The following is a 60,948-nucleotide window of genomic DNA, read 5'->3' on the forward strand; positions in this document are numbered from 1 at the left end:
ACAGATACGCAAAATGTGTCCCTTATTAGGAATAAGACACGTTATTAATATAATGAGGTCAGTTAATCTGCATTCGAATCCTGCCAGACAATAATCACTAGCATATTCTTGAAAATTTACATTTATTTTGTTGATCGATGTGAATCATCTCCTAAAATTATACTTCCTAATCTTTTATTTATGGGAAGATTTCAGAATTCTCAAAATGCCGCTTATCCTTTCTTGGAAAGAATTTTTACATAATGAAATTTCTGAAAAACTTTAAGGTGATCGTTGTATAATTAAAAGCTCCTGTTATTAAATAGGGGACATTTGCATTTGAACAATACAGGAATGCTTGCAGATCCTGGTTTGACGAGTTTCATGAGCGTGAAACTTCCAGAATAAAGCGTAGACGACGAGGTATCCGCATGCAACAGCAAAACCCTGAGAACACGCACATTATGCCACCACGTGAGGACAGAAAGGTGCCACATGGAACTTATCTAGATTCTTTTGGACGTTTTTATTTTTTATAATCATATTTTTAAGTATTTTTTATGGGACCTTCACCGGCACGTGTGGTCGGATCCACGTAACATCTATCACAGGGGAGAAAAGAGCAGCCCCCTGCTCTCCCCAGGGCGCTCCGTGCTGGGCGATTTCCTCGATGCAGCGTTGCTGTGGGACTGTCCTCCGTCCCCCGGCAGCGGGGGCTCTAGCTCTGGACCTGGCTTACTCATGGGGTGCACACCTGTCCTGCCCGGTGGCCACGCCTGAGCGCAGTTTACCGAGTCCTGTGCACATGGGTCTGCGGGGACAACCTGCTCTTCCTGGACAGAGCAACGGCCTTTCTCTCCCCTATGGCTTCTTTCCCTACGTCCGCATTACTAACCGGAGCCCGGCGTGTTCACTGGTTGTCCGCCTCCGTCAGCGCCCGGTTGTCGGCTGCTGGGGTCGGTGTTCTGTCCCGTCTCCCGCCTCCTGCCACCCTCCGTCTGCGCACAGCCCCGTGGGCTGGGCTTTCCTGTTTCTCATCCTGTGTTTTCCTCTTCTTCGCGGACTTCCTTCTAAGCCGGTGGCTTCCTGATGGGGCGCGTAAGTTGCTGTTTCGAGGTGTTAAGTATCTGCAAGTTCAGGGCCTTTTGGTTCAGGGAAACATTGCTAAGTTTTTTCCTTTTTTTTTTTTTTTAATTTAATTTAATTTTATTTTTGTTGGTGTGTGTGTGTTCCAAAATTCATTGTTTGCCAAGTTATTTCTTGACAGTTGGCGCCTCCTTCATTTTCTCTGCCGTCTCTGGCCTTCGTGTGGCTCCTGCACTGGTTTTCCGAGAGGCCGGGGTAGGCGAGGAAGTTTCCAGGCCGGGACATGGAGGGTGGCGGGCAGAGACCTGGAAGAGGACGGTGATGGGTGCCGAGCCGGTGTCTGCTGTCTAGGACCGCACGGGCAGGGGGACAGGCAGGGACAGGCTGGGAGGGGTCACTGCATGTCTGCAGCAGGGGAGGGGTTGGCACAGGCGGACCATGCCGGCCGCGGGCACCACACCGCCGGGTCTGGGGCTAGGGAGCCGCTCAGACGGCACGCGTGCTGCCCTCCTACACCCCCGACACCGTTCTTCGTGGGGTGCTCCCTTCCTTCAGGGAGCTCGTCCTGATGAGGGAGCAGGAGGCTGGCTGAGGACAAAGCAAGAGCTGGCGCCTTGCAACCCCCCCCTCTTTTCTCTTCATCCGCTCCCCTCCACAGGTGTAGCATTCCTCAGGCACCCCTGACTGCCATAAAGTGATAAATAGTTAACCTGCTGAGATCACAATCCTGCAAGACAGGAGTCTCCCTTGGTTTGCAAATTTCTTTGAGATTACAACAAAGAAGTTACCTTATCAATAGCCCAATCTCCAAGGACACAGAACTCAGTTTTTCAAGTCAAATGTCACCCTCCCCTCCATAAAACCTAAGGAGTCCCACGAGAGGCACAGACAAGTATAAGCAGTGAGGAGCGCCTGGGGGCCCCAGCGGCTGAGCAGTGAACTCTTGGTCTCGGCCCAGGTGGTGACCCCAGAGTCGTGGAACCCATGCCTGCGGGCGCTCCACGCTCAGCGGGCGTCTGCTTCTCCCTCTGCCCCTCCCCATGCCCATGCTCTCTCTCAAATAAAGTAACAAATCTTTAAAAATAAATAAATAAATTGAGCACAGCAAATACAAACATACCATATGTTGGAAAATAAGCATCATGGACCTAAAACACTATGGTTGCTTTTTGAAATATCTTTGTGCCGAGAGAGAAGGAAGCCGAGAGTCCGGGAGAGGGGACGCCGGGGGTGAATCTGCTGAGTGAGGGCTGTGTAGACCGAGGCGGTAGAAGGCGCGCCCGTGAGGCTGCGCACACGCGATATGCCATTAGGCCAACGGCCCCGGGTCTGGGGTTCAGGCGAGGGCAGCCACACGACAGCTGGGCCTGCTTGGGGAGTCAGGCTTGGGTCTCCCTGGCGTTGCTTCTGAGAGGTCTGTCGGCAGCCGGATGGAGAGCTCTCCCGGGTGAAGGGCTGTCAGAGTCGGGGCCACGCCAGAGACTTGGCAGTCAGAAGTACACAGGGGCCAGCTAAGGCCCTGGGGCAGGTGTGGAGATTGACACTAAGGGCGCCGTGCTGACCCCTGGGCGCTCGGCGTCTGTCCACGGGCGGAGGAGGAGCTGGCAGAGACGCGAGCGTTAGCCAGTCGGGAAGAGGCCCGGCGCGGCCCAGATGACCCTCTAGAGCTGGTGGGGGTGGGGGCCGCCCGAGCGGTCATGGAGCTGTGCTGACCTGGGACTCCCCCCCTCGCCCCCAGGGGTGCTTCACCGTCCCGGGCGGTTTGCTGAACCCCGCACGCATCTTTGTAAACAGTCCCTCCGCTAAGCTGGGCTCAGTCACCCCTGCTGGTAGAAAAACAGCTCTGGGCTGGGGTGGGGGGGGTGCGGAGGGGTAGGGGTGAGGCTGCCGCTGCAAGCTGGGGCGGGCCTGGGACCCGCGCGTTTCCAGGAATGGCCGCAGGAGGCCCTCAACACCTGGCTTGAGCTGTTGGCGTGAAATTCCAGGCCCTTGACTGTAGTACGGGGGGATAAGCTGGGGATGACTCAGGTAGTCTCCCAAGGGGTGTGACAGAAAAAAATCAGGGGCCCCCAGGGGCTCAGATCCTGATCCCCGGGTCCTGGGATGGAGCCCCACACCGGGCTCCCTGCTCAGCGGGGCACCTGCTTCTCCCTCTGACCCTTCTCCCCACTTGTGCTCACTCTCTGTCTCAAATAATTAGATAAAATCTTTTTTAAAAAGACTATGTTTACCCTTAAGTTCAGGGTTCTTTGTATAATCGTTGGATGAATTATATTTTGTTATTCAAATATGCTCTATCTTTATTAGAAGAATCTTATTTTGTGGCTCCATTATTCTAGATCCTAATCATTTTCTGTGTCTTTGAGTATCAGTGACTGAAAGAAATATCTTTTAAAATCTGCTGTTCTGTTCTTTTTGGAACTGATCATAAATTGTTCGATGTATGAGAGCTTAGAATTGTTATAGTTTCCAGATAAATTGTTCCTTTTACCAAAATTACTATCCCTGTTTCTCCACCTAATGATGCTAATAATACTTCTTGCATTGAAATAGGTCTTCTCTGACACTGATACAGTTACATCGACTTTCCCTTCACTATCACTGCCCAGTATGTTATCTTTAATAACATCAGGGTCATTGTTTTATCGCTTGTTTTGTAAACAGCATAGCTGGATTTTTTTTTCCAGTCTAGAAACTGGTCTTTCAGCAAATAGGAGTTACTCTGTTTACATTTATTGTGATTATTGAGAAACCAATAAAATTTTATGATCATATTTTATGATTTCTATTTGTCATTCTTTTCTGTGCTTTTTTTTTTTTTTTCTTTGTTGGGTTTTCTTGATCCCTGTGTTTCTCTGCTCCTGGTCTTCCTTCTCTCCACCCATGAAGTCTTACACGCATGCTTGGATCAACAGCACGCAGAGTGTCGCAGTGTCCCTCTGTCCTCCTAGACGGTGCGGCCGAGGAACTCCTCCCGGTCCGGCTGACGGGCGATCCGTCTCACGGCCGCTGTCATTCGCCCGCCCGTGGTTGCTGAGGACAGTGGCTCTGGGATTCCTCCCTGGGTAGGGCCTGCTCTGGTCCTCTGAATTTTTCTTCGAGGTTTTCTTGCGTCTGGATCTGCAGTGTTTGTAGTGTCTGGATTCTAGTCTTTTGTCAGTTCTACGTATTGTCAGTGTCTTTCCCCAGTTGGTAATTACCTCTTCACTCTGTTCTGGTGTCTTGGTAATCAGAAGTCCTTAACTTTAATGCTGGGGAACTTGTGGTGGGTGCTGTGTTTATTCCTTAACTTACCCACTGGTCTTACTGAAGTGGTCCTGCCTTCCTGCACGGTCATGGGGTAACCCCCCACAGGACCTTCCATGTCCAGTGTTCCCCTCGTGTTTTGATGTTCACCTTATCCAAATCCACCATGTGCCCGCTTTGTTTTCGTGTGCCTGCCCGTGGGCCCTGCTACTGTTGGTCTGTAGGATTTGATGTCTGCACCCCTGTTTGCCGCTGTTATCAGCAGCGGCCGGGAGCCTCCCACCGTGCCAGGCGATGTCTGCTTGTCCCCCTGTCGTGAGATAGCACAACGTGCATCCGTGGGTCTTGGCCCTGGTTCCTGGCACCGAGCTCCCAAACCCTCGTACTGTCCTCCATGATAATGGTTCCAGGAGCGTGCCCCGTTCAGTGCGGTGCCTCTGGGCAGGCTCCTGGACAGGGGGCTGGTCGCCAGAGACCCAGCCACCGCAAGCCGAGCCGTTTGGGAGAGGGGCAGGGAATGGAGCTAATGACGCACGTGCCCTCGTGAGGGCGCCCCCACGAGATCCCAATCACACGGAGTTGGGGGGCTTCCAGACGGCTGAGCACCCCCACACCCAGGGGCAACACCCCAACTCCAGGGGACAGAAGCCAGTGCGCCTGGGACCCTCCTGTAGGATCCCTGGGTGCCTCTTCATCTGGCTGTCATCTGCACCCTTTATCAGTCCTTCAGTCAACCAGAGACTGGTCAGCGCTCCTGACAGGTCCGTGGAGCCCGGGAGCCCCCACGGGAACCTTTGGTCCACCGTGGATCATCAGAAGCACAGAGGATGCTGTGGGCTGGCGACCGGCATCTGCGAGGCAGCGGGCACTCTCTCGGGACCGAGCCCTTCACCTGTGTGATCAGACGCTGTCTCCAGGGGGATAGGGTCAGAAGGGACATGAAGAACAGAACGTCCTCCTGGTGTCGCCGAGAACGGCTTGATGCAGGGAAAACTGTGCACCCGGTGACCAGAGGGAGGTGCCGCCCGCACACAGGACAGGAGGCTCGGCAGCAGCACACGGCAGGAGGAGCCGCGTGGCTCCCCACAGAGGTGGAAATCCGTGCTTCTCCTTACATGGGTGGTGTCTCCTTCCCTCCGTACAACAATCCCAAGGTAGGTGCTGGTTCTCGGTTTTCAGACCGGACTAGACGGTTAGGGAGGTTCAGTAAGCCTCTGGAAGCTCACAGAACATGAGCCCGTGCTTTCCGCTGAGCACAAGGGGCTGGGGAGGCCACGCACGACCTTGGCGCCCAGCCCTGTGGGAAACAAGGTGATGCCTCAGCGGGTAGAAGCCCATACTTGGGGCCGGGAGTGGACGGCTCTGTGAGGACAGGTGTAAAGTCGCAAGGTCTGGAAGGTGGGAGGGATCCTCTGTGCCCTTGGGCCCTGGGCAGAGGGGAGGGTTTCCCAAGGCTGAGTCAGGTGCCCAGCGGGAGCCCTGGTTCCCTAGGGCATTCACCCGACTTCTCCAACACCCAGCACACCCTTCTCCCACACCCTTCTGCAGGGCTCTCGGGCCCCACCCAGCCAGTCTCTGGAGCCCTCTACAAAGAGACGCCTGTGAGCCAATGATCCTGGTGGCAATGGCCTCATTGTCACCATGAAGATAATTAGCTCTGTGTCCTCTTTCAGAAGGGGGTGGGACAGGGAGACTGTACAAAGATAACATTCACTGCTGATAGCCACCTAGTCCCAAACTAAAGGTAGTATACACAGCGCTTCTCTGTTTAGTTTTGTTTTTTTTTTCACTCTTCTGTGGATTTGAATACTTTTTTTTTTTTAACTCCCTATTGTGACCCTCCGGCAAGGAAGCTGCAGTGTTCTTTGAATTCAGGACACCCCCAGCACTGGACATGCAGGAAAGCCAGTCCTGACCAGAACCTGTCCGGCCCCCTCTCCTTGCTTCACCAGGGGGCTGTGTGTGAGCTCTGGGCCTCGGTCATCTCCGTCCCCGAGTGTGGCACTGGACTTAGCCCAGATTTCTCACCAGATCACGGGCTTTTCAGTTGTATGTGAGAGAAAGAATGGGTAAGTGGAGGTGACCCGGCTCCTAAATAGGGCTTTTTTTTTTTTTCCCTTTTCTGGAAGATGAATGGATAATGAAGAAGTGGTATATAAACACACACACACACACACACACACACACACACACACACAATGCAATATGACTTAACCATCAAAAAGAATGAAATCTTGCCCTTTGCAACGATGTGGATGGAACTAGAGGGTATTATGCAAGTGAACTAAGTCCGAGAAAAACAATTATCATATGATCTCACTCATATGTGGAATTTCACAAACAAAACAGATGAACACAGAGGAAGGGAAGGAAAAATAAACTAAGACAAAACTAGAGAGGGAGACAAACCCTAGGAGACTCTTAATCACCGGAAACAAGCTGAGGGCTGCTGGAGGGGGGGTGAGGTCGCTGGGGGATGGGCATAAGGAGGGCAGGTCATGTGAGGAGCCCTGGGTGTTGTAAGCGACTGGTGAGTCACTGACCTCTCCCTCTGAAACCAGTGATACATTATATTAATTATCTTATGTTAATTAATTGAACTTAAGTTAAAAATAAAAATTAAAAAATAATAATAAATAGGTCCTCTTTGGTGCACATTCAAGGGTCCAGAGCAGTTTGATTCCCGCTCTGCAGACCACGCACTGGGCCTCCAGCGAGGGTCTCCTGAGCGTCTGCCCCAAGTCTTGGGCACAGCCAAACAGCATCACCTGCGGAGCCAACACCACACTCCGCACCAAGCCCGTTGCACGCTGTGACACTGTGATGTATAGGAACTATGCGTTTGACCAAAATATATTTCTCGTGTATTTTTGGTCTTTGTCCACAGTTCCAGCTCACTGCTTCTAAAACCTTGGAATTTCCCCAACCATCTCTTGTTACAATTTTCAGTCTCTTGTCCTCGGTTTCTGAAATCTCTTCCGATCCCTGAGGGCGATGGGTGTTTTGTTATTGAAAACAGGCTCCCTTTACCCCAAGTGGGTCTATGTTAACAAGGCAACTTCCATTCATGATTAGAAGGTTAAAACTTTCAGTCCCACACCCTGATTTCTGGGGAGGGGAAAGGGGCTTGAAGTTGGATCCGTCACCGATGACCACTGATTTAATCAGTTATCCTACGTAATGAAGCCTCCATGAAAACTCGAGAGGACGGCGTTCAGAGGACTCCCAGCCAGCGACCAGGATGCTTCCCCCGCGCTGCCGTGCTGGTCTTCAAGCTTCACGAAGACAGAAGTCCCTTCGCTCACCACCTCCCTTACGCATCTCTTCATCTGGCTGTTGATTCAGATCCTTAATATCTGCAATAGGTCAATAATACAGTTAGTAAACAAGTTTCCTGAGTTCGGTGAGTCACTCCAGAATATTAGTGGAACCCAAGGAGAGGGACATGGGTGAAAGACCCCTCCCCCATAAAGCCCCCTCCCCTAGAAGATAGATAGGATAACTAACCGCTTGTTTGCTTTTCTGTGAACCGCTGGCTTTTAGGCGTAGATTAGGTTATTAATTGCGTGATTAATTGCTCTTTTGCCCTTCTGTAACTGCTTGGCTTATAGAAATAATAGAAGACGCCATGATGGCATTCCTACCTTCCCCCTTCTTGTTCCCCCTCCCTGCCTCTCTCCTCCCGCGCGCGGGCCCTCAGAACCAATCAGCTTGTTCCCCCTTCCCGCCTCTCTCTTCCGCGCGAGCAGGTCCCCAAAGCCAATCAGCAAACTCCACGAATGCCTTTTTCAAAAGTTCAAACTGTCCACCAACCAGTTGCGCCCCACCCAAAACTTGTTTGTACCTGTCTATAAAAACCCGGCACCACCCCAGCCGGGTGTGCTCAGCTAGCAGGAGCTGCTGACCACCCGCAGGCGCGCGCTGACCACCCGCAGGCGCCTGCGTAACAATAAAGAACCTCTTGCTGATTGCATCCAGTGGCAGTGTTGGATTCTTGGGTAAGGGGATCCGCGGGTCTTTCAATGGGAACTTCTGATTTATAGCCAGCGGGTGAGGCATCTGACGTGGACGGCAGTCTGGGGGGCCTGAGCCCATAACCCGGGAAATCCGACGCCGTCCCTGTGTAGATGGTGCCAGAATGGAGTGGAATCTGCCGGACACCTAGCTGGTGTCCACATCATTGGCCTCAGGGTCAGGAAAACCCATCTACCCCACATTGAGGTTGGGTTCCAGAACTGCATTACACCTATTAATCCATTTAAGCCACATATAATCCTATAGAGCAGGCATTTTGATTGCTTTTTCACAGAAGACTAAGACTCCGAGAAATTAAGTAACTTCCGTCTGGCAGAGCATAGGGTTTGACCCCATAACGACCAAGCCAAAGGGCTACGAGCTGTGGCAGGAACCGTGGGCCACAGTGATCCGCCACAGTGATCGGCCCCGTGGAGGTTATCAAGGGTCCCCAGACACACATGGGCAGTCTGGCAGTCTTGCAGTCTGGCACACAAGTCAGTACCAAACCTATCAAAAGCCTTTCTCAGGAGTCTGGGATTGAAGGTCCACAATCGGGTGTGCGGGGTGGGGGCAGTGATGTAGATCCCTGCTTGGAGGGTCTGGTTGCAGCCCTAGCATCACCTGGGCACTTTCAGAAAATCTCAAGTCCCTCCCTACACCTTTGTAGTCAGAACTTGATTTGAATAAAACTCTCAGACGGTGTTAAATGCTACGGTTTGTAAAGCACTGAGGTAGATGGTGGCTCAGCCAAGAGGGTCCTGGGCAGGTTAAAGAATCTGTATGTGATTGTGAAATAAGTCAACAGTGAACTGTGTCGTTATCAGGTAAAGTCATCAGAAAAGTCGGGACGCCTGGGGGCCTCAGGCAGTGAAACGTCTGCCTTCGGCTCAGGTCATGATCTCGGGGTCATGATCTCGGGGTCTTGGGATCGTGCCCCACATCAGGCTCCCCGCTCAATGGGGCAGAAGACAGTAACTACATGTTCTTTGCTGAAAGGAAGTATGAGACGTAGTTGACGTGTTCTGTAGAACACTCTGGCAATTAGAAGCCATAAACTAGATGTATGTATAGCAACATGCCTGGATCTTAAACCCGAGATCGTAGCTCAAAAAGAGGCAGAAACAGTCCTGTACTAGGTATCTGTTCAGAGCTCCCCCTGTAGCCGAGGACGTGTGAAAACATGAGAGTCGCGCCCGTGGGGGTGAGGAGAATGGTAAAGAGAATCCAGTAGAGAACACGAGGGGACCTGGCCTGGGCTGCTGCGGATTGCTCACCAGGACCCGTGGAATATGACTGAGACAGCTCTCTGCCCTGAAGTCCGAGGAAAAGGGGGGAACTGGCAGGAGTGGGAAATAAAGGGCACAAGTGAAGCCAGCAAGACGCCCACAGACAGGAAGGCCACCCCGCGTGCAGAGCAAAGCAGGGAGCGGGAGACCTGGCTCGGGCTCCCAGGCTGCTGTAATCACGGTTCTTGGGCTGTGGACCGAGTCCTTCTACACACCCCACCTGGGTCATCACAACCACTGCTCTGGTTCTCTGAGGCACCCCAAGTGCATGGCGGCCCCTCACATAAGCCAGCAGCCCAGTGCTCTGGCCAGAAGCGGACAGAGCTCAGCGCTCTCACAGTCCCAAGACCAGCAATGCTTACAGAAGCACGGAGCCCAGGGTTCACCCGCAGAGGCTACCCCGCCGGAGATAAAGGGTGGTTTACATCACAAACCCTGAGTTTCACAGTGCTCTGCGGGATCACCAGTGGGTGATTTCCGCCCCCAAGCAGGTACCCATCCTCCTACTCCTTAAGCTTTCAAATTCCATTTTCTTTCTTATGCAGAGTAGTTTAATTTTGGCCCGGAGCCTCCATCTGTGCCTATCCACACCCCTAAATTACCTGAGCCACTCACCTTAAATTTAGTCACACTTGGAAATACAGGGTAGGTGGCTCATTCGCTTTTTCAAAAAAAAAAGGCTTGCTTGTCCAAAACACTAGGTCAGTGCGCAAGAAGTGAACCCAAGCCCCATCATCCAGTAATAATCATGGTAATAACAGTGACTATCCGAGAGGTGCCTTAGACCTGAACAGCATGTCATCTTAGGGAAGAGTGCCATCAGGGACAGGACTGCGGCCTGGTCGCAGAGATCCCACTGACCTGCGCAGACGAGACCCATGCCGTGCAGAAGCGTGACGGTTCCTACACTTTATTAGACACCCTCTAGCAGAAAGAAACGTGACCTAATGTCAGAAAGGAGGGGACGTGGGCGTCCCGGGGCAGGAGGAAGAGGCCCTGCGCCTGCGGCGTCTCCAAGCGCGCGGCGGAACAGAACCCAACAGTCAGCTCCGTCAACTAGAGCAAGCCCGGCTCCGCTCTGCTTTCCCCGCGGTGAGTATTTCCGAAGCTCCGGCGGTTTGGGGCCTAGTGGTGTTTTGTTCTCTTTTTCAAAAGCGCGCGGGCTCCCCAGCTTTGCCCGTGTGCGCAGGCAGCCCCCTGGTCTCCGCGGCAGCGCCCCTCGGACGCCGCCCTCCGCCGCGCAGGCAGACAGGAGCCTGTTCCCCAGACGGCCGAAGCCGGGCAGTGAGCCGGCGAGCGCGCGACGAAGGCGGGGTGCCCTCTGCGGCGGGGCGGGGGCGCGCGGGGGCGCGCGGGGGCGCGCGGGGGCGCGCGGGGGGCCGCAGGTGCGAGGGCCGCGGGTCTGCGCTCAGGCCCCGCCTCCTGCACGCCACGCCCCCTCGCCCGACACGCCCCCTCGCCCGCCCCGCCCACTGCCCGCCCCGCCCACCGCCTCCCCAGGGGCTCGGGGCCGCACCTACCTGCGGTGGCGCCTTGAGAAGCAGCCGGGGGGTGCCCAGCGCCGCCGGGACACCCTCGGAGCGCGGCGGGCCGTGCGGCAGGTCCTGCGTGTCCCGGAGGAAGGCCGCCGGCTTCCTGTCCTCGGTGAGGGCCCGGCTCCGGCTGAGGGCGCGCGGGTCCGGCGGGGCGGGCCCTGCGGGGAGAGAGCCGGGCTCGGGGGACGCGCCCCGGGGCGCACGCGGCGCGGGGGAGGCAGCGGTCCGTGCCCGGACGCAGGACCGCGGCCTCGCGCGGGGCGGGCCAGTGCGGCGCCCTGAGGGTTCGCGTCTCGGAGCGCGGCCGGCCCGGCAGGCCAGGGGGCCGGGGATCGGAGTCTGCGTGGAGCAAGACGCCCCGGGGTCCTCCGGCACGTTAAGTCCAGTCAAGTCGTCAAGTAAAGCAGACGCTGTTTTTTAAAGACCACACATTTGGGGCGCCTGGGGGGCTCCGTGGGTTAAGCCGCTGCCTTCGGCTCGGGTCATGATCTCAGGGTCCTGGGATCGCGCCCCGCATCGGGCTCTGCTCCGCAAGGAGCCTGCTTCCCCCCACCACCACCTCTGCCTGCTCTCTGCCTGCTTGTGATCTCTGTCTGTCAAATAAATAAATAAATCTTTAAAAAAATAAAAATAAAAACCATACATTTGTTCAAGTCGACAGAGTCTGGCGCAATGCTGGGCGGAACACACACTCGCAAACAAGAGTTTCGTGACTGTTTTTGAGGCGATACCATCCATACAAGGACAAGCACGAACCGCACTAAGCCCTTTCCGTGTGTGCGTTCCCCTAGGTCCTGGCCGCCCATGGGGTCCGAACCAGTGCGTGCTCCATTTTAAGGAGAACGAACCAGAACCAGCAGGCACACTGGCTTGCCGTGTCTCCTAACCAGCACAAGCGAGAGCAGACCACCCAGTGGTCAGGCTCCAGATTTCGCAGGCGTAACTGCTCTGGACTGACTGGACGGAGGAGAGAAGGAATCCCCACCCCCAGCTGTTTACCTGAGTCTGTTTCCAGATGGTGCGCCAGGTTTTCTGAGAGAAACAGAAACAGAAAGCTGTGTGACTTGTGATTTCTCACAAGCATTCCCAAGAACAGAGCTGGGAACCGTGTGAGCCCAGGGACGGGGGATGGCCGTCTGCTCTGTGCCCTCTGCTGTGGTCTACTGAGACACAAGCTACCGTCACCTGCCTGGACACTCGGCCCAGTGCGGGTCCCTGCGGAGAGAAGATGCTCTCGGGACCGGTCCCACGGAGCAGACCACCAAGGGAAGGCTTAAGGGAGGAAAGACACCGAGAGCCAGGCTTGGCAGGCAGGGGGAGGTGGTGATGGGAGGAGGACACGGCGGTCCCACCAGCGGGGTATGGGGAAAGCTGCCACCCCTCCCCTTTACCTGAGAAGGTCCTCATCATCTCTGGGAGGAAGAGTGTTTTCCGGTGGAGATCTCGGATCTTCTTGATAAGGTCTGGAGAAATGGTCTCTGGACTCACAAAAGTCCTTGTCTCATACCTACAGACAACCAGCCCTTAGGAATTGGAGGTAGGGGCGCCTGGAGGGTTCAGGGGGTTAAAGCTTCTGCCTCCGGCTCAGGTCATGACCTCAGGGTCCTGGGATGGAGCCCCACATCCCTGCATAGGGCTCTCTGCTCAGCAGGGAGCCTGCTTCCTCCTCTCTCTCTGCCTGCCTCTCTGCCTACTTGTGATCTCTGGCAAATAAATAGAATCCTTTTAAAAATTAAAAAAAAAAAAAAAGAATTAGAGGTAGGTCCTCTAAGAGAATGTTTGGGGTCTATGGAGGCTGGAAGGGACAGAGGTCATTACCCTGTTTGCCTCTAGAGGACAGTACAATGTCGGTGGAGAAACGACCTTAAACTCCTCTTCCTAATCTGGTGCTGTTCCTTACTAGGGGAAGGGGGTGGGGAGGGGAGATGAGAGAAAACAGGTAACACCTCCGTCCTTGCCTGTCCCCGACAGCAGGACCACGAGCAGGCTCAGCGCCCTCATCAGACCAGCTAAAGGACTGCACAGCCCTTTAGCTCTATACCCCAAACACTCTTTGAAAGTTTGGAAGACACGGGACGCCTGGGTGGCTCAGTGGGTTAAGCGGCTGCCTTCAGCTCGGGTCATGATCCCAGGGTCCTGGGATCGAGTCCCACATCGGGCTCTCTGCTCAGCGGGGAACCTGCTTCTCCCTCTGCCTCTAGGGGAACCTGCTTCTCCCTCTGCCTCTGCTGCCACTCTGCCTGCCTGTATTCGCTCGCGCTCTCTCTCTCTCTCTAACAAATAAATAAAATCTTAAAAAAAAAAAAAAAAAAAAAAGAAAGTTTGGGAGACCCTTCCCAAGCCTCGGACCCCAGGTCCAGACCCTGTGGCTGAATAACAGGTGCCCCTCGCAGAGCACGGAGAAGGCACAAGTGCAAACAGCAGAGGACAGCACGGGGCCAGGGCTGCCCTTTGTGGCATGGGGGCATGGGGGAGCCAGGGAAGGACTGGAAGCACGTGCCAGTCTCCCACGTCCATCCACCGCCGTTCAGAGACAATCTCTCTCCTCGGAGTTACAGTTTACGTGCTCTTCAATGCTGACTCGAGTACCAGTAGTTTTGAGAACTAAACAAATGTTCCTACATCAGCCTAAAAACACAATTATGGCTTATAATTTCACCTCCGAGGGAAAGCCGTATCCCTGATACCAAACAACTAGTTTAAAAATGGACTCTTGGGGGCGCCTGGGTGGCTCAGTGGGTTAAGCCGCTGCCTTCAGGTCATGATCCCAGGGTCCTGGGATCGAGCCCCGCATCGGGCTCTCGGCTCAGCGGGGAGCCTGCTTCCTCCTCTCTCTCTCTACCTGCTTCTCCAATCGCCGTCTGTCAAATAAATAAAATCTTTTTTAAAAATAAATAAATAAATAAATAAGAACAGACTCCTGGAGCACAGCCCTTTAGGTGGAGACTGTGTGTCTGTCTGTCTGTCAGAGTGAATTTGCATTTCTGTGGGGGGCAGGGTAGAGAGGGCCCCCCTCGGTCTGTGTCCAGGGGAACAGAGGTGAGAGGAACAAAGTCAACAGCCGGGTGTCGAGGAGGCAGGACTGGGGAGAAGGCCCTACCTGCTCTGGTTGGCCTTGACATCCTACAAAAGAGAAGGAACATGCACTCAGCGTCCACACGTCCTTCCCACCGGAGACTCCACACAGCCTGTCCTCCTTATCGTCCGGCCTCAGAGCTCTCTTCCCGAGCCCTGTGTCTGCTCCGTTCCCTACTCATCACACGGCTGTCACATCCCGCCTCCCGCCTCATCTGGGACCCTGCTCAGGTCATGAGAGCTGGCTTCTTTGACTTAGCCTTCCCCGGGGACCGTGCTCTGCCTCCAGGGCTTGAGGGCTGCTGGGGAACAGGGTCCAGGCTCCAGTTACCCGCTGGACCCGATGTGAAACGGGATAAAAGAATGATAATCTGGGTGAGCCAGGGACCATGCTAAGCATTTCGTATGGACTGTTTCCTACCATCTTCGCAGGAGCCCTGTGAGGGAGGTGCTATTATTATCCCCACATTTAAGGGGGCTCATGAGGCTCGCCCCGGTCGCATGGCTGGAAGAGCCTGTCCTCAAACCCAAGGCCCCCCGACTGCAAGGTCCCTGACGCGACCACAGTGGGTGGACAAGTCATCCAGCCTCCCTGGGTCTGCAGTCTGTAAGCTCTCTGGGTCTGCAGACCCTCGGTGCAACCCGAGACCTGGCAGTCCCTTCTAGTCGAACCAACGGCCACTTGCCCTTCCCGCCTGTCCCAGCATCCCTGGCCCTCCGCCTGTGTCCCCTCCTGGTCGGCCCCTCTCCTAGCCCACGGGGTGGGCACGGCCTCACTTGCAGCAGGACGCTGGCTGGCTGCTGACTCTGCTCCTCCAGCTCCTGGGCTCCGAGCCTGGTGATCTCCTCGGAGAACTTGGAGTTGTACTGGTCCCTCTCCATGCAGGTCTGCAGCTCCAGCTCCCACAGCCTGGCCTGCAGGAGACTGTGCTGGTCTGCCAACTCCCGCTGAAGTTTCCCAAACGCCGCATCCACCTGCTGCTTCTTGCTTTCAATGTGAGTCTGCGCGGGGTAAACGGAGAAACAGGCCAGGAGGGAGATGGAGAGGCTGGCCTCTAGGAGGGTCACCTGTATGTCACGACTCAGAGGCACAGGGAGTCCCGAGCTCTCTCAGTACTGTGGCGGAACGGGTCTCAGAAGACTTGCCAGCGGTGAGGGCTGTGCCCCTGTCTTACCAGAGAGTCTAAGAACAATGCCCCAGAATGCCCTCAACGCTGTATTGAGCTTCTCAAGCACCCTTCCCCATCTGCCACACGGCTCTCACCTCACCATGCCTTCCCTAGAGTCAGGAGGAGCCGGTGGGAGTCGTCCGTCCGAGAGCCACTGAAGGAACCAGTGTGGTTCGAGTGTGTGGCCTCGCTCTTGTCCCCTGACATCGCCCTCCGCACGGCATGCTTGGAAGGGAGCCGAGGAGAGCTGCGGGTCTCCCCCTGCCCCACAACTCTGTTCCCTTGGTCAGGACACCCGAAATTCTCAGACTGCGGCTTTCCTCCTGGATGACTGTGTAGCTCAGAGAGGTGGCCCTACAGCTCACCCGACGTGCTCAGGCCAGCCCCGAGTCAGCGACAGTGACACCGCACACACCTACCCACCCCTTCCTATCTGAAGGCAGTGCCTTAGGGCACACCGAACGGGATGGGAAGAGTGGCTCTGGGCCAAGACACCTGGCTTCTAGGGACACCTGCTGGCTTAGTCGCGGAAGCGTCTGACTCGATTTCAGCTCAGGTCGTGATCTCAGGGTCCTGAGAGCCGCTCCGTGGGCGGGCTCTGAGCTCAGCCGGGAGTGCGCTGCAGTTTCTCTCCCTCAGCCCTTCCTGTTTCTCTCTCTCAAATAAGTAAGTGCTGAGAGAGAGAGATCCGGACTGTAGCCACGTCATCATGACCGTGGGCTAGGCCCTGCGGGACGTCCCGCTCCCGGACCTGTTCTCTCTGTAAAGCGGCTGAGAAGATGGGTCCTGGGCCAGGTCTCAGACCATCTCCAGCCGTGGAGTTCTGGGATCCCACAGCCTTGACCCCGAATGCCCGCGCAGAGAGGCTAGGACGTGAATGAGAAGAGCCCAAGAGTACCTGCCGGAGGCTTCCCCCAAGCCCCTGAAGACCAGGTGTCAGAAGCTCTTACCAGAAGCTTTTGGAGCTTCCTGTCTTCCCGCCGCCATGTGGCCTCCATCTCGCTCATCTCCAGGCGCGGAGCTCTCGACTGGCTCCGGAGACGGTCCTGCGGGAGAAGAACGGGCAGGGAGCGGCGGCTTCGTTCACAGAGAGCAACTGCTGCGTCCCTGGTGCGCCGCCGATGGGGAGAGAGACTCAAAGGTGAACAGGGCGGTCCTCGTCCTGCAGAGATCACCTGGAGATCACCTCCCGCCTGCAGTACAGGGAAGGCGGAGTCCCGGGTGGCAGCAGCTGGTGGGAACACAGCGGCGGGGCAAGGGGCAAGGGAGGCTGCAGAGACAGGAAGTGCTTACAGCGGGCCTAGAGACGGGCTGTGCGTGCCGCACGCGCCTGGACTGTCCCTCAGGTGGCCCAGGGGCCCAGTGACCATGCCCGAGCTTTCCTGGCGCTGGGGACCCACAGGAGGGTTTGGCGCAGGGGAACAACATGGTCTACTGCGTGTTTTGGCAGATTGGAGGATGCTTGGAGAGAAAGGACACAGGGAGAGCGTTCGAGGTGGAGCGAGTCTGGGCGCGGACGGCAGAGCCAGCATTTAGAGTGGTCGTGGGGGTGAGGCCGAGTCCAAGGCTCAAGAGCTGCTTCAGAGAAGATCACTTGTAGACCCAGACGCCGGATGGACAGAGCGAGCGGGGGGGCCAGGTGGGCCGTGCCGTGCCCCCCCTCACAAGGAAGAGGGGCGCCTGCGGGCCGCCCGTGCTCTCCCCTCGCATCCCGCTCAGCCCAGCAGTCTCGGCCTTGGCAAGTCCCATACCCTGTGTGGGTCCTGGGAGGCCAAGGTCACCCGCCCACAGTGGGCAGAAGACCGTCCCATGCACTCGTTCACGGATGCAACTCTCTGTGCCCGGTGGCCGCAGGGCCCCGTGAGGCTGAGGTCCCCCTGAGCCTGTGAACGGCCACACGTCCACGGGGAACCACGGTCCTTCATCCAGATCCCTCCCCGTGCCCTCCACGGCGGGCGACAGGACGCTGTCCCAGCCCACACAGGCCCCCCAAAAGCCATCCATCTTACCCGGTAGGGCTGAATGGTCCCGTCGAGGACGGCCACAGGGTGGGTGCGGTGGGAGGGACCCTGCCGACAGACCACACAGAGCAACTCAGCGTCGGTCTCGCAGAAGAAGTAAATCTTCTCACCGTGCTCCTCACAGCGCGTCTCCCCCAGAGGGCCCAGGGGCACCGGGACCATGAGAGGCTGGATGGGCTCCTTCTCCTTGCAGGGTATACAAGGCAGCGCCCAGCAGGAGAGCTGGGCCCCCATCTGGGAAGGTGGGGGGAGGGGCAGCCTGGCAGAAGGTGCGTCCCCGGGCGCGGGTTACTGCCTCCCGCAGGGTTCCCTTGCGGGCTGGATGGGGGTGCTCCTCACGGGAAGGCCCAGAGGGCATCCCGCTGCCGCTGCCGCCCACAGCCTGTCCGCAGCCTGTCTGCAGAGGCCTCTGCCTCAGGCCACACAAATTCTGTCCCTGATATTTGTCACTCCTGCGTGAGTCATGGAGGGAACACAATAGGAGGCTGCAAGAAAGCAGGAGGGTTCGGCCTGGGAAGCCGCCGGCCACCACCCATCAGCTGAGGGGGTTCAAACTCCAGGGCACTGGAAGTGACCCAGCGTTTCCCAGCAGGGGCCTGGTCAGCCTGTCCTCCACTCCTGCCGAGTCCTTCTGTCCCCGGGGTGGGGAGCCCAGCATGTATGAGCTCACAGGGAGATGGGTTCCCTGGAACCCCACCCTTGACCGCTGTGGGGTGGAGAGTTCCAGGAGGAAACACAGGGAGGTGACATTGCTTCCTGTCCCCTGAGCAGGTGGGAGCCACCAGCTTCCACTCTCAGGTGTGCGCTCAGCGTCAAAGTCCAGACTGCGGAGGGAGGAGTTCTCCGGCCCCTCCTCTGCCTCCCTTCCCCGCTCACCTTACCCACCCAGGCAGGCCTCCTCACCTCTGCCGCCGCCAGCCGGGGAGCCAGTGTCCCCAGACCGTCCACGTCCGTTGTTAACAGCCCTTCGGGACAGGTGTGATTACCTTCAGTTGACAGCATGTGAACCGACTTCCCTGCGGTCATAGAGTTGGAGAGCTACGAGTCTCCTGGCTCAGGGCACGTGCCCCCAGCCCCTGTGCTGCCTCCACCTGATGGTCCAGGCCATGGTCCATCCACTCCTTGCATCTGTGCCTGAAACCCAGGGGAACCCCATTCTGACGCTAGCCATCTGCCCTGCGCTGTTTCCCTTGCTCTGCCCCTGAGCTGCTGTGTGTACCCCATTTCCTTCCCAACCGCCCTGGCCCTCCCAGGGGGTGGGGCAGCCACCCGCCCCCGCCCTCCCAGAGCCTGCAGCTCCGCGCTGCCACGGAGCACGAGAATGCGGCGGGTCCCAGCGAAGATGCGCAGCTCACCAAATGATACACCTGTTAGAAGGGACGGAAAATACCTCTTTCCTCATTCTTACACTGGTTACACGTGGAAATGATTGTATTGGGGGCTAAATAAAATACTAAAATTAACTTCCCTTTTTAAAATACGGCCAGGTCCCTTCTTCTCTCTTTCCAGAAAAAATAAAATAAAATAAAATAAAATAAAATACGGCCGGGTGGAAACTTGAATTGCACCGGTGGCTCCCGTGGTGTTTGTGTGGGGGCACAGCTCTGGGACGCTCGCACCTCCCCACGCATACACGGGGCCCCTGCGGTCGCAGTGCCAGGCTCACTCCAGAGCGGCGGGGGGCTCCAGGCGCCCCGCGGACAGACACCGGCGTGAGCGGTGGGTCCCAAACGAGTGCCGGTGGTTGCCAGTTTCCTTCCTGCTCCCCACTCAGGGCTGACTCTCGCCTCTGTGGAAGCCGCCGCAGGCCGGGGGCATGTCTCTGAGCGCAGCCAGCTTATCTGTGCCCTCCCACTCGCTGGGCCGGCCGATACCGTATCTCCCTGGGGGCAGCTGGTCCTACCGCAGGAGGCTGGTGTGGCCTCTCTGGTCCCCAACCCGGTCCGCCTCCCACCCCAAACAAGGACTATCTCTGCCAGCTGTGGACGACGAAGATACGGCCAGCGCGGGTGCAGGGACAGGTCAGACGCCACGCCCTGGGCTGTGGGCTGCAGCCCAGACAGTGCCTGAGGACGGCTCTGGAATGCAGGCCCCTCCTTCCTCCCTCTCCTGGAGCGGGGGCGTCTGCTCCTTTGGGAGGAGGACAAGAGGACCTCGGCATCAGGTGGGTGCCTTGTCCTTGGGGGCGCGTGTGTGCGCATGTCTGTGCGTGCGCGCGTCCGTGTGCACAGGTGAGTGTGTGTCTGTGTGTGCGCACATGTCTGTGTGTGTGCCTGCGCGTCCACAACCGCCGGGGCGTCTGTGCGTATCTACGACGTGGCCGTGTCTGGCCGTGTGAGGACGAGTGTGTGATCTTGCTGTTTTCCCAGATCCTTCCAGCTCAGCCCCGCACCGAGAGTGACCTTGAGGTGCCAGCGGGCACAGCGGGTCCATGGCCGCAGCCGCCTCCGTGACCAGCCTGGCGGACGAGGTCAACTGCCCCATCTGCCAGGGCACCCTGAGGGAGCCGGTCACCATCGACTGTGGCCACAACTTCTGCCGGGGCTGCCTCACACGCTACTGCGAGATCCCAGGCACAGACCCCGCGGAGGCCCTCCACGGGGAGGCCCTCCCCTGCCCCCTCTGCAAGGAGCCCTTCCGCCCGGGGAGCTTCCGGCCCAACTGGCAGTTGGCCAGCGTGGTGGAGAGCATCGAACACCTCAAGCTGGTGTCTTCGCCGGACTCGGGGGCAGAGGACCTCTGCAGGGAGCACGGGGAGAAGATCTACTTCTTCTGTGAGGACGATGAGACGCAGCTGTGCGTGGTGTGCCGGGAGGCCTGGGAGCACCGGGCCCACACCGTGCGCTTCCTGGACGAGGCAGCAGGGCCCTACAGGGTAGGAGAGGGCACGCGGGGCTCCGGGGCACAGCCCGCCTCCCTCTCCCTGGCCTCCCTCGGGCAGGAGCCCCAGGTGTGCCGCAGCACGTTCCGTGTTGCTCACCTGCGGCCACAGTTTCCGGGGCGCAACAAGGACGCGTGGATTGTTTGGGTGGCCACGGGGGTCCGCCCCGCACGCCTGAGGGTGTCTGCGTTTGGGGGACGATTGTGCAGACAGTGTGATGTGCACGGACATGCATGTGGTGTGTGCAGGGAGGCCTGTGTGCTCGTGTTGGTGAATAAACCAGTGTTTGCGTGCAGGGGGGCACACGGGTGTGCGGTCCTCCCCGTCACCCACTGCGTGTCTGTGTCCACGAGCTCACCGGCGTGACGGGAGAGCATCATCTGCCTTCCTCAGTGTCCCTACGTGGATGTTTGTGTGTGTGAACCTGTTCCTATTCTACTCCAGACCAAGCCGTTTTTACAGCAGTGTGTCGGCTATTTTTATATTATCCAAGTGTCTTCTCCCGTCTGGAATCAGACACAGAAAATGGGTTCTATTCACAACAAGCGACTGTGTGTACGCGTTCCCTCGGACAGAGATGCGCGCAAGTCGGAACACGTTCAAGAAGTGCATATCAGGCTCGGGACAGATCCCAGGCCTAGCTTACCAGACACAAAACAAATTAGGGTTGTTGCTTTTTAAAGATTTTATTTATTTATTTGACAGACAGAGCTCACAAGCAGGCAGAGAGGCAGGCAGAGAGAGAGAGAGGAGGAAGCAGGCTCCCCGCTGAGCAGAGAGCCCGATGCGGGGCTCGATCCCAGGACCCTGAGATCATGACCTGAGCCGAAGGCAGAGGCTTAACCCACTGAGCCACCCAGGCACCCCAACAAATTAGGGTTTTTAAGCTGAAGACTGCCAGCCTCAGATGGGGAAACTGAGTCATGGGCTGTGTTGGCACCGGGAGAGGTTCCTGGAGAGCACAGGGAGAAGGAAAGGGCCTGGAGAGAGCCAGATGCTGCGGACAGTTGGGACACAGGTGTCGTCAGCCAGGGGGTGCCCCCTCCGTCGGGTCATGTCCTCTTCACCAGTCATTGCTTCTGTGTAACGTGCTACATACTTTCTCTCTGCAGGAACAAATCCAGAAGTGTCTTGAGTGTCTAAGAAAAGAGAGAGAGGAGATTCAAAGAATCCAGTCGAGAGAAAACGAAAGGATCCAAGTCCTCCTGGTAGGTCTCCGTCTGCTCCTGGACCTTGTCCCCCCCCACCGGGATCCAGTGGCCCCCTGAAGCCAAGGCCACGTAGCACGGGGGCTGGGAGGTCACTCTAGTGGCCACTCTAGCGGACGCCCACCGGAACGAGTGCATCTCTGCTCGGCGTGAGGTGGGAGTAGGAGTCGGCAGGACCTCCCAGACCTGCTTTGAGGCTGTAAGGACCAAAGGCGATTCGGCCCAGGACACAGCCTTGTGCTGAGGGGAGAGCGCGCCCTGTGAGAGGCAGGAGGCAGGCTGTCCCACCCCCTCCCCGGCTAGGCTTCTAGAAGCCCAAACGGAAGGGGCAGCTCCCAGAAACCGCCCAGCAGGAGGGACCTGGGGCAGGGGTTCCAATTCTCCACCCAAGGAGGAGGCCGTGGATCTGGGCCGGAGGGAGACGGGGCTGAACTAACTGGGGAAAGAGAAGGAAAGGGAGGGAGAGGAGGAGGAGGAGGAGGCATCACCCTCCCAGCCTCCCCTCCTGCCCCGTCAGTGTCAGGTCGCCACCAGGAGACAGAAAGTGGTCTTCGAGTTTGCACACCTGAGCCAGTTCCTGGAGGAGCAGCAGAGCGTGCTCCTGGCCCAGCTGGAGAAGCTGGATGGGGACATCCTGAGGCAACGGGACGCGTTCGACGTCCTGGTCAGCGAGGAGATCTGCCGGTTCAGCAGCCTGATCTCGGAGCTGGAGGAGAAGAACGGGAGGCCCGCCCGGGAGCTGCTGACGGTGAGACCCTTCACCCGCGGCCGCCTCTGACTTCCCGCGCCCTCCCCTTCACCCTGAGGGCAAGAGAGGTCCTGAATTCCAGCGCCGGCTGCCCACACAGGCCCTGGTCACTCTGCATCCTGGCTTCTCACTGTCCCATGTCCATCGAACTGGGGGGCCCTTTCCTTACCTGCCTCTCGGGGTACTGTGAGACTCCAACAGGAAGATGCAGTGGAAACGAGCAGTTTGAAAAGCATCTCGTGCTCTGCAAAGACATGTCCCGTGCTGTTTCCGAGGCCGGGGGTGCTGTGGGGCCACCCAGCACTCAGGAAGCTCTTCCCGAGATAGCGGGGGGGGCCCAGCGAGGCATCAGATGGGCAGCGTGATTGGGGGCCACACTCCCAGTTTACGGGACTGAGAGCAGGGGCCTTGGCCTCCAGCAGGCTGCCAGGTCCCTCGGCTGTGTGGCTGCATGGGATCAGAGGGCGGCCTCTGTGACCCCGGACGCCTCACTAGCCCCAGAACTCAGCGGCTGCAGGATCTTGGGTGCTTTTCCTCTGTGGCAACATGGAGTTTGTCTGAACTCATGCCCTCCCCTCTTTCTCCTAGGACATCAGAAGTACTCTGATAAGGTAAGCTGCCGTTCCCTCGTCTCCCGCGGGCGTGCATACACGGCGTCACACGCCTGACTCTTGCATGCCCACAGCCTTGTCCCGTCAATGGCACAACTTCACACACACGCGGGCCTTTGCACATGCAGCTGCCCAGCGGTGGGCAGTGGAGTGCGTCCCCGAGGAAGTGTGCCTGCCTGTGGGACCTGCTTCCCCTGTGCCCGGTTCGCAGGTGGCCAGCCGAGTCTGGAGACACCCCACTCTTTCCGTGCCCCTAGATGTGAAACCAGAAAGTGCCGGAAACCAGAGGCTGTGTCCCCTGAGCTGGGCCAGAGGATTCGGGACTTCCCCCAGCAGGCTGTCCCACTGAGGAGGGAGATGGAGATGTTTCTGGGTAAGAGGATCCCAGGGTTCCCCCAGGCACGGGGGTCCATGAAGCCTGGGACTGGGAACGCCCCCCACACTCCACCACCGCCCAAGGCTTGAGCGCCCTTTGGCTCGTACCTTCCGGGGCTTTCCTAGACTGTCCTTCCTTGCACGTGTTGGTAAAATCTGCCGGTCGGGATAACGTAACACTGGAGAGCAGTAATAGAGATGAAGATCTCTGGAAAAAAATTAACTGGTCTGAAAAACAATTACACAAGTAAATCTTATCTGCTGACCTTGAACAATATAAAAAATAATGATTAACAAACCCGTCATTTTTGATAATTTAAAAAGTCTGCAGAGGCACTTGTCATACATGGTAAGTTTCTGATGATGAACACGGCTAATTAATAACCAGGCAGAGTGTTTCTTCGTGCCGTGGGGCTGCTGACTCTCTCGCGCCCCCCCTCCCCCCGGTCTGGCCGGCGCTCCAGGCCCCTGTGGGGACTGGGCCCGTGTTCCTGGAACAGGCCGTGCTGGTGGGAACAGGTGTGATGCCGGGCGTGACTCAGGCGTGCGGCTCTGGCAGCGCCCTGTCCCTGACGTCAGGGGGTGATGCTGCCCTTTTCCATGTGGCCTGCCCACAGCGACGTCCCCTGGATGGGCCCACACTGGAACCCGGCAGCCAGCACGCCCGTGGCCAGGCCGTGAGGGACGCCGTCCTCTAATCAAATCTGACCTTTGTTCCAAAAATTTCCCAGGAGAGTGAGAACTCAGTTCGCCCCTTTATCCTTTCTTCTGATCGATGTCTCTGGGGCACGTGCTCTGCCCCACGTGAGAGGCTGCTCAAGGCAGACACAGCCCCCCAGGGCCAGGCGGCCGCCCCCAGACCCCAGAGTCAGACGCACGCTGTCGCTGCTTCTCCAGACGCTGATGTTCAGAAGCACGGGTCTGGGGGTCCGTCTGCTGTCCCTGTCCCGTGCCCCCCGCGCTGGGGCCAGTCTCCTCACCGCTGAGCGGGGTGTGGTTTCACGAGACCAACGAGAGCTCATCCTGGTTTGTTCCTCTTCACAGAGAAGCTGTGCTGTGAGCTGGATTCTGAGCCAGGTAGGCGGCCTGCGCCAGGACGGGCGGGGGCGGGGAAGCCGTGGGTCATCGGGCCCCTGCCAGGCGCCCCGGAGTCCCCTGCCAGGCGCCCCGGAGTCCCCCGCCCGCACGCACACACGTGCACAAACACACACACGTGCACACACACACACACACACCCTGTCAAGAAGCGCGTGTTCTCCTCTGCACCTGCCGGGTGGGGACAAAGGTCACACCAGCCGGACCAGGGTCATCAAGAAGGGCTTCCTGGGCGAGGGGACTCTGATCTGGGTTTGGAGTCACTGGAGAGCGCACTCGGTCTCCGTGGAATTTAACAGCACTGTTAGCGGGAAGGCAGCCCCCGCAGGAGCCACCCAAGGCACCTGTCGGCCAGAGACCCGGCGCCTCGCGCTGCTGGGCCCACGGCCACACCTGCATCTAGAACCGTCCCACCTGCGGGCCACACTGTGCAGGATCCGTGCTGTGTTTCATGCTGGGAAGCACCCTCTGACTCGGATGGATCTAAAATCACGGAGGCAGCGGGAATAAGCTTCAGGCGAGCCCGAGCGCTCGCGGGGGGCAGACCAGGAGTGGGCCTGCCCTCGGGACGGAGCCGAGGTCCTCTCGGCCCTGGAGGTCTCGGAGGCAGGAGGGGTGGGGGCCGGCGGCAGCAGGGCAGGCACCACCTCGGGAGGCCACGCGTTGGCAGGGACAGGGCTGCCCTCCAAGGCTGGCACAAGCCGAGGACGGCGGGGGTGGAGCCCGGGCGTCTGTGAGCAGGCGGAGCACGCCCCGTCACCGGCCGGGCTGCTCAAAGCCCGGCCTCTGTCCCGGGGGGTCTGCGGGGAAGTCGGAGCAGCGGGACTCCTGCATGGTTCTGGGAGACACGCGTGCCGCAGGCCCGGGGACACGGAGAATGACACCAGCAGGCGGGGGCGGGGCGTTAACCGCTCCCGCAGGTGCTACACAGGCGCTGCCGTCTCTGTCCTCTGCAGCGGACATCTGCCTGGACCCCCAGACCGCCCACCCCAAGCTCCTCGTATCTGAGGACCGGAGGCGTGCGCAGTTCTCCTACAAGTGGCAGAGCTCGCCAGACAGCCCCCAGCGCTTTGACCGGGCCACCTGTGTCCTGGCCCTCGGCGGCTTCACGGCGGGGAGACACACGTGGCTGGTGAAGGTGGACCTGGCGCACGGGGGCAGCTGCACGGTGGGCGTGGTGAGCGAGGCCGTGAGGCGGAAGGGGGAGCTGCGGATGCGGCCGGAGGAGGGCGTGTGGGCCGTGAGGCTGGCCTGGGGCTTCGTGTCGGCGCTGGGTTCCTTCCCCACGCGGCTGGCGCTGCAGGAGCAGCCCCGGCAGGTGCGCGTGTCCCTGGACTACGAGGTGGGCTGGGTGACCTTCGCCAACGCGGTCAGCCAGGAGCCCATCTACACCTTCACAGCCTCCTTTACCCACAAGGTCTTTCCCTTCTTTGGGCTCTGGGGCCGAGGGTCCAGCTTCTCCGTGAGCTCCTGAGAGGCGGTCACCCTCTGCCGGGACCAGCTCCCTGGAGGACGGTGCCAACGCCACCCCCGACAGCTCCCGGGGGACGGGGTGGAAGTCCGGCAGGGCGAGGACTTGGAGGACAAGGTGGGTGGCCCCCATGTGCTGTTCAGGCCTCTTCCTTGACACCCGTGGCCGGCCTGGGGCTCCAGGGACACAGGAGTCCTGGGCTGGGGCCCGGAGACGGGGCTGGAGACCAGCCTGTGGCCACACTGTGTGATCGGGGACAAGGAGCCTCTCCTCATCCGTCTTCTTCCAGAGAAACGAGGGTTCGTATATGTGCGCCTGCGGGAAGCCCCCGGTGAGCCAGGCAGGATGGGGCCACTGCTGCTGTGAAAATGAAAAAAGTCTGGCATCTGCAGGAGCTCACAGACCAGACAGAGGCGGCAAGAGGACATCACAGCGGGGGCAGGGGGAGAGTGCGGGGCCCAGCCCGGCCGGAAGGCTTCCTGGGAAGGAGTGCTGTAGACGCGTGCGCCCGGGGAGGGGAGAAGGTCGGCAGAGGCCGGACTGGCTGGCCCTGCAGCCCTCGGACGCTGGGTGACCGGACCCTGACCCTGCCCACGGCCTCCTGGCCCCGACACACGTCAGCTGAGGTGCAAGGCCGGACATGGTAACCGGCGGCCCACACTGTCCCTTACGGCGGCAGTCACAGTCTGGGCTGGAGAACGGGCTGGTGGGAAGGATGAGGCCCAGAGAGCTGCGCTGTGGGGCAGAGACGCGCCCGCGCACAAGGCTGCGGATTCCCCGCAGGGGGCACCGGCAGCAGCGCCGACGAGGCTCCAGGCCTGGACTCACTGGTGTCCAGGGGTCAGCGTGGGGAAGGGAGAGAGCCAGGGTCGGGGGCATGGAAAGGGAGGGACGTCAGCCGCCCCGGGGTCGGGGTCAGGGGGGACGTGAGAGGCTGTGTGCACAGTATGGTTCTCACGCCCTCTGTGGTCTGGGGCTCGTCTTCCACTCTGTGCAAACGTGTCGCTCCCTGCCAACCTCGTCAGCACTGTTGGCTCTCCTTAAACACAAACTGAAGTGGGGTCACCTCCCCATGAGCCTGGGAGCCCGTGCAGGCCAAGGCCCCTGCCTGGGGGTCTGCTTGTCCTTCTTGGGGCTCAGGCAGAGGACACGTGGGCCCAGGAGCGGCGGCTGCACGGGGCTGAGCACATCCTCTGGGCACGTTCACGATGTCTATAAAATATATTTGGGGAAGGGGCACCTGAGTGGCTTGGTGAGTTAAGCGTCTGCCTTCGACCCAGGTCATGATCCCGGGGTCCTGGGATCCAGCCCCGTGTCGGGCTCCCTGCTCGGCGGGAAGGCTGCTTCTCCCCCTCCCACGGCCCCTGCTGTGTTCCCTCTCTCGCTGTCTCTCTGTCAAATAGATAAATATTAATATATATATTCCCAGAAAACGTTATATTCAAATCTGTAGATGCGTGTAAGTCTCTCAGTGATGGTAATACAAGCCCGAAGCCCCACACCTGGGGTCCACTGAGAACTGGCCTGGGTTTCTGTTGGTGTTGGCAGGCCTGGTAAGACACGAGTGGCCGGCCCGCAGCTGCGAGAGGATGGTGTGCAGTATGTCCCTGAAGCTGCCCCTGAGGAGTCCCGTCTCACGGGCGGGGTGAGGTGTGTGCAGCCAAGGTCACGCAGTGAGGGCCGGAGCGCCCATCTGGCCCACGGGCCTGAACCACTGTGGGGCGGGCAGGTCCCGGGGAGCTAGCTCACACGGCCACACTCCCCACGAAGGGCCTGCATCTGTTCCCCTCGCTGAGAAACGCAACTGCTGGTAACTTGGTGACTCGGGGCAGCTGTGGGGGCCTGCTTGTCCTGGACCGGCCCTCAGGGTCCCCGCCTGCCCCACAAGAGCTCGGGTCTGAGCCGCCTTCCTGGCTGCCACCCTCTCCAGGCCCCGTGGGAGGGCTGCAGCCTGTCTTGTCGGCCGTGGGTTCCCCTGAGGCTCTTGTCCCCACCCCCCGCCCCAGTAGCAGCACCTTCATTCACCAAGACAGAGATCGTTCCAAAGAAGAGCTTTGTTAGAACTGACGGGTGAAGGAGGAAAAGGGGTTTTCCACCACAACCAGGCCTCACGGGGAAGCCATGGCCGGTGGGGAGGGGCCAGGCTCAGAGGGAGAGCTCGCAGCACGCGGAGTGTTCTAGGTGTTCCCTCATTTAATCCTCCCGACACCCGTGCTGCGGTGGTGCCCGCGGGAGCAGCCCCACCGTGCACGTGACAGAACGAGGCCCGTGCGGCTGAGCCCCTGGCCAGGTTCCCGCAGAGCCAAGGGCAAGGGCGCACAAGACTCGTCGCACATGCGGACGTGGGGGTTCGGGTCCAAGCCCGGCCGGGGACCACCGTCGGCGTCCGCGTGTCTGGGCCAGCAGGATGCTGCCGCGGGCAGGAGCGGGGACCGCCGTCCCGGTGTCGGGGTCCGAGTGCCTGGGATGGGCTCACACCGTAGGCAGAACTCATGCTTTTGCAGCCCGGCCTGAGGGCCCTGCTCCCTGTGGGCCGAGGGCCGGAGGCTGTGGCCAGTCGAGTGGCCGCCTGCGGGTCCCTGGCCGGCCCTCGTGCTTCATCGGCCCAGCGCGGACGGTGTCCGAGGAGTCCTGCCTGCCGTGACCACACAGGGTAGCGCAGCCACCAGAGGGACACTCCATGCCCTTTGTAGTCGCGCAGTCCAGCCACAGTCCTGCTCGTGGGAAGGGGTCATGGAGCCTTGGAGCGCATGTGGGGGACTGGGCGCTCCTGCCCTAGCACGACATGGGGAGACGCAGGCCCTGCCGTCTGCTCGCGGGCAGCATGGCGGTCTCAGGCCTGACGTGTGCGGGGTCAGCTGCGAGCGTGAGCAAGTCTCGGGAAGGAGGCTCAGGCATCTGGTCCGACCGGCGGGGACGAGCCCAGGGGGTCCTGCTCGGGAGATGCGGGGGCCCAGAACCTCCTGGGCCAGCCTCCTGGGGGACTGGCCTAGCAGAAGGAGGGGGAGTTGGGAGGCGGGGGTGGGGGTTGGGGTGAGCCTGGGCGGTCCAGGAAACAGCTGGTGGCAGCCACGCAGGACGGCAGCAGGGGGCTCAGCATCCTCTTCTGCTGCAGGCCCTCTCCGTTCTGCGGAGTGTTCCTAGAAACCAGGAAACCTCAGCCGTCCTGCTGCCTCGGCCCCGGCGTGCTGCAGGGGGGCCCGAGGCGGCGGGGCAGGGACCCCGGCAGACCCCGGGGAGGCCAAGCGCAGGCACATGTCTGTGATGTGGATGTGTGGGCGCACAAGGGGGACGGGACGGTCCCTACCTGTCCAGGAAGTCGCCGACCTGCTAGCATAGAGAGCGAGAGAGAGTCAGTCAGTGTGGGCTGGGCACCCCGCTTCCGCCACCTCCAACCCCTCCGGCCCGTCCCAGGCCTCGCAGATCCCAGGGGCCCCTCCTGGCCCCCTGCTCTGCCCCGCGTGTCACCAGGAAGCAGGGCTCTGTCACCATGGCCAGCAGGGACCCCCGCCCCGGAGGAGGAGCACGGTCTCCATCCTCGCCGTCCACACCTGCGGCAGGTGGGCGCCCAGGCCTTCTCCAGAGTTCTGCTCACCTTCATGAACTCTCTGAGCTTCAAGTCCTGCAGGCACAGGGCCACCAGGACCAGCATGTCGTCCAGCAGGAGCGGCCTGTTCTTGGGCTGGTCTGGCCGCTGCCCGAGGGGGGCTTCCTGCTGCAGGCTCTCCCGCTCAGCCTCCACCGGAACCTGTGGGACGGATCCCCAGAGACTCAGTTTCGTGGGGGCCCCTCCACCCCTGGGCCTTTGGGCCCTCCCGAGGCAACACCAGCGCCCTCCCCTCCCCCGCCCCCCCACGCCATCAGCAGAGCCCACCGGACACGCGTGTCGTCCATCACCGGCCTGGCGCTGCCCACCTGTCCGGTGCACATAGCCAAGAGGGACAGACTGCTCCCCCCACAGGGACAAAGGCCTGCGGTTTGTGTTTTCTGGGGATGAGCAGCTCGCGGGCCCTGACGGTGCCTGGGAGCCGGTGAGTGGGACTGGCCTCCGCCGCGTGTCTAAACCCCACGAGGAGCACACGGCTGAACTGGAGCCGAGTCCCTGGGCCAGCGGACCCCGGGGCCGAACCCAGCACCCAGCTCCTGGCCCCCAGGACCCCTCCCGACACACCCATCAGGCTGTTCCAGACACACAGGGGTCAGAGCCCAGCAACCGGCCACCAGGACCCTCGCAGGCGGCCCCTCCCGGGACCCTGCGCCTCCCCCCAGCCCGGCTGGAGGTTTCTGCCCTCCTGTGCCCTGAGCGCGCAGAGCTCTCTCCTGTGTCTCAGCAACCTCCCCAATCTGTTGGTGAGCAATTCCTAGAGGGACACACAGTGGTCTATCCGCCTGGGGCCTGGGTGGTGGGAGGGCCTGATCACGAGACCTGGTACGGGACAGTTCTGCCGAAAACTGAATGCATGGTGCTTGGGGTCAGGGGCACGGAGCTCACCAGATGGAGGATGACGGGAAAGCAAAGGCAGAGGCGTAACTACGGAAAATGACAGAGTCGCAGGACTTTCTCCCTGGACTCCGGGGCGTTTCCTCCCAACACCCAAACGCTGCGTGTGGACCGCCGTGACCGCTGGCACAGCACGCCAGCCCAGCGGACTGACCCCGCGGAGCCGCACAGCCCCGGGCACCCCTTCCCCTTCCTGGACACAAGCCTCGTGGCTCGCAGCCCCACAGCCCCAGGAAGCACAGCCTCTCTCAGTCTCAGATCAGTGTCTCCCTGGGTCCCTGGGTAGCCCCTGAAGCTGTGGATACAGTAAAGGGTTTCAGTGCCCTGAACAGTCTGCTTTCAGGGAAGCAAAGCTAAATGAAGCTGGTGCTGCCACAGACACGGGATTTCATGGTTTACGTGCACGGTAAGGGGGTGTCCCCAAGGGCAGCGCCAGGTGGGATCAGCTACAGGTGCCGGCTCCCCTGCGGGGTGACAGACCCACGAAGCCGCACTGGGGACACGGCACAGTCCTGGGGACAAGAACCCACAGAAAGTGGGAGAAGTGAGAGCTCGGGGACAGACCCAGGTCACAAGGAGATCAGAAAGAAAAGTAGGACATCATTGGTGAGAGAAGGGACAGGGTCTGGAGAAGACCACGTTCTGAAAACTGACTCCCAACGCAGAGAAGACCTTCCTGGATCCAAACAGGAAGAAGGCTCTAGACGGAAGGAAGACCCCAGCGTGAAGGTAACACGGCAACGTCAGCAGAAAATATCGTTAGAGAATCAGTCGTGACCTGTGGGGTCTGAAAACAAACCCTCATCAACATTCACTATTGCGGCTTGGTGACGACACCGTGCACAAAATTAATAGCGAAATGCCAGGTTGAGAGAGGACCGCCCAGGGTCGGAAACCAACAGGAGACTCAGCTGTGGGATGTAGAAAGGGAAGCTGGCGCGTCAGGACGAGGACAGGAACCCGAGAGAAGGTTTGCGAAGAACATCAGTCGTTGATTCGCAGAAGAGGGCGCGCGAAGGGCTCTCGTGCGCGTGAACGGACGCCCAAGCTCACCAGGGACCTCGGAAACGGACGGTTACACGGCATCGAAACCTTGTTTGACGCCCGTCAGACTAACACAGATCTCACACCCGGTAACGCTGGGTGACGGGAAGGTCCGTCTGACCCGCAGGCTGGCCACGGGCGCCCGGGCTGGGCCCCCAGGGTGTGCCCGCCTCAGGGAGCCTCAGATCCTGTCTCTGGGTCGGTGCCCCGGGGGGGCCCTTCCTCAGTTGGGGCTAAGAGGCTCGCGGCAGCACCGCCGTGCCACAGAGAGCGGGGGTCCCGCCCATCTGCTCCTGGGAACGTGCAAGGGCAGCGCGGCAGGCAGGAAAAGCAGGAAACAGGAGAGGCCTACGGTCCTGTCGTGTTCACTCAGCCCGTAAGCACGGAGGCAGCATATGTTCTACCAAACCCTCTACAAATAAGAACCCAACGCAGACTCGCCAAGGTTGCCCTGCGGGGAGAGGGACGGCGATTAAGTGGAAAACCCAGCAAGCCCAGGAGGGCGGGTGTGGGCCGAAGATAAGGACGGGAGGCTCGCTGGAGAGCAGCGGTTTCATGCATTAGGTCCCTCCTGCAGGGTCAGGAAAATATTTTCCGGAGATTTTGTCGCAGCTGCTGGCTGTTTATTAGGAGTGTTTTCTAATTTTTGTCATCTTTTGGCCTCATTTTCCCTGGCAGACTCTCAGAACTTAACTGCTTCGCTCAGGGAGAAGTGCGCAGGGAGACGTGGCGCTCGGAGGACACCACTTGGGAAGCTCTTCCTCACCGCAGGGGTCTGCGGAGGACGCCCAGCAGCCAGAGGGCCTCACCTGGGTCCCCGGCCGGCTCTTTGTCCGCCCTCCCGGCCACCTTCCAGGCCCCACGTCCTCGGGGCCCGGGCACAGCCCAGCCACGGGCTGGCTTCTCTTCAGAAGCTGCTCCCTCCAGGTCCGGAGAGCTCTGGGAATGAACTCCATCTGGACGGCCTCTTTTCAGGCCTCCTCTCCTCTGAGGTGACTGTCCCCATGTCCCTCCCCGTCCCCACCCCTGCCCACCCTTCCTTGTCCTGGTCCTCTCTAGACTCAGTCCTGAGGACATTACATCTATCTCCTTGGATGGAGACACCTTTATGCAGGGGATCCCGTGGCTGGATTCTAGGGATCCTACCCCAGGCTCTCTGTGGAGATCCACACGTCTCATCCTGCCGCATGTCTAGGACCCTAAATGTGCCCCAACGTGGACTCAACTTGTCCTAAATGAAGTGATGCTTCCTTCAGACCTGCCCTCCCTTCCATTTCCACCCGGGTTCTCGCCCCGGAAACTCGGGAAGCCCCTCGGGTCCCTCCCTTCCCCGGCGGTGTATCCTGCCGACGGCTGTCATCATAAACTCCTCGGATGTGACGGGCTTCTCGGGACTGGGTCTGTGTGCGCCCTCGCTCTTCCTCGGTCCCCACACTGGCCAGCTTCTCTGCTAGGTCCCCGCTGGGCGCCACTGGCTCCACGAGGCCCACCCCGGCCCCCCACACACGGGCCACTGTGACTCCCTTCTCAGAGCCTGGCTGGTCTCCCTCCCGCTGCGGCAGAAGCCCGGCAGCAGGGACGGCGCCTGCCTGTCCGTCCTTTGCCAGCAAACACGGTCATTCCTAACACACTCCAGGAGCTTACTGGGGTCTTTTGCAAGGGAACGAACATTGTCACTTATTTTAGTCTTCCTGTCCTATTTAAAGCGGACCTGGGGACGGGGATTCTGAATCACCTCTGGGCTTCCTTCGAGACCGCGCAGCGTCCCACACAGAGCAGAGCTGGAGAAGCCTCGCCGTGATTGTGCCGGCCTCTTCGGCTGTGGGACACCTGTCCCCGGGCCCTGCACGCAGAGAGCCGGCCTCCCTGGCTTTCTAGATCATATCTCCACCTGCCCATCGTCCCTCCGATCCGGACTCCCCCTCCTCATCCTATACCATAACACATCCTCAAAGAGTCAATATCTAAATGAAGATTTTGAATACTCACCTTTCATACTGAACAGAAAGAAACCCTGGTGAAAATATGTCCATTTTCCACCCAATCGAATACTAACTGGATTGGGGCTGAAGGGTGGGCAGGTCTGTAACGACAATCTTAAAGCCAAGGGGCAAAATAAACATAGTGGATATCCACAAAAAATCTAACACGTAAGAGGACTGGGAGGGTCCTGAGACCCAGCCAACATTAACACACAGTGCAAAGGTGTGCATTCCGACTGGCCAGGCACATAGGCAGAAATAAACAGAAGGATGGGCCACCTGGGTGGCTCAGTGGGTTAAAGCATCTGCCTTCGGCTCAGGTCATGATCTCAGGGTCCTGGGATCGAGCCCCGAATAGGGCTCTCAGCTTAGCAGGGAGCCTGCTTCCCCCTCTCTCTGGGCCTACTTGGGATCTCTGTCTGTGAAATAAATAAATAAAATCTTAAAAGAAAGAAAGAAAGAAAGAAACAGAAGAACAGGAGTCAAGAAAGTAGACAAGCGTATGTTCCGACACAGCAGATTACAAGGCTGGGATCCAAATCCGCGGGGCCACTCTGGATTATTCAATAAAAAGGGTCGGGAAAAACCAATCTGAACTTGGAAGGTACCTCACACTGTCCCCAAAGTATTCTCTTGGAGACCCCAAGTACCCTAGAACATGTGTTGAAGGATCTTCACCCAGACAGTCTATGCGATCTCAAAACAAAACAATAACCTTGAAATAACCCCACGTCTGCTGCTCGTGGCGCCCTCACAGAGGGCGGTGCGGTGGCTGAAGAATTCGTAAGAATCCATCTGGACACACTGATGGGAAAATGGGTAAATGTCCAAGGTGTACTTTTAGATGACAAGAAGGAGCTACCCAACAAATGGAGAATCCTTGGGCTAGGTGGGTGTGGGGCGTTTACAGAGGGCGTTCACACAGTGTTCTGAAAGAGGGGTACGCAGAAACCTACCCATGGTTACCTCCGGGAAGCAGCAAGATTCTCATTTTGAGCTTGTTCCTTACAGTGTTGACTGAATGTATTACCAAGAGCGTGTAACTTTTATGATAAAAATTAAGATAAAAATAACCACTGTAGGCAGGAAGGCAGGCAGGCAGGCAGGCAAAGGAAGAGGAAAAGAGAGAATCGTGTACCCATTTCCAGGCTTCAGTACATTGGCAGGATCGACAAATACCATCTGGTTTCACTCATGTGTGATATTGAAGAAACAAAACGAACCAGCAAAGGAGAGAGAGAGAGAACCACAGAACAGCCTCTAACTCCAGAGCACACCCTGACGGCCACCAGAGGAGCGGGGAGGGGTGGGCAGGCGGCTGCTGGGGGACAGGGGGTCCCGCAGGGAGGTGATGTATACCTGAGCTATGTTGCACTGCGAGCTCACTACGCCGGAATTCAATTTAAAGACCATAGTTCCAAAGTCTCATGAAATACACGTAGACAGCCGGGTCCTCACCAGCATATGCAAAAGCTGATCCCACTTCTCACCGAACGTCCAGTTGTATCAAGCAGGGGACCCTAGGGTCTGGTCCTGGAAGAGCTGCCTGTCCTCAGGCCCACGCCCCTCCCCCTGATGAGCAAACTGAGGGCCTCTCACGCGGCCTGGGATGCAGCGCCTCAGGCACTGCCGCGCCTAGACCCCTCAGCAGACGGACTCTGGGGCACCCGCTGTGGGGCAGAGTCTGATGAGGGTCCGAAGCAGGGGAAGCGGAAGGTCGGAGAAGCGCTGAGTTTCCAAGCGTGTGCGGGGAGCGGGGCAGGAGGGGGCATTACCCCGTGGGGCAGGAGGGGACCTTACCTCGCAGAGGCCGACCACGCCGTCTCCCAGAACCTCCTCGGAACAGGGCTGCTGGTGCAGGGGGCGGCGGAGGACTCCGGAGGCCGAGGCCTCGGCAGTGGGCAGAAGCAGGGGGTCGGGATAGAAGAGGGGTGTGCCCTCCGAGCTCAGGGCCCCCCGCAGGGGCTGCTGGCAGGTGGGGCAGACGCGCTCTCCCTCGAGGTCCTTCCACGGAGGCACCATGGCCCAGGCGGTCCTCCTGTCCACAGGCCCCCCTTCTCCTGTGTGGTTCTGGAGGGGCCTGTGCACAGACCACCGGGACAAGAAGGCCCTGATGGAGGGGGACAGTCCATGGGCAGCAGAGGAGGCATGGCTCAGCCCCCCGGGGTCCGACAACTGCCCACTGTCTGCGACCAGGGCCGCGGCCCAGTCATGCACCCCATGGGTCTGCACCTGGCAGAGGTCTCTGCTGGGCCCCGACGCACACCCTCCAGCCTCTGAAAACCTGTCTTGATCTGTCCCGCGTGGGGCGCCAGCAGACGATTTGCAGCCACTTCTGTTGTCCTCTCCAGAGCCTTCTGTATTTGCAGAGCTCAGAGTGCCTGGAAGGCAAGACATCCTCAGCCTCAAAGCTGACTGTCTCCGACGGGTGGGCAGCGGAGAGAAGGGGATATTTTCAGGCATCCTCGCCCACCCGGGACTGCAGGAGCCTGGGGGCCACGGTGGCAGCGTGGGGCTGCGGCCATCGGCATCCATGTCTCCCCCCCTCTCGGTCAGTGTGCTTTCCTGGGCAACATGGATTCCACGATGAAAGAACGAAAGAGAAAGAGGACAGGGCGTGTAGAGCCAACCCGGGCCGGGCAAAGTCCGAAGGCCTCTTCCCTTCCTTTCAGAGCGTCTCCAAAGAGGAGCCAGAGGAGCCCAAGACGGCCGCCCTTGCCTTAAACATTCTCACTGCCACTTCTCCAGACCACTCGCCTCCCCTCGTGCTGCCCCTCCGCGTCCCTGCTGCCCCTCCAGGTCGTCCTCGGGGCTGTCCAGGCAAAAGGCCTTCGGTGAAGGCTCTCCCTGGCGCGTGTCGGGAGCCCTGGGGCAGAGGGGAGGGGCCCCTCCTTCCTGGAAACCGGGACTGCCGGGAAGGTGAAGCCCCAACCGCCACCGGGGTGGGGTCTAGGTGAACGTTGGCTGGGGAAGGTGTGGCTGGTTTGCACCTGGGGAGGGAGAAGGTCTTGGTGCGTTCGGTGTAAACAGGACGCAAGCGAGAGCCAAGTCCCCAAAGCCCCACCTGCGCAGCCCCTGTCGGGTGTCACGGAAGCTGCCTCTCCATGCGACCCCGGGACGGCCCCGCCCACTGTCCTGGGGCTGACCCCCGCCCTGACCCCAGGCGTCCCTGACACCCGCCCTGATGGCTCTGTTGCTAGCTGTGACTCTGGACCCTGAGTCCAAACCCCACATGGAGTGAAGAAGTGACTAAATAATAAAATCTTTCAAAACCAGGAAGAGGCTGGAAACGTGAGGTACTTGGGAGGGCCTCACTCCACGGCCCCTCCCTGCCCCCCCCACCCCGGCCGCAGCCAGTCACTGTCCCCAAGCCCAGTTCCCTGACTTCCCCTCGTCGCATGAGTGAGTTGGCGTCCTTCTCAGTGTCCGCACCACCTCATCGTGCGGCTTCCCCCGAGCCGGGGAGCTCGAGCCCTCTCCACCTCCCTGCCAGTCCCCGCAGACCTGCCTCCCCAAACTCATCCGCTTGGGGGCTGGGCTGTGTGCACCCCGCTTCTCCCCATCCCCCCGGAACACCCAGTACGGAGCCCCTTCAGCTCCGTGACTTGCTCGGTCCAGCACCTCCCTCTGAACCGTGGTAGACCTGGGATTTTGCCTCCTGAAATCAGCAACCCCGGCCTGGACCCGAGCTCCTCTGCCCGCATCTGTTCCTGTCTCCAGCCCTTGACCCTGCCACGTTCCTGTCCTGTTTCATGATGCCAGGTGGGGAGCCTGCCCACGGCCACACAGGGAACACGGAGAGCCGGGACCCAGATCCCAACATGTGTCGCGCTGACCACATGCTTCCTCACCCAGGACGTCCCATCTTAGAGCTCAGCAGAGGCTTGGTAAGTGGACCGGGCATCAGTAGCTGGATTCTGGACAGACGGGGGCAGAACAGCACCTGACACCGTCCGGCCGTGTGTAGAGTCACTCGGTCCTATTCTTGGGTTTCCCACTGGCTAACTGAAAGACTACAAGGCAGGCGTCCGCCCTACCCACCTTCACACGAGCTCAAGAACATGTCGGCATGGACATCGTGCAGGGAAAGACAGAGTCGACCCCATTCAGAAAGACGTGCACGGAGGGAGCTCGGCCAGTGATACCTCGATGGCACTGCACGGTGGCAGACGGTGACTGTCCTCCAGACGGCGCATGTCACACACCAGAGACTAAACAACATTCTTGTCCAGTCTGTGTCAGTAAGAAACACCTTCAATCTCTCTGTGGAAAAAAGCCACCATCACAACATCAAGAGACAAATGATCAAATCAAGCTGTAAAAACAAACATGTTTACAACGCTCGTCAAATTCAGAGGGCTGCTTTGCCAACACAGGGAGACACAGGGAGCCTCCGAATACACAAGCAGTATTAGCTGTCGGTGGGAAAACTGGGCAGCGTACGTGGACGCTTCATAGAAGAACCACAGAATATCTCTACCTCATAAACGATGCTCAATCTCGCTCACACGAAGAAAACCCCATTAAAGTGACACTGAAATCAAACGTCCGGACGATGAGAAGACAGGGTGGGGACTTTTCCCGGGGACCCCCACCTGCACATTTTAACCTGGGACAAAGTTTAAACCATTACTTAAGTATTTTAGTATTTTAGAAGAGGGACCATCAGGGGCTAGAATGATAAGATTCTAGACTCAGCAAAACGTCTGGGTGTCAAGACTCCTGGTGGCCCAGTGGGTGAAGCATCCGGCTCAGGTCATGACCCCAGGGTCCTGGGACCAAGTCCTCGTCCGGCTCGCTACTCCGTCTGGAGTCTGCTTCTCCCTCTGTCCCTTGCCCTGCTTGTGCGCCCTCTCGCGCGCGCTCTCTCTCTCCCTCCCTCTCAAATAAACAAAATCTTTCTTTTTTCTCAAATAAACAAAATCTTAAAAAAAAAGGAAGAGTGTGACTCAGATCCTCACTCCAGACCTGGAGAGCTCCTGTTCCGGGCCCATGTCCCCTGACAGGTGACCACGCGTCACAGCTGGAAGTGGAGGGTGCGATTATCCCCCGCCACACGGCCTCGCAGCGTAGCCTCGCACAGAGCGCGTGCTCTGGGAGGTCTTGAGCGAGTTGAGCTGCTGTAACATATTGCAGTCAGGAGTCGCGTTGGGTGATTTGCCCCGTTTCCGCCTGCTTGGACCCCTGGTTGCCGCCTCGCTGGGAGGGAAGGCCCGTGTCCGCCTTGCGGCCGCTCTGAACTCCTCACGTTAGTGTGAGCCCCGCTGGCCGGTTTCCTGTTCACCCTCGGGGGCCCCACCGACAGCAGGGCAGGCTGTCCACCGCATGACCGCTGCCTCTCCAGAGGACGGCTGGCGGAGACCCGGCCCCAGGCCCGTCCAGGAGCAGCTCCGAGCCCAGATCCCCTCTGATCTGCACTCAGGGGTGCGGGGGGGCGCCCCCCCTTGCTGCCCTACCACCTCACTTACCACCCTGGGACCTTTGCCACCGCCAACCCACGACTTCAGCTCCTGCCTCGCTCCCTGAGCGATGGGATTAAGTCTCCCCTTCTTTGCACGCTCGCCTCTAGCTAACACAGGGGTGGGCATCTCAAATGCTCCTTCTGAAAGTCTCCAATTAAATCCTAAGCGGGAATCCTCGAGACGTGTCCTCAGCCTGCCTCCAAACTGACCACTCAGAAACGTTCCCTCATTGGGAGTCCCACACTGGAAACTGCCTTCTCTGCCGGCTCCTAGGTTCCCTTTCCCCCGCTGTGGCCGCCCCTGGAAGGACAGCTCCCCGTGCAGGGACGTTGGGGTAAAGGCCACAGCCAGCCGTCCCCTCTGTCCCTTGGCAGTGGCGCTGACACAGGGCCGTGGCCTCCCTGAGCCCCAGAGCCAGCCAGATCCTTCCTCCTGCCCCTTGGAGACATCATCAGCACCCCAAATTCAAGGTAGCTTCTGAATTATTCTTACCTGGTTCCCTGCCCCCCAGTCTGGCACAGATGAAGGAGGGGTCCTTCAGCCGTGCGGGGCCCCGTCTCTCTGTGAGAGGCAATTGGTGCTGTCCCAACACAGGACGCAGATCTGCACACCTCTCTGGACGGGACCACGCTCCACGCTGCCCAGACCCAGGGGCGCTGTGACGTTCCTTTCAAGAAGGATGGTTTCCAGAGGTGGGGATGGTTGAAAATAGGTGATGGGGCGCCTGGGCGGCTCAGTCCTTGGAGTATCCAACTCTTGATCTCGGCTCAGGTCATGATCTCAGGATCCTGAGTTCGAGCCCCACGTGGGCTCCATGCTGGGTGCGCAGCCTACTTTAAAAATAAATGAAATTAAAAACTTAACTAAAAAATAAAGAAAATAAAAAGGATAGCTTTAAAGCTGGCATTGTAATTCCTCAGGGCAAGAGATTCCCGGCTGAGGCACGTTAACTCAGTGTGTCGGTTTGGGGAGGAGGAGGGGCACACAGCCGTGCAAGCCAAGCGGAAGAAGGGTCCGGCCCAGGAGAGACAGCCGGCAGGGCGGCCAGAGCCAGGGGCCAAGGCAGGAGGCTCGCGGGTAAAATGTCAAAGAAGTGAGAACGGAGCCTCAAGTTTTCTGCTCTGGAATTAGGAAGCGGAAGGTCAGGGGCGCAGGAACTGGAGCGGCGAGACTCAGGGGATACCTCAGGACTGTGGCGAAAGCTGGTCTCCTGGAGGCCCCGGGATTCTACCCGACGGCACGGAGGCCGCGGCCTGAAGGGAAGGCGAGAGTCCTCCTCCAGGTGGTTAAAGGGTCCTGGAGTCCTAAACTCCGTGTGATCCCACTCGTGTGGAGCACATGCACAGCGGGAGGACCACGGGGAAGGAGGGAAAACTGAAGGGGGAAATCAGAGAGGGAGACGGACCATGAGGGGACCAAACCGAGGGTCACAGAGGGGCGGGGTGGGGTGACCGGGGGATGGGCACGAAGCAGAGCATGAGTGGTGACAGGCCCTTGGAGATACACGCAACTGATGAAAGACTGACCTCTACCTGTGAGACCCATAATACACTGCGTGTTAATTTAACTGAATTTAAATTAAAAATAAATAAAATTAGCTGAAGCTGGGGGAATAAAAGAACATGCGGAGTAGCTGCTCCCGAGAATCCCAGACAGACCAGCCTTCGTGGATACTTTGACAGTCAGGGTTGTAGGAAGAGCTGTATGCCCCAGGGGCACCTGTGTGCAGGGGGTGGGGGTGCTGACTGTCAGCCCTGGGTTGGAAACACCTGTTTCAAACAAAGGATAGAACTACGCAATTAGCCCCTTCTCTGGAACTGGGGACCTTGTGAACCTCCAGTTCCAGACTTCATGGAGGGAGGCATGCAGTGTTGGGAGGTGAGGCGGGTGAGGGCGGGCAGTGTGGGGGCCAGGGTGCACAGCGGGGGAGCGCGCAGGATGGTCCTCCACCAAGCTCCTCATTCCCACTGGCCCTTCCCAAGCCCCACCCCGCGATGTACCCCAGCCACGTGTCCATATGGTCCCGCTCGTTTATGCAACGTGCAGAACATATTAGAACCACAGTGCAGATTGCCATGTCTTCTATTTATTTTCCTTTGTGTCAGGTGGCATTTGGGGGGGCGATCCAGCTGGAGAGAAACAGAGGCTTACGTGGTTTGGCGGTGCTGAGATATGGGGGTTCATCAGTTCTTGCTGGGTGTCTTTGTGCAGAAAGGGCTTCAAGGAACACCTCTGCCATCCACTGACACCACTCAGCCGACTTCAGGGTCAGAAGCCGGGCCCAGTGGATGCGTCATGGTAAGACCACGTCGTGTGCCTCCCCGAGCCGGCACATCCTCCCCAGCCCAGACACGCACGACTGAAAGTCCACGATTCAGGCCATCGGTGTCTGGTCAAAGTGGATGTTCCCTTCTTCAGGAATATATCTATCCCTGTTTGTATTACTCTATACAATTATCTACAGCATAAAATAAAATTACATTTCACATATTTTTGTACGAAATCAACAGAAGTTGTTCTGATATCAGAAAGTGAACAAAAGGGAAAAATTTTCAGATCAAACCCAAATCAACAGCTGAGGAGGAGATAAATTTTTAACTAGAAGAAGACACTCCTAGAGCCCTTGAAAATCAATTGACGAAAAACAATAAACCTACAAGCACACTGAAATTTTTAAATTTTCATGTTGATTTAGCATGAAATACTGGCATCCACAAAGAATCTAGAACTCATAAAACACTTTTGCAACAAGGAATTAAAAACAAACACATCGATGACCTTCAGCAATTTAAGGTTTGTCACTGCCCAAGAAAACTTGAAATGCCCTGAAATCATAGAGCTCATGTCAGAATCTCTTGACAGAAGTTTTCCCCAAGTTAACAATACTGAAAATCGACATTACCAATAATCACTATAAAGCTGAAATTAACTTTTCTAAACTTTCCATTTGAAAGCCTGTTAACCATGCTAGAGGAAATACCAATTTATTCACTCTTGTTGGAGAAAATGTATTTTAAAATTGCTGTCAAATAAAGATGGAATCAAAGATACTAAGCTAAAAATAGAGGGAAAATATACAAGTGGTCAGACAGTTAAAAATGTGTAGTTGTTTTGGTGTTTGTGGTCAGCTTTTTAACATTTTTTTTAAAGATTTTATTTATTTATTTGAGAGACAGAGATCACAAGTAGGCAGAGAGGCAGGCAGAGAGAGAGGAGGAAGCAGGCTCAGAGAGCCTGATGCGGGCTCGATCCCAGGACCCTGGGATCATGACCTGAGCAGAAGGCAGAGGCTTTAACCCACTGAGCCACCCAGGCGCCCCAGCTTTTTAACATTTTTAATTTGTCATCGTTACAAGTAAATGTTCCCTTTGGCTCGTTTACATTTTCTCATTTTGTGATCCTTTTATCTTTTTATTTTTTTCCATTTTATTTTGCGGGACTTGAACTCACCCCTGAGATCAAGGGTCACATGCTCTCTCCCCTGGGCCAGCCAGAGAGCCCAGTCCTCTTTCTTGACGGGGGTCTAGCAGTGGGTCTGCTCAAGCCCCACCAACCTGGGGCCGCCCCCCAGTCCTCCGGCCCGGGCAGTCTGGGGACCCTGAGCGGGCCACAGCAGGTGCGGGCAGCGGCAGGCAGGGTGACGCGGCAGGCGGGGCGCAGCGGCAGTTAGCGGCCGCGCCGGGCGCAAAGCAGGGTGCGCGCCCCGCCAGGGAGCCCAGCGCCCCGCCCTCAGGAGCCCGCGTTCGGGCCTTTTCCGTCCACCCGCGCGGCCTCCGACTTCCAGGCAGGGCTCCCCTGCATCGAAAGTGGGGCAACAGTATCGGGATTGCCCCCAATCCGTTCATTTTTTATAACGCCCGGAGTCCCCCAGGCGCGGGGGCGCGCGCCTGGCTCCTTGCCGAGCACGCCCACCGGCCGCCCGCGCCCCAACCACCCCAACGTTCCTAACGGCCTCCGACCGCCGTCACCCACGACAGACAGTCCCCCGACCAGGGCCACTCGGCCCCCACGCAGCCACCCTCCGCCGCGGAGCCGCCGCCCAGGGGACAGTGCCCCGAGTGTCCGCGCCCACCCCGCCCGGCCCGTCTAGCCCGTCGGACCCGCGCACCCGGCCCTGCGCACCCGGCCCTGCGCACCCGGCCCTGCCCGGAGCTGCCATCTCCGTCGTACAGATGGAGCGGCGCGCCCCCCGCGTCCTGAAAGGCTGGTCACCAAGGCCAGTCCCGTAATGGACTCTGGCAAAGATCAACACCGGCTTTCCCGCAGAGAGGCAGCCTCGGAAAACCGCCTCGGAGCTGGTTCGCGGCGGGACCCTCAGCCCTTCCAAAACCCTGCCCCAGTCCACTTAGCAAAAGCTCTCGGAGCGGTTCAGCCCAAACCAGTGGACAGAAGAAGCCGTGTCCAGAAGCGGAGGCCGCCGAAATCTTTGCTCGCTTACAGGTTTTTAATGCATCATTAGCACCACGGGGCGTTTTCTGTTTGGCTCCTCTTTCTGCCTCTAGAGCGGACTCCGCTCCAACCTCCTGTCACATCCTGATCTGCAAACTGAGACCTATCAGGGGCCCTAATGTCACAGCGCTGCTCCTGATGCCGGTGCTGCACGGAGCTAGAATCCGGGGGCCCCCACCTGCGCGCCCACGGGCTTCCTGGTCCTGAGCCTGGTCAGGAGCGCTGATCCGACCCCAGCTCTTCTGGTCGCAAGATTCGGGGTGCGGGGGGCTGTGTGCGAGCTCAAGACTGGCCTGCTAAGGGAAGCAAAGACAAGCAGGTGTTCTGAAGCCAGCCCCCGGGGAAACCAGAGCCTGGGTCAGAGGGGTTTCCGTCTCCACCCGTGCGCTGAGGAATTGCGACTTCCTGCAAGTGAAGACAACTAAAAAGTCTGGATAAAATATTTTTGAAGTGTCTGAAAAATTAAAATTCGGGAGAGGAAAGGGTGCTGTAGAGGGGAGCCTGGCCCCTGGGGTTGCTTCTGTCTGGGGACGTTTGCTGATTGTTGCAGGCTGCTGAGATCCCAAACTGTGTCGCGGGCAGCCTTTAAAGGAGCTAGAAATGAAGTCCCAGGCCCCTAAATGTCGTGCTGACCTTGTTTAAGGTGACTCTTGGCTTGTGTTAAAAACGAAAATCTTCCTGGGAAGAAACTTGACATCATTGTAGGCTTTGAATGACTTTTTCATATACTTTTCCAAATATCTCGCTCACAAGCAGAGATAAGTGGGCTCCAGAGGGAGAAGAGAGCGGGACCAACAGGATGGGACCACGGGGCTTCAGAAATCCGGGCTGCTGGACACGGACCGAGCAGCAAACGTGCTGATGCTACACTCCGGGAAATCAAAGTGGAGCTGGGAAGACGTGACAGACAGCCAGGAATTATAACAAGTGGCAGAGCAGAATTGGAGAAAAATCTTTTTAAAAGACTGACACAGTGTGGAGCCCCAAAGTCCTGAAGTCATGGGAATGGGTTCTGGTGGGCTCGGTGGCTCAGGGTGAGCCCAGGAAGTGGGAAGATCTCGGCATCTGGAGAGAGCAGCTCCCTGCTTCCCGACTGGCTTCCTTCACGACAAAATGACAGAGCCAGAAAATAAAATAGTAATATCATTCTTATGATGTAATTCCATTTTTTAAAAGGATTTCATTTATTTGAGAGAGTGAAAAAGAGAGCCTAAGAGGGGGAAGGCAGAGGGAGAAGCAGACCCCTGCTGAGCAGGGAGCCCGATGCGGGACTCCACCCCAGACTCCAGGATCATGCCCTGAGCGGAAGAAGTCGCTCAACCAACTGAGCCACCCAGGGACCCCTGATGTAATTTAATGTTTAAAGAGTTATACACTTACACACTTTTTAAAAGATTTTATTATTTGAGAGAGAGCACGAGGTGGGGAGGGGCAGAGGGAGAGAGAGAAGCAGACTCCTTGCTGAGCAGGGAGCCCGATGCGGGACTCGAGCCCAGCACTCTGGGATCATGGGATGAACTTGATCCCAGGACCCTAAGATCATGACCTGAACTCCATTCCAGGACTGAGATCCTGACTGGAACGTGATCCCAGGACGCTGGGATCACTACCTGAGCCAAAGGCAGATGCTTGACCGACTGAGCCTCCCAGATGCCTCACACTTAAATTCACTTAGTTCAATACTTAAGACATAAAAAGATGTCCGTTGAGAAGATTTACCACCTCTACTCACCCCTCGGCCACGACCCCATCCCTGCCACACGGGAAACTCTCTTGTTTTCTGTGTGTCCTTCCAGTGTTTCTTTAGCAGTAAATCAAGTATATTATTTGTGTTTCTCCCTTTTACTAGCAAAATTTTGCACCCTGAGCGTTGTATTTTCAGTTAACGAGGCAGCCTGAAGATCTTTGTCACTTCAGCACAAAGGCCTCTATAAAATCCTCAGTTAACATAGCAACAAGAATCACTATTTCGCCCCAGGAGCCGGGGTGGGTGCCGAGGACAGCAAGATGGAGAGACGTGGTCATGGGGGAGAGCCTGGACTCTCCCAGTCTTAGAGGGGAAGCCTGCCTGGGATTCAGCTTCGGGCAGGACGACGCTGCGTCCCCGTGCGCACCGTGGACTCCTGGCAACAGCCAGCCGAGGTCCCACGGCGCCGCACATGGTCCGCGCGTTGGGGTGCCGGTGAGCGCAGGGCTGCCTGGCAGGAGACTGACGGCCTTGTCCCCGCAGACGGGGCCTGTGCAGCTAAAGAAGGTGTGTCGGGGGCCCCTGTGAAGCCACCAGGAAAGCAGACAGAAAAACTGTCCGTTTTAACAGCTTCTTTTCTGTCTTCGTCTAAAACCAATAAGATGTCTTTTTTTTTTTGACAAGTTAAAAACATGACTACGAACATTTTACCACAACTAAAAGAAGGAAATCTTGGAAGATTGGAAGACTGAAGTAACTATCCCGTAGACGAAAATAGAGTTTCCTTTCTGCGGGAAAAGTTCAGAGCCCTTGGACATTCACCTTTTTACCCAAGGCCAGGGTCAGAAGCCTCTGATCAAAGGCCATTCTTTTTTTTTTTTCTTTTTTTTTTTTCAACAATCTCTACACCGAACATGGGGCTCAAACTCACAACCCGAGATCAAGGTCCATGCTCCACCTGCTGAGCCAGCCAGGGTTGTGCGGTCTCCAGGAAAGCCTCCACCATCCCAGGCATACCTTCCAGGGGAGCTGACGGGCTTGGCCTTCTGTACCCCCCAAGCCAACCCCTGTCTAAGTAGAAAGATTGGGAAACATGCAAAAGATTATTCCAGCCGACGGCCAAGGAAACTCACTTGTGGTGTCGTCAGATAAAACATGGAGAGGAAGCTCAGCAAAACTTGAATTTCAGATAATTTTGTTAGTATGTCTCAAATAACTGCATTATTCATTCTCTGAAATTCAGACTTAACTGCGTGTCCCCGTACTTTTTCTCTGCCAAGTCTGGCACCTGACTTGACACATGTGGGTGACAGAGAATCCATCCGAGGGGACAAAACAGTTTGTCCTGAGAGGAGCCAAAGATGAGTCTGGGCAGAGGTTGTGAGGCCGCCAGAGGCCGTTAGTGCAGACGCTGTCCTGCAGACACCGCAAGGGGACGGAAGCTTTGGTGTGTAAGATTTGTTGTGTTATTTTCTAATTGTAAAAGCAAGTACATTAACTGCAGTACATCCAGAGCAGGAAGGGAAGATGATAATCAGCCTAACTCCACTGGCCCGCCGTGACCGGGTGCACACGTTGCCGTAAAGCGCCCTGCAGCAGGCCTACCCGCCGGGGCCTGTTCGGGCGCCCTGCTGAGGATGGAACCCTTCCCTCCTCCTCCCGGCCCTTCCTGCTTTCCCTTGCCTCCAACGTAGTCTCGTCTGGTTGGCTGACTCGTCCGGCTGTCCCCGATGGCCGAGGTCACCGGCGCCCAGAGCTGTGTCCAGCGGGTAGAAATGCCGCCCGGAGGGGTGCATGGTGGGGTTGGCCCTGGAGGAAGCAGCCGGCCCGGAACAAGACTGTGGCGGGGACACGGAGGCGGGAAGCATGACTGTGGGGGGTGGTGCACGGAGCAGGAAGCCCCCTCCCACAGCTCCCCGAGGAGCTGGGCACTGAGAGCTGGGGGGAGACGCAGGCCGGCCCATAGACCTGTGGATAGGGAGTCAGTCTGGACGTCCGTTAGAGCTGCCTCACTGCGTGGTATAAGCAACGTATTTATTTGCTCAGGGTTCTAGGGGTTAGAAGTCCAAGATCAACGTGGTTTGGGGCCTCTCCCCTTAGCTGGCCACCGGCCAGCTTCTTGCTCTGTCCCCACACGGCCGTTGCCGCGTGCAGAATACTGCTGGTATCTCTGTGCTCACAAGGACACCAGCCAGATTAGATTAGAGCCAGCCTCCGCGGCCTGCTCCTTCCCAAGCCCTGCGGTTTAGGACTTTGACATGTGGGCCACGCCCCTGCACTCGGGTCCCCCCTGCAAACACCAGCTTGTCATCTGCCCCTCCAGCTGTGGGATTCCTCCCGAAGGCGGTCCGTCCATCCGTGGGGGCCTTTATCAAAAGGGCTCCGAGCTGGGCTCCGCGAGCTGCCCTGACAGGCTCTGACAGGGAGGGCTCTGCTGAGATCCTTAGCGGCATCGTCATTTCCTGCCAGTCTGCTCTGACGTCATGTACTGCGCAAGTAGTGTGATGCCTGGGGGCGGGGGCACACGGTGTTAGGGTTCCCCAGAGAAACAACCAGTATGATGTCTGCAGAGAGGGTTTAGGAAATGGGCTCAGGCCGTCGTCAGGACCAGCCAGCGTGAATTGGCGGTGGCGGCGGGGGGGGGGGGGGTGTGCAGGCCAGCAGGTAGAGAGCCCAGGACGACTTGATGCTGCAGCTGGAGGAGAATTCTCAACCACCCCCACCCCCACCCCAGGGAGGGTCACCTGCCGTACTCAGAGTCCGCTGGTTTACACGTTAATCTCACCTAAACACATCCTCCCGGCAGCACCTGGACCAGCATGAATCTGACACCTGGGTCCTGGAGCACGGCTAAATTCGCAGTGAAATTACCCAGTCCGGTGATTTAAACAAGCTCTTGATGTTTTCTTTGGAGAAAAATCTGTTCAAGTCTTCTGCCCACTTTTAATTGGATTATTTGTTTTGGGGGTGTTGAGTTGTAGAAGTCCTTTATGGAGTTTGGATAGTAACCCTTGGGATTTCATTCATATGTGGAATTTAAGAAACAAAACAAATGAGCAAAAGGGACAAAAAGAGAGAGAGGCAGACCCAGAAACAGACTCTGAACTACAGAGAACACACGGATGGTCACCAGAGGCGGGGGCGGGGTGGGGGGAGCAGGTGATGGGGTGAAGGAGAGCACCTGTCCTGTCGAGCAGAGCAGAGGGGCCTCTACGGAAGTGCCGAACTGCTGTATTTACACCTGAAATCGATACTACACTGTATGTTCATGAACAAATTCACTAATAAAAAGTAAATTTGGGGGCGCCTGCATGGCTCAGTACGTTAAGCCTCTGCCTTTGGCTCAGGTGATGATCCCAGGGTCCTGGGATCGAGCCCCACAAGGGGGGGGGGGGTCCTCTGCTTAGCAGGGGCCTGCTTTCCTCTCTCTCTGCTTGCCTCTCTGCCTACTTGTGATCTCTGTCAAATAAATAAAATCTTTTTAAAAAACTAAAAAAAATTTATGGGGCCCCTGGGTGGCTCAGTGGGTTAAAGCCTCTGCCTTTGGCTCAGGTCGTGATCTCAGGGTCCTGGGATCGAGCCCCGCATCAGGCTCTCTGCTGAGCGGGGAGCCTGCTTCCTCCTCTCTCTGCCTGCCTCTCTGCCTACTTGTGATCTCTGTCTGTCCAATAAATAAAATCTTTAAAAAAAAAAACTAAAAAAATTTTAAAAATGATCCATCCCTTTAGATAACTGAGTGGAGTGAGGACCAGGTCTTTTGGGGCTTCTCCCCCGACCCTGCTAGCAGCTAGATTGGAGCTGGGGTGTTAGGCAGCCTGCGATCTCCCCTGGCAGAGGGCGACATGCGAGGCTGCCGTGGAACCCCCCCCCCATCTGCACTGGGACAGCAGCCTCTACACTATGCTCATGTCTTTTATTTATTTATTAAGTAGGTCCCACACCTAAGGTGGAGCCTAACACAAGGCTTGAACTCACAACCCTGAGGCCAAGACCCGCGATCAAGACCTGAGCTGAGATCTAGGGTCAGGTGCTTAGGAGACACAGCCACCCGAGTGCCTCTCCTGATGCGTTTCTCCAGGGAAGAAAAGCAACCACACAGGTGTTGGTTTTTTAATCCCATGACCGTTCTGGTTTTGAGCAGTTCAGTCCCTGTTAAATTGCACTAACTGTTACTTACGAACGGACTTTATGAGCCCATGCGTTGACTTTTACGGTTGCTTTTCACCGGTCTTGGTTTGCATGTGTCGGATTCTGCAGAGGACTTTCGACTCTGCAGTCCCTGTGCGTGGGGTCAGATGAGAACCTCACCCAGTCCACCAATTCCGCACACATTTCAGCCACCAAGGTAGTTCAAACAGAGCTGTTTTTATTTCAGTTTCTAATTCTTGTTTTTTAAAAGATTTTATTTGTCAGAGAGAGCCAGTGCATGCGCACAAGCGGGCAGAACGGGCGGAGAAGCAGACTCCCTGCCCAGCAAGAAGCCCCATGCGGGACTCGATCCCAGGACTCTGGGATCATGACCCAAGCCGAAGGCAGCAGTTCCACCGACTGAGCCACCCAGGCGTCTCTCTAATTCCTGTTTCTAATGAAGCAAAATCTGTCTCTCCTCGGGGAGCCAGGGACAGGATTCCTCTGTGCAGGCCCCCCTTTACCTCACTGCCACTCCACAGTCCTATCCCGAGTCTGGAGACATTCTGCTTTTCTCAATGTGCTTCCTGGCCACCACTCGCTCACCGCTTACATCATTCCCTTGACGCCTTCTGACCGAAGACTGCGACCATTCACACTCCTACCAGCAACGTGTGAGGGGTCTGATTTGTCCCCATCCTTATCAGCTTTTACTTAAAAAACAAAACCACCAATCTGGCAAATACAAAGTTTTACCTCATTATTGTGTTTGTATCTCCTTATTTGTATTTTCCTGAGTTCTAGGGACTTTGAACTTTTTAATTTCAGAACTTAAGAATTACTTTGAATTTACTTTTATCCTTTATCCGTTTTTTAATATTTTTCCCTTTTTAACTGAACTGTTTTATTTTGAAAATGTTAATATGGAAAAGAATAGAAAATCATATAATAAGCATCCTTGTAACCGCAGCCCAGAGTTAACAGATGTGAATATTTCGCCATATTTGCCTCAGGTTTTTGTCAAATAAAATTAGATGTTAGAGATGTACTGGAGGCTCTACACCTTTTCCTGTCCCTCCCAGAACAAATGCAGTCACATGTCTAGTGTGTGCCCCAGGCCTTGTGTTTGTGTTTCCATCACATATATATGGGGCCATGAACCCTATGGAGTATTTGCTGTGTTTCTAAGTGTGCATAAATGAGGGGTGCCTGGGGGGGCTCAGTGGGTTCAAGCCTCTGCCTTCAACTCAGGTCACAGTCTCAGAGTCCTGGGATCGAGCCCGGCATGGGGCTCTCTGCTCAGCGGAGAGCCTGCTTCCCCCTCTCTCCGTGCCTGCTTATGATCTCTCTCTCTGTCAAACAGATAAAGTCTTTTAAAAAAAAGGGCGTGTGAACGATGTCGTGCTCATGATTGTGCCGAGACCAAGCCGTACGAACAAACACAACTCCATGGCTTTCCCGCTCGGGTTCTGCCCCCCAGGGCAGACATGAAGGGCACAGGAAGACTTCCCGCCCTGGACCCGCCTTATAAGAAACGCTGAAACGTGGTCTTTAAGCTGAGATGAAAGACCACTAATTCGTAAAATGAAAACCTAGGAAAATAGCACACTGGTAAAGCCAGGCATAGAGTCCGACTCAGAACACTGTAATGCAACTACTTAACACTCGCGTAAAGGTTAAAGGACAAAAGTATTAACAATAACCATAACTACAATAACTTGATCATGGATGCTCAATAGAAAAAATGTAAATTGTGACATCAAAAAGCATAAAAGGGGCAGTAAAGGGTAGTCTTCTGTACGTGATCAAAAGTAAGTTGTTTCCACTTTGAAGCAGACCGTCACACCTATCAGATGCTTCAAGAAAGCCTCAAGTGACACAAGGCTTGTCACCTCTCGTAGATGCGCACGCCGCCGTAGAGGGAAAGGAATCAGAGCTTGGCGCCATGGAAAATCACCAGTTCACAAAGGGAGGGAGCAACGCAGGGAAAAGGGAGCTACCGAACATCCGGAAAACAATGAACAAGACGGCAACACTAAGTCCTCATCTATCAACAATTACTTTACATGGAAACGGATCAACTTATTCGATCAAGAGGCACAGCGTGGCTTACTGGGTGGACAAGACCCAGCGGTCAGTGCCACCTGCGGAAGACTCCCGCGTCGGTGGGAATGTCAGTGGGTGCAGCCAGTGTGGAAAGAACTATGGGGGTTCCTCACAAAGTCAAAAGTAGAACTACTGTACAATCCAATAATTCTATTGCTATTTCCCCAAAGCCAATGAAAACGTTCATTTGAAGGGACAGATGTGGTCCTGTGTTTATGGCAGCACTACATGCGACAGCCCAGAGAGGGACCCGCCCACGCGTCCGTCTGTTCACAGATGCACGTACCCATCAAGGCAGTACACACACACAATGGAACATTCCTCAGCCACGAAAAAGGAGACCTTGCCACTTGCCACAACAGGGAAGAACCTAGAGGTATTACGCTAACTGAAGTAAGTCAGAGAAAGGATTTCACGTACATGTGGTAGAAAGAAACCAAACACACAAAGAAACAGAAACAACTCATAAATGCGGAGAACAAACCAGCATTTGGCATGAGGAGGGAGGTGCAGGTGGGCACAACCAGAGAAGGGGCTGGGGAGGCACGGACCTCCGGGGTTACAGTACGGATGTCACCGGGACGGAAAGTCCAGCACAGGGAGCACCGAGAGGACTGATGTCACAACGGTGTGGTGACAGACGGTGAACGTACTTGCGATGGGGAGCACGGCGCGATGCTCTCTGTGGAGCTAACGACATGGCACTCACGGAGACACAGGCAGTGGTCAACCCGCTGGGAGAAGTGGGGACCCGCTGGTCAGAAGGCACATGCTTCCCGTTAGAGCACGGATCTGTGCGCATGGGGACTACAGTTAACAACACCCACCCTATACTTGGAAGTGACTGCAGGGGTAGATGGCTGGTGTCCTTACCAAAACAACAGCAAAATGGTAATTACGCGGGATGAAGGATGTGTTTACTGATCTCACCATAGTAGACATCTCACAACACGTAGGCGCATCAAATCATCATGTTGTGCGCCATAAACCTTCGTGATGTTCCACGTCATTATCTCTCAGTAAAGCTGGGGGAGGAAAAGGTGCAGGCCTCCAGGGGCCGGGCAGACAAGAGGTAATAGGGAGCAGCGGGACGGTAGCCACTGTCTCCAAAGGCATTTACATTGCCATTATTTTTAAAATCGCCAAGCCAGTCAAGAAAAACCTGTCTAAAAGGTGAATTCTGGGGGTGCCTGGGGGCTCAGTCTCGACCAGTTCTGTTCCTTTTAGCGTTTGTTCTCGGACAGGCAACACCTGGGGAGAGAACACTCCTGGACCCCTTGTCGCCTTGATAAGCAGAAGCCGCAGGTTAAAGCACCCACCACGCCCCGGGCGGCAGGAACAGCTGTCTGCCGCTGTCGGCGAGGGGCGTGCGGAAGCCTTCCCGCCGCAGGCCTGCGGGAGGGGCATCTCTGCAGCGGGCGGGGGAAGGGGTGCTCCTGGGCAGCCTGGGGCGTGAGGCCCCGGACAGGGCGCGAGGCAGGCCGCAGGGTGCAGCCCGACGGCGCAGGGTGCAGCCCGACGGCGCAGGGTGCAGCCCGACCGCGCAGGGTGCAGCCCGACGGCGCGCGGGGCCGGCAGCTCCGCTGGGTCCTGGGGCCTGTCTTCCGGGGAATGAGCTCCGCTTCCGCTTCTCGGTGGACCGGCCCAGGGGTGAACTGAGAGGCCGCGGAGGGCCTGCGGGTGGGAGGAGGCGGGGACGGGCGGCACGGTCTGCACGCGGTACTCAGACCCGCACAGATGCGGAGGGGCTGCGGCCTCGCGCCCGCCCCGCTGCTCTTCCTCCGCGCGCCGTTCCGCGCCCGCCCCCGGGCTGCGCCCCCACCCCGTTCGGTCTCGCCTCCACCCCTCCCGCTCCGTCCCGCGCTCAGCAGCGCTTTCTGGCGGGATTTCCGCGGCTTTGCTCCGGTCTCCTGCCCTGCCCCAAACATGCAGAACGACTACACCTGCGTCACCAAGCCCCGCCTCTCAGCTCCCCGGTGCCCTCGTACTGCGGGCCTCCCGGGCTGGGAAAACCACCCTCCAGCGTTGCCCCCAGGGACGGTTTCCCTAAACCCCGCAGCTCTGAGAGCGCAGGCCTGGCGGAGGGGGGACCCGCCGAGGAGAACAGCGCGTAGAGGGGCAGGGGGGCTGGTGGACGGGTGCGGCCCGTGGGGGGGGGGGGCGGAGGGGTGCAGCGCGTCGGGGGGACGGGCGGAGGGGTGCAGTGCGCCGGGGGAGCGGGGGCGGCGTGTGAACCAATGAGCGCGGCGTCGCGGGGCGGGGGCCGGGCGGGGGCCGTGAAGACTCGCAGAAGGGACGCGGGTGTGCCCGGGCACCGCGGGGAAGGAGGAGCGGGGGCGCCCAGCGCTCCGCCCCATACTCGGCTCCTGACTGGGCGGCGGTGCGCGCTCGTGGGTAAAGTGCGCCCTGAGAGCCGAGGCCTCCGTGTCCCACGCTTTCCTTTTTCGCTATTAGCCGAGGCAGCACTTTCGCCCGGCGAGGGGGCCCGAGATGAGTAAACCCTGGCCTAGCCCATCCCTAACCCGACCAGGCGGCTTCCTCACACCCTCCTCCTCCATCTCCCCCAGCCCCTCACCAGCCGCAGAGTGAGGGGGTGTGCCATAACCGGGAGACAGCGAGGCCCCAGTCCTAAGTGTCCAGCAGAGCCTGCAACCACCGCTGCCGTCGGGTCGGGGAGGGCCCCTCTAGTGGGGGCAGACTAGGACTCCAACCCAAATAACAGTCCACGCATCCCTGTCTTTGCGGGGCTCCGCTGGAAAACTACCCGCGTTCAGCAAGTCTGAGCCTCGACACCTCTTACGTCCGCCCCGAATCTTGCTTTAGATGTGAGAATCAGGGACCCCAGGAGAGGGGGAAGGAAGAGGGGACCCCTTCACCCGCGAGGCGCTCCCGCTCTGCACCCACACAGCAGCACGTGGTGAGATTAGGGCTCAATTACAAGGAGGCTACGACATCTCTGGGGACAAGGAGGGCGTGGCTGGAAAGAGAAAGCCTGGGTCCGGCAGCACCCGGCGTGGAGATGGGAGGTAGGGGGCTGGACAGCCTGACCCGGGGCTTCCCCTTCCTCCTCACCTTCCCGCAGCCCCCAGGACTCTGGAAGAGGCCTCGGCCCACCCGGACCTCGTCATTTTCCCGGGTCTGAAGACATTAGCTCTGGACGCTCCTCCTCCGGGCGGCTCCGACGCACCCACGGATCCAGCGCGTGCGCGGGGCGGTATGGTGCGCGGGGGTGCCCTAAGCCTCTCCGCAGGCTCCACGCCTGGGAGGCGGAGCTCCGGGGGGCCTGGGGCGGGACCTGGCTGGCGGGCGTGGCCTCGAGCTGAGTGTGGGCGAGGAGCCCGGCGGGCCGCAGGGCTGGGCGCCCGCCAGGACCGCGCTCGGGGGTGTGCCCTGGTGCGTCGTCGAGGATGCGGGATGCGGCCTTCCACGACCCCCACCAGCAACCGCCGCTACACCGTCCACGCCTCCTGCCCTCTGCAGGTGCCTGTTTCACGTCGCTCGGACGGTCCTGACCTGGAACTGTTCCTTTGCCTTCCTCTCCGCCTCCGCCCCGTTGTCCCCTCACTTTGGGTTGTGCTGACCCTGGCATCGTTGAAGCGAGGCGTCCAGGACCCCTTGAAAAATGTTACCTCTAAGTGCTACCTAGGCCAGGCGCGAAGTCTCTGACCCCGCCCTAAATGTCCCTTCTTGCTTCCGGTCTCCTTCTCCCCACCACGCCTGTGTCCGCCAGGACGCCCGAAACACGGGAACAGACTCCGCACACGGCTGTTCATTGCCGCACAATGTGCGATAGGACAGACCAGACCGGACACAGAGCCAGCAGGCTGTGATGGAAACACTTCATCGGGAAGGCCCCCAGCGGGCACTGGATGTAGCCTTGGCCCATCTGGATCTCATCCTTCCTGAGGATCTGAAAAACCTCCCCTTGGACAGTAGTTCTCCAAGAGACCCAGCCAGGTCTGCCCCTCGCCTCCATTTTGCAGATGAGGAGTATAGGATGTCCTCCAGGATCTATTAACTTAACAAGGGGGGGGGCAGCAAGGTGGGAACAGACACCTCAGAGAAATGTAAAATACATATTTGTTTGCTTACTTACAGTTTTATAAGCGGAAGTATAAACAAAAGGCTAACAAAAACAGTGACCTATGGGGAGAGGAAAACCAGGGGGTAGAGATAGAAATTGGTCTTTTCTGTGTGCACCCTGTCTTGTAGCTTTGAGTTTGGAAACATGTAATGTTTTACATCATTACAAAGTAAAATGAAACAAGACAAATCGAACCTGTGTATGTAACTGGTAACTTAAACACCCAGAGAGGCATTACTTAAAAGTGCCTTTAAAATGCAGTAGGGGGGGGCGCCTGGGTGGCTCAGTGGTTAAGCCGCTGCCTTCGGCTCAGGTCGTGATCTCAGGGTCCTGGGATCGAGTCCCGCATCGGGCTCTCTGCTCAGCAGAGAGCCTGCTTCCCTCTCTCTCTCTCTGCCTGCCTCTCCGTCTACTTGTGATTTCTCTCTGTCAAATAAATAAATATAATCTTTAAAAAAAAAATAAAATAAAATAAAATAAAATGCAGTAGGGGGGAAAAAATAAAATAAAAAAATAAAATGCAGTAGGGGTGCCTGGGCGGCTGGGAGGGTTAAGGGTCTGGCTTCAGTTCAAGTCTTGATATCAGGGTCCTGGGACTGAGCCCTCCTCAGCAGGAAGTCTGCTAGTCCCTCCCCTCTGCCCTTCCCCAATCCCACCGCCCCTCCCCTGCTCATGCTCTCACAATCTCTCAAATGAATAAAATCTTCAAAAACAAATAATTAGAATTAGTGAGATATATTGAAAGAGAATTGCAAATAAAACATTTTTTTCATTTATCATCTTGGTAATAAAAAACAACATTGGTGGGTCCCTGGGTGGCTTAAGGACTTGGTTTAACGACTGCCTTCAGCTAAGGTCATGATCTTGGAGCCCTGGGACCGAGTCCCGCCCGGGGCTTGCTGCTCGCCGGGGAGCTTGCCTCTCCCTCGCATCCTCCCTCCTCTCGTGCTCCTTCTCTCTCAAATAAATAAATAAAATCTTTAAAAAAAAAAAAAAAAAAAAAAGTCTTGAGCCCATGATCACCGCTGAAGGGGGTATTGGATGTAGGAGAGTTCACCATAGAATTTTTGTCATTTTGCTTCAGAAAACAGCTGACACGTTTAAAAAAGTGAAAACATTCTCCAAGTGTGGTCTCCCAAGTGTGGTCAATATTTGGACTCCAAACCCGGACATTCTCCCGCAGGGGCTGAAAGGTGCTGGAAGGGTTCCGAGTCTCACCTGAGACTGGTTCAACCCGGAGTGGGGGTGCGTGTCGTCCCCATTCACAAACAAACCCGCCTGCTCCTTCTACTTCCTCATACTCGGAAACCGAAATCAATCTCCGGTCCGGACGCATCTTCCCCAGGAACCCTCACCGCCACCCACAGCAAAAATCTCCATTGATCGAGCCGCCCCGCGCCGCCCCGGGGAGGCGCCGGCCGGCTGCGCGCCTAGGTGGAGCCCTCCTGGGCAGCAGGTCCGCGGGGGCGGGGGTGCGGTGGCCCGCGGTTGGTAGGCGGCGGCCGTGGGGGGTCCTGCAGAGGTAGGTGGTGCTCCGCGGAGGTGGGGGGGTCCCGCGACGGTCGGGGTTCCCGCGAAGGTGGGTGTCCTGCGGGGTTGGGGAGCCCCACGGAGGTGGGGGGGCCGGGGGTAGGGGTGGGGCTCCCGCGGAGGTGGGGGGTCCCGGCGGCGGCGGGACCTGCGTGCAGAGCCGCCGGAGCGCGCGCAGACCCCGGAGCGGGTCGGCTGCGCAGGCTCCCCTCGCCGCGCGCCAGGCCGCGCCCATGACGTCAGCGCCCTCTCCTGCCCATAGGGACGAAGGTGAGGACTGGGGACACGCACCCCGGTGCACGCTCATTCAGAATCGTGCCCCTCTTGTTGACCTTGCTGTTTCACGACCCAGGCCATCCTGGACGGTCTCCCCCGTCCCAACCCCTGACACTCGGCGCAGACTCTACAACGGGGTGGTTGACTCATTGACTGAACTGAAGCCAACCCCCAGAGTCTCTTTGCCGCGAAGGACTGATGTCTTGGAAATCTCACTCAAATTTTGTGGACCAGCTTCAGCCCACGTCCTCCAGGACGCCTCCCCCAGGCAGGCTTCCTGGGTGTTCCTGTCGGGAGGGTGCACACTCCCAAAGACGTTGCCCAAAGACGCTGCGGGGCGTCCGCACTGACCGCACTGTGCGCAGCGGGAGACAGAAGCAGGATTGACTGCCGGGGTTCACTTCCCACCGCCGTCCGGAGCTCCAGGCTGAGGGAGGGGGTTTCAGTCTGAGGGAGGGGAGGGTCTTCCACCGGGTGGGCCCGGAGCTCTGACCATTCCCTCAGACATTCCCGAGCACCCCCCGAGCAACTAGGTTGCTTTTCGGAAGCTGACGGAGCTGTAGAGGGTCCCGGCCAATCAGCAGAGGATGGCCAGGAGGTCAGCGGGTCAGGGGGACCAAGGCCTGGATGTCCCTCCTGGGTCCAGGGTAGTTCCTGCTAACAACCTGTGGACAGACCTCGGCCCTCTCCTACGCGGTTTCCTCAATTCCACACCCCAGATAGGACACCAATGCCGTCTTGAAGACAGGAGATCCCCCTACAATGCATGACAGAACGGCTGTAAGGGACAGTCCCTGCTTCCACGGCGCTGCATCCGCCTCGAACCCCGACAGCCACTCTCGCGGAGAAATGCATGTCGCAAGCCCTGGAGCTCCTGCGCCCTCCGGGGGGCCTGGCAGCAGACCCTCCCTTGCGTCCTCTGCTTGCTGGTGCTTGCTGGTAGTTCGGGGGGCTTCTCCCTACGCATGCGCCCCAGCGGTCTACACCTGCCGCTTCAGAGGGCCTGCTCCTGTGTCCGTGTGTCCAGGGTTGTCTCTTCTCCAGAGCCCAGCTGCACTGCACTCGTGTCCAGTCTCCCGGAGCCCTTGCTCGGGAAGGCCCTACTGCCAAACGGGGACACAGTCGGAGGCGCCGGAAGTCAGGACCTCCGCACAGCTTTCCAGCACACACAATCCGGTCTGTGACTCCTCCTGCCACCCTCTGGAGAGTGTCCTATGAACAGGAGGGAGATGATGGCCTTGGAAAGAGGGCCAAAGCCAAGATCTGGGATGACAAAGCATGGGGACAGACCAGAGGATGCCTTCCCCAGGAGGAGCCAGGGGTGGAGGCCCGTATGAGGGGACTAGAGGGAGGGCAGGCAAGGTCTTCAAACACTGGAAGAGGAAGCAGCATCCTGGGGGTCCACCCAGCACCCCGGGGCTGAAGGGCCCCTCTCCGGGGAGGGAGGGAGAGTGAGCAAGAGCTCCCCAGGCTTGGGGAAGCCCCGAGAAAACTGGGGTAAGTGTGCCGGAGGGACCAAGTCTGAGCCCCTTTCCCCATCATTCAGGGGTGAAGAGGGGGTGTGGCAAGGCATGTTCCTGATGATGGTTCAAGTTCATCTGGTCCTCTTGTGCCCCACCCCATCCCCAGATCTGGGCCATTGCACTGCCCTGTCTGGGTCTTGTCCTGGGGCTCCAAGCTGGGAGGGGGGGGTGCCTGCCGCGGGGCTCCACACTGCCCCCCCCAGACACCTGGCCCAGGCCACCATCCCACCATTGCCTGGAGCAGACCCTCTGCCCTCATCTGTACCAGCCTCACCCCAGGCCCAATCCCTCCTCTGTGAGTCAAGCCAAGGTCACACCGTCCCCCACACCTTCTGACAGAGAGATCAAAGGGCTTTCTGGAGACCACACACAGACCCATCACCATTGGATTAGAACGGCCCTGTCAGCTGTTCCTGTTTTTCCATGTCTCCATCCATCAGTCCATCTTGTGATTTTACTCATTCTAAAGTGAGCTGCAGACAAACGTTGTTTTAAACCTCTTTTTTTTTTTTAAAGATTTTATTTATTTATTTGACAGACAGAGATCACAAGTAGGCAGAGAGGCAGGCAGAGGAGAGAGAGAGAGAAAGAGGGAAGCAGGCTTCCTGCGGAGCAGAGAGCCCGATGCGGGGCTCGATCCCAGGACCCTGAGATCATGACCCGAGCCGAAGGCAGCAGCCCAAACCACTGAGCCACCCAGGCGCCCCTCCAATGATCTTTTAAAAGATAATCTGCACCACATCAAAAACGAATGTACTATATGTTGGCTAACTAAACATTCTAAAAAATTTTTAAAAATAAAATGTTCAAGGGGCGCCTGGGTGGCTCAGTGGGTTAAGCCTCTGCCTTCGGCTCAGGTCATGGATTGAGCCCCATGTCAAGCTCTCTGCTCAGCGGGGAGCCTGCTTCCCCCCTTCGCTTCGCCTGCCTCTCTGCCTACCTGTGATCTCTATCAAATAAATAAATAAAATCTTAAAAAAAAAATAAAATGTTCAAGCTTTTCCCGATAAATAGCAAATGTTGTCAACAACAAGAAGAATAAAAAGAAGGTCATGGGCCAGGGTCATTGGACAGATAGATGCTCCGGGCTCCTTTTTGCTGAAGTCCCCCCCCAGCCAGCTTCCTGTTTTTTCTCCCGGAAGATCCAAGGCTGTGAGTGGCCCCTCTCCCCATGCTGTGCGCTCTCCCCAGCCAGCTCTGGTCCCTTCTCATGGGACTGTCCCCACTCCAGACATCCTACTAGTGTTCCTGAGCATCCTCGTGAGCTGCCCCCAGGCCAGGCCTCAACCACCATGTACTTCCGTGACTCACAACCACCTGTTTTATGTGTCTTCCCACTCTGGTCCCCAACGGACAGTTTCCCCAAAAATCAAGGATCCCACTTCATTTGCTGATTGTCCTTGGCACCTGCGACAGGCTGGCGTGTGTGCGTGGCCAATAAATATTTGTTGGATGAATCCACAACTGGTTCCGGGCCTCCTGCCGGCTCCCCGGCCTTGGTGCCATCTGTGCCCACACAGCCTGGGTCCAGGGCCTCAGCGTGGGTCCAGCGGGTCTGAAGGAAGACAAGAACAGTGCAGGCCCGGCAGCAAGAGCGAGTAGGCACCGCAGGGAACGGTGCAAGAATGCCGCAAAAGATCAGTTCAGGGCTAGCCCCAAGACAGGGAGCTTTATTTTGAGTTAAAAGTAATCAAAATGCAGCAGATGCAAGAAAAACTGTCTTCCAGGTCCTCCCTGCCTAAATTTCCGTTGGAAAGGAAAGGCTGTGCCTGGAAGAAAGCTGTTCACAGAGGCTCCCCTTGACCTAAGAAACGCACCTGCTTAATGGGCCACCTTTGTTTTCAAAACACCTCCTCTCACCTTCCTGCCAGAGGCCCTCTTCCCCTTTGCAGCCTCAGACCCTCCCCTCTCCGTGGTGCTATAAGCCCCCTGTGGTCTCATTGCCTTTGGGATTTCCAGGTCTGCACGGAGCCCCCATGCCTTAGCTGTTACATTTGGTTTTCTCCTGTTAACCTGTCTCCTGTCGCTTCAGTTCTTAGTCCGCCGGTGGGACCTTGACGGTGAGAGGAAGGTCCCTGGCGGGGTTACAGGGTTTGGGCGTGCCTAGGCTTTGTCAGACCAGCTTCTGGTCGGCAGAGGCTGCTCTTCCGTTCTGGGGGTGGGGGCGGGGGGAGCTCGGAAAAGGATGAATAAGGGGTTGAGGCGTGTGTCTGCGTAGAAACCAGTTCCGTGTAAACACCTTCTCCAATAGAGCAACTCTCAGGTTAACCTTAACCTCCCGGTGCCCAACCCCCAGCGGCCATACAGTCCCGGGTCTCCCTGGCGCTTTCAGCCCTCGTGGTCACCACCCCCTCAGTCACGGCAGGGGCGGTG

The 60,948-nt window shown here is 57.8% G+C and overlaps 3 protein-coding genes and 3 long non-coding RNA genes across 9 annotated transcripts; 2 read left to right on the forward strand and 4 right to left on the reverse strand.

The window, feature by feature from the left end:
- The first annotated feature begins 2,341 nt into the window (after positions 1 to 2,341).
- On the forward strand, positions 2,342 to 7,702 carry LOC309864391. Of its 2 annotated transcripts, none has more exons than XR_014311493.1 (3): positions 2,342 to 5,469; positions 6,161 to 6,380; positions 6,975 to 7,702. It is a non-coding gene; the product is annotated as an uncharacterized lncRNA (long non-coding RNA). The 2 variants fall into 2 exon arrangements; XR_014311494.1 differs by having other exon boundaries at positions 7,199 to 7,702.
- On the reverse strand, positions 7,153 to 10,938 carry LOC309864393. The gene is made up of 2 exons (XR_014311496.1): positions 10,476 to 10,938; positions 7,153 to 7,667 (listed from the first exon to the last, which is right to left on the reverse strand). It is a non-coding gene; the product is annotated as an uncharacterized lncRNA (long non-coding RNA).
- A 13-nt stretch (positions 10,939 to 10,951) lies between these two features.
- Positions 10,952 to 18,278, reverse strand: LOC309865184 (E3 ubiquitin-protein ligase TRIM15-like; the record flags this gene model as incomplete). Its single annotated transcript, XM_082731363.1, is given in 10 exon segments — positions 10,952 to 11,033; positions 11,100 to 11,559; positions 12,149 to 12,181; positions 12,541 to 12,672; positions 12,968 to 12,978; positions 14,250 to 14,272; positions 15,002 to 15,226; positions 16,344 to 16,439; positions 17,403 to 17,675; positions 17,677 to 18,278. Coding segments are annotated over 10 exon segments (1,431 nt in total), but the record flags the coding sequence as incomplete, so codon positions are not given.
- Positions 18,279 to 19,271: 993 nt separating this feature from the next.
- Positions 19,272 to 27,077, forward strand: LOC309864390 (tripartite motif-containing protein 10-like). Of its 2 annotated transcripts, none has more exons than XM_082729835.1 (8): positions 19,272 to 19,645; positions 19,784 to 20,289; positions 21,408 to 21,503; positions 22,021 to 22,251; positions 22,840 to 22,862; positions 23,120 to 23,235; positions 24,282 to 24,314; positions 25,289 to 27,077. In XM_082729835.1, exons 2-8 carry the CDS (start codon positions 19,846 to 19,848, stop codon positions 25,804 to 25,806), a joined length of 1,461 nt encoding a protein of 486 aa, XP_082585961.1. In that variant the 5' UTR covers positions 19,272 to 19,645; positions 19,784 to 19,845; the 3' UTR covers positions 25,807 to 27,077. The 2 variants fall into 2 exon arrangements, with proteins under 2 accessions (XP_082585961.1, XP_082585960.1); XM_082729834.1 differs by having other exon boundaries at positions 19,272 to 19,578.
- LOC309864392 lies at positions 21,268 to 22,862 on the reverse strand. The gene is made up of 3 exons (XR_014311495.1): positions 22,421 to 22,862; positions 22,069 to 22,209; positions 21,268 to 21,401 (listed from the first exon to the last, which is right to left on the reverse strand). It is a non-coding gene; the product is annotated as an uncharacterized lncRNA (long non-coding RNA).
- A 775-nt stretch (positions 27,078 to 27,852) lies between the features above and the next one.
- TRIM40 (tripartite motif containing 40) lies at positions 27,853 to 44,381 on the reverse strand. 2 transcript variants are annotated; one of them, XM_082730728.1, is made up of 7 exons: positions 42,243 to 44,381; positions 39,285 to 39,625; positions 37,372 to 37,593; positions 35,131 to 36,320; positions 29,399 to 29,551; positions 29,111 to 29,130; positions 27,853 to 28,943 (listed from the first exon to the last, which is right to left on the reverse strand). In XM_082730728.1, exons 4-7 carry the CDS (start codon positions 35,863 to 35,865, stop codon positions 28,793 to 28,795), a joined length of 1,059 nt encoding a protein of 352 aa, XP_082586854.1. In that variant the 5' UTR covers positions 35,866 to 36,320; positions 37,372 to 37,593; positions 39,285 to 39,625; positions 42,243 to 44,381; the 3' UTR covers positions 27,853 to 28,792. The 2 variants fall into 2 exon arrangements, with proteins under 2 accessions (XP_082586854.1, XP_082586853.1); XM_082730727.1 differs by having other exon boundaries at positions 29,111 to 29,133.
- Between the last annotated feature and the right edge of the window lie 16,567 nt (positions 44,382 to 60,948).

This window comes from Mustela nivalis (assembly GCF_964662115.1).
Source record: "Mustela nivalis genome assembly, chromosome: 5".
Taxonomy (NCBI): Eukaryota; Metazoa; Chordata; class Mammalia; order Carnivora; family Mustelidae; genus Mustela; species Mustela nivalis.

Excerpts from the sequence above, each read along its gene's own strand:
- LOC309864390 (XM_082729835.1), top strand. The coding sequence starts at position 19,846 with ATGGCCGCAGCCGCCTCCGTGACCAGCCTGGCGGACGAGGTCAACTGC. Across the intron at positions 22,252-22,839 it reads CCGCCCGGGAGCTGCTGACG|GACATCAGAAGTACTCTGAT; the intron begins GTGAGACCCTTC and ends TCTTTCTCCTAG. Across the intron at positions 24,315-25,288 it reads TGAGCTGGATTCTGAGCCAG|CGGACATCTGCCTGGACCCC; the intron begins GTAGGCGGCCTG and ends TGTCCTCTGCAG.
- TRIM40 (XM_082730727.1), bottom strand. The coding sequence starts at position 35,865 with ATGGATGCCGATGGCCGCAGCCCCACGCTGCCACCGTGGCCCCCAGGC. Across the intron at positions 29,552-35,130 it reads GCGTGGTCGGCCTCTGCGAG|GTTCCGGTGGAGGCTGAGCG; the intron begins GTAAGGTCCCCT and ends TCCGTCCCACAG. Across the intron at positions 29,134-29,398 it reads AGCTCAGAGAGTTCATGAAG|CAGGTCGGCGACTTCCTGGA; the intron begins GTGAGCAGAACT and ends TCTCTATGCTAG.